The sequence below is a fragment of the Sturnus vulgaris genome, chromosome 24, assembly GCF_052056855.1.
Source record: "Sturnus vulgaris isolate bStuVul1 chromosome 24, bStuVul1.hap1, whole genome shotgun sequence".
Taxonomy (NCBI): domain Eukaryota; kingdom Metazoa; phylum Chordata; class Aves; order Passeriformes; family Sturnidae; genus Sturnus; species Sturnus vulgaris.
The window spans coordinates 3,739,944-3,809,079 of NC_142266.1; the positions used below are offsets into that span (position 1 = coordinate 3,739,944).

General features: G+C 51.3%; 3 protein-coding genes across 3 annotated transcripts; 2 read left to right on the forward strand and 1 right to left on the reverse strand.

The window, feature by feature from the left end:
* The first annotated feature begins 1,035 nt into the window (after positions 1-1,035).
* On the forward strand, positions 1,036-27,747 carry EPHA10 (EPH receptor A10). The gene is made up of 17 exons (XM_088178264.1): positions 1,036-1,150; positions 2,207-2,271; positions 3,533-4,202; positions 11,003-11,158; positions 12,388-12,729; positions 17,213-17,343; positions 18,745-18,907; positions 20,037-20,145; positions 20,236-20,291; positions 21,051-21,176; positions 22,245-22,430; positions 23,124-23,185; positions 23,273-23,476; positions 23,984-24,133; positions 24,297-24,505; positions 24,590-24,754; positions 25,098-27,747. The coding sequence occupies exons 1-17, from the start codon at positions 1,036-1,038 to the stop codon at positions 25,210-25,212; spliced, it is 3,024 nt and encodes a 1,007-aa protein (XP_088034390.1). The 3' UTR covers positions 25,213-27,747.
* Positions 27,748-37,898: 10,151 nt separating this feature from the next.
* On the reverse strand, positions 37,899-41,923 carry CDCA8 (cell division cycle associated 8). Its single transcript, XM_014881248.2, has 10 exons — positions 41,789-41,923; positions 41,545-41,673; positions 41,248-41,288; positions 40,698-40,773; positions 40,231-40,367; positions 39,903-39,976; positions 39,495-39,593; positions 39,221-39,347; positions 38,608-38,694; positions 37,899-38,272 (listed from the first exon to the last, which is right to left on the reverse strand). The coding sequence occupies exons 1-10, from the start codon at positions 41,868-41,870 to the stop codon at positions 38,216-38,218; spliced, it is 909 nt and encodes a 302-aa protein (XP_014736734.2). The 5' UTR covers positions 41,871-41,923; the 3' UTR covers positions 37,899-38,215.
* Positions 41,924-41,971: 48 nt separating this feature from the next.
* On the forward strand, positions 41,972-43,821 carry AIRIM (AFG2 interacting ribosome maturation factor). The gene is made up of 4 exons (XM_014881246.2): positions 41,972-42,234; positions 42,301-42,483; positions 42,556-42,674; positions 43,009-43,821. The coding sequence occupies exons 1-4, from the start codon at positions 41,972-41,974 to the stop codon at positions 43,074-43,076; spliced, it is 633 nt and encodes a 210-aa protein (XP_014736732.2). The 3' UTR covers positions 43,077-43,821.
* The last annotated feature ends 25,315 nt before the right edge of the window (positions 43,822-69,136 follow it).

Sequence of the window (69,136 nt, forward strand, 5' to 3'; positions counted from 1 at the left end):
TTGAGTTTGTCTTTTTAGAGTATGTGTGTTTTTTGCTTGTGGTTTTAATTTATTTTTCTTATTAGTTTTAATTTGGTCTTTAATTTTTATAGATGGTCGGGGCTGGTAACTGCTATGTAAGTAGCAGGCGTCTTTACTGGGTATTATTTAACTAAGCGGGTAGTTCACTTATTATAAAAGTACTTTATTAGCCTATGTTACTCTTGAAGAAAACTATATCTTAAAAGCTATTTCAACACTACACATACAGTATTCACCCTGATGTTTGCAAAAAGCCAGTATCATAATATGCGTTTATAGCAATTAGTAATAATCAAACCTTGTTGAGTTCCTCCCCTGACACAAGAGGTGGCAAATACCTCGGCTTTGGTGAGTCAGGAATTGAAGAATTAAAGAATTAAAGAATTGAAGAATTGAAGAATTTCCTCCCCCAGCCACAGCACTGTCCCGGGTGTGTGTCTGGCAGGACTCACCCTACCTGGGGCTGCCTTTTCCTGCGGTTTCTGTCTGGGCATTTTTGCTTTCACAGCAGTTACTGGGCTTGGAGGACCTCGACATGAAGCTGGGAATAAGATTTCAACCTAGAAAAACAGGACAGAGGGGTCGACAAAACCGGCATTCCTGGGCATCGCTGCAGGCCAGGGCAGGGATGAGACCTGCCCGCTGCTGTGGGCCCTGCGCTGCAGGAACGAGGCTCTAACCCAACACTCCCGCTCGCTATCAGCAGCAAACATCATCTGGGCACGGGAGTGGCAAACCACGGCCGATTATGGCACCAGCGAGTGCCGCCCGTGCCCTGGGCAGCGCTTCGAGCACCCAAAGCCCAGCACGGCCGCGCATCCCCTCAGGAGCCGGCCCGGGGCTCCCGCTCCGCCTCCCTCAGGCGGCTCCCGAGTCCCCGCCCACTCGCTGGCACCGCCCCTTTCTGGTCACGCCCCTGCCTCCCATTGGCTGCTCTGGCCAAGGCCCCGCCCCCGAGGGGAGGGGCGCGGAGCGGGAGCGCGGCGGCGGCGCGGGGCGCGGAGTCGCGGCGCCATGGAGACGGCGCTGCCGCTGCTGCCGCTGCTGCTGCTGCCGCTGCCACCGCTGCTCCCGCTGCTCCCGCTGCTCCCGCTGCTCCCGCTGCTGCCCCGCGCCGCCGCCGAGCAGGGTGAGCCGGGCGGGGCGGCGGCACCTCCCGGTGCTCCGGAGCCTCCCGGTGCTCCCGCGCCCTCTCCCTCGCCGTGTCCCCGGTGCTCCTGCACCGCCGTGTCCCCCGTGCCCGGCTACCTCGGCGCGCGGTGTCCCCGCATCGGCCCCGACTTTGGTTGCCCGCGGTGGGTCGGGCTGCGCGTTGCGGTAGCGGGAGCGGCCGGCTGGGCTCGGCTCACGGTGCGGTTGCTCCGGGGCTGGCCGGACGGGTTGTAGGGCGGATGTGCCGCCGCTCTTCGGGGCGCGGAGATCTGCCGGAGGAGCGGGAGAGGACGGACGGATCCTCGCGGAGTGACCGGGTTAGCCCGAGCTGTCCCGGTCCCCGCGATCACCGGAGGCACGAGGCAGCGCGCTGCCAGTACCGTGACAGGGAGACGGTTCGAGCCCTGGGTCCGTGACCGCGGAGGTTGCGCTGCCACGGGCGGACTCCGCCGGTCTCGGAGGCGGGAAGAGCCTCTCGGAGCATCCCGGTGGTCAGGGATGTGCCCGCCGGGGATGCGCCGCCGCGCCCCTTGTTCCCGGTGTCTGAGCCCGCGGCTCGACCTGCCAGTCCAGGGCTGTGGCTGTTTGCTGGCTGTGGAAGGATCGTGAAGCTGTGCGCTGAGGGAAATATCTCTTCCTGTCAAACATAGAATTGGCTGTTCTGTGGGAAAAGGATGTTGTTTTCCAGGGAAATCCCTCTTTCAAAGCAGCTTCTGGCACCTTTCAGTTCCAGCATCCGCACGCTGTAGGCATGGTACAGTGGCAGTGTTGTCTGTGGTGTCGTCCCTGGGATGGCACAGTCCTTAGGGCGTTGATCAGGTACCTGCGGGGTTGTTCTGGCTGTGCAGTGAGAGCTTCCTGGTGCTGGGTGCTCACACGGTGATGCCATGGCTGGTGGAGCCGGGGTGGGAGCTGCTCCCACGCCCTGAGACCTGGCACAGCATGGCATTAAGTTTCCCAGTGCATGGACTGGGTAGGTTTCACCAGCATTCCCTGTGTCCGTGGTTTTCCTAGCATGCTGTCTTCCCTGCAGTTGTCCTACTGGACTCAAAGGAATCGCAGGCGGAGCTGGGCTGGACCTCACACCCATCGGACGGGGTAAGCACGGGGGTGGGACTGTGTCTGCACTACTGGAGAGGGTGAAAGGGTCTGTCAGCCTCTTGGTGCTCAGCAGCATTTGAAATCCTGCGGTATGAGCGCTTTGCTTACCACAGAGCTGGGGTGGGCGCTGGCAGCCACGGGACCTCCTCATTCAAGGTCGATGGGGAGCTTGGCACGATCAGTGCCAGGAGCCCCTGGGAGCAGAGCGGGGAGTGAGGCATTGGCTCTGTGAGCGCTGCGGCTGGCGTGGAGTCCCTCCTCGAAATGGATTTTACACTATTGAAACAAGCCAATAAACCCTGGCTAGTTAAGGCTTTGTGTTGTGGTTCGCACAGCAGCATGAGCACCAAGGGTCAGTCTAGCCCTTAGGATCCGAGGGCTGTGGCTGAGGAAGTTACTGGGAGCTGTGTCATGTAATGTTTGTTTCATCAGCCCCGGCTTTGCTGCTGGTGTCGGTCTAAAGCCACTTTCCGTAAGCTTGGAGTTGTGCTCCTTGCAGCTTTGGGTTCATTTTCCCGAATGGAAACAAAGTGTTTAGAGGGAAGAGGATAGTCCTGGAGTCATCTGTGTGGCACAGCTGTTTGTTTGCAGAAGAAACTCTGTTCTGGGTGTGTTTTGAATGCTTTGCATAAATTTACCCCCAGAAAGAATTGCTTTGAGAAATTGCCAGGTTGTCATTCAGTCTGTGAGGGTTGAATCATCATTTCATTGATGAGAATCTCTGCTGATAGCTTTGGGGAAACACTGTTTCACTTGCAGTTGGAGGATTTCTCCTGTTGCAGCTGAAACTTCTCTTGGCAGAGAAGCTGCTGCTGTTCGTGAAGGTGTTTGACGTCCTTGTGTGATGATGTGACTGGTGTCACACCTCCTTAGGCATCTTGGATTTCTCTGAGTGGCCTAACCCCATTGAGCATTACACTGTGTGGTAACACCGTGTGGATGGATGCACCTTCCCAGGGACAGAAAATCCGAGGAGTGTGTGGGAGATGAAGGCTCTGGCTCCTCAGCAGATGATGTGTCCAGAATCAGGCTTTGTTTTCCAATATCTGCTGCCAGTGCTGCCTTTCTGGCTGTGGCTTCACAATTGCACCTCTGCAGAGAGCTCAGGTGTTAGGTGGTCCAGGAGCAGGGTTGCTGCAGCTGGTGGGTTTGGTGGGCCTGTGGTGGGGAGGCTTGTGGTAGTGACATTCATACAGGTTGGTGTGTCACTGCTGGGGCAGCTCCTGAGCTGTTACAGCCCTTTGTGTTCTGTCCCCAGTGGGAAGAGATCAGTGGCGTGGATGAATCCTACAAGCCCATACGCACATACCAGGTCTGCAATGTCATGGAGCCCAACCAGAACAACTGGCTGCAGACAGGCTGGATCGCCAGGCGTGACGGCCAGAGGATCTTCATTGAGCTGAAGTTCACCCTGAGGGACTGCAACAGCATCCCTGGCGTGACAAGCACTTGCAAGGAGACTTTCAACTTGTACTATGTGGAGTCTGACTCGGACCTGGGCCGGAGTGTCCGTGAGAGCAAGCACACCAAGATCGACACCATTGCTGCTGACGAGAGCTTCACACAGGGAGACCTGGGCGAGCGCAAGATGAAGCTGAACACTGAGCTGAGGGAGATTGGGCACCTGAGCAAGAGGGGCTTCCACCTGGGCTTCCAGGACGTGGGCGCCTGTGTGGCGCTGGTCTCCGTGCGGGTCTATTACAAGAAGTGTCTCAGCACCGTGCAGAACTTGGCCGTGTTCCCAGACACAGTGGCAGAGACGGCCTTTGTGACATTGGTGGAAGTTAAGGGCACTTGTGTCGCCCATGCTGAGGTGGATGTGGATAATCCCCCTCGGATGCACTGCAGTGCAGAGGGCGAGTGGCTGGTGCCCGTAGGGAAATGCATGTGCAGCCCTGGCTTTGAGGAGAAGGACGGGGGATGCCGAGGTAAAAGTGCCCATTGGTGTCCTGGCAGTTCTTGTCTGTGTCAGTCCATGCTGCTGCCAGACCTCTCCGGTGCCTGAGCACAGTTTGGACAAGTGGAATTGTCTTTTGTCAGCAATATGTTTCTTTGGGTGATGGCAGCTCCCCGGTTTGTTTGGAGGGTGGCAGTTAGAGGGTGTGGGGCTGCTCTGCAGCATGGTGCTGGTTGGGCAGATGTGTCAGCTCTGGATGCTGTCAGGCATTTCCCACAGCTTTATCTGTAATGTTAAAATTACTCTAGAACATTAATATCCCTATTGATATGCTTTGGACACGGTTTAATAATTTGGTGAGTTTACAGCTCACAAGGTTATGTTTAAGGACAGCTGCAAAAATGGACGTACTCTCTGCTTTAACAAGGCATCCCTCTAACAAACCTGGGGCTGTGACCACTTCCAAAGGCAGGTGGGAGCCAGGTGTGGCATTCTGGCTGTCATGCTCTTCCTCAGAGTGTGTGAGCCTCTGAATGGAGAGGGTTGTTGGGCTAATGCCACCCCTGGGCACCTTCTTGCCAGCTGGGACCTGGCAAAGGGGATGTGTTCTTCAGTAAAACACATCCTAAAAGACTGTTTGCTCCCCATGCCCGGTGTCCAGATGATACCTTGGATGTCTCCCTTTTCACCTCAAAAACGGAGAGGAAAACAACTAAATAAGTCCCAGGCAGGCAGATTCCCCTGCACTGGAGGCAGGTGATGCAGTAGGAGTGTGAGCTTTTCCTGTGGAATCGGATCTGCCCTTCAGGGGCACCTCCAGGCTTTTCACTGTGCTGATGGTGCTGCCTTCCTCCAGGTGGTGGGATGCCCTTCCCAGTGCTCTGGGCAGTGCCTTCTCCTGAAGAAGACCTTATTAAAGCTATCAAATTGAAATCTCAGTGCTGTTGATTGCTTCAGTGGCTGCATGGCAAGCTGCCATGCTTTCCACATCTGTTTGGAGTGGGGATTTTAACATAACAGTCCCTAAAGGCTTTTGCTAATGTTTCAGGTTTCTCTGTTGAGTTTAAATAATTCATATTCTCTGAGGAAAAATATTTGGAGTAATTTAATGGACATAATTAAGTTTCTCTACCCTCTCACAGAAAGCAGGTCATTAGTCATTCTCTGTGGAGCAGCGTCTGATGTCTGGTCAAATATCAGAAAATACTTTTTAAGGGTTGAAAGTTTCAGGTTTGTTTGCAGCCCTGCATTAGCATAGTACTAAATGAATAGCTTTAAAAGAATTCTGATGAAAGCAGCCAGGGCTGTGGAAATTCTTCAATGAGAAGCCCTTGAGCTGGAGGCAGGTGGACGCTTTGGGAGTTTTGGGGTGTTAAAGCAGTCAGGTGATGGCACAACACACCTGGCTCCACCACCATGGTCCTGTGGTGGTGGCTTTGGAGGCTCAGAGGGTGTGACTCCTGCTGTCCCATGAAACTTCTTGGCCACAGTCTCTGTTGCAGCTCTTGTGGACCTGAGAGGTGTGGGTGGTGCACTGGGGGTGGTGGGGGCTTTGCTGGTGCCTGTGGGGTGGCCTGGGGGCCCGGGTGGTGCTTGGGGGTGGTGGTGGCAGCAGGACTGTGCTGCTGGTGACAGTGGAGGAGGCAGGGATGAGCTGGTGAAGGTGTTTAAACTTGGCGGCAGAGCTGGTGTTCCTGTATCCCTGATTTAACTGCTGAAAGCATCCCGTACCGAGAGAAGGTTTGTGTCCTCACACACAAAAAAAGCAGGACTTATGACTCTGCTAATTCTGGCTGCAGGAAAGATGAGTCTTTCCATGCCCATCCTCCTGTCCTGCACCACTGCTTCAGAGGCACTCCAGCACTCCTGACAAGTTTGCACGTTTCTGATGAGTTGTTTTGGTGTTCGGTGGAGTGCAGCCATCTCTGGGTGGGGGGGGACTGCACAACTTTAGAGCCTGTTTAACATCCACTCACAAAGGAGAGTTTGTCACTGAAAATGCACTCAGGCTGCTTGTCTTGATGTATCTCTGTAGCCAGATGCTGCTCTGTGCTTGCTCTGACCATAAAACCCATTCCCAGAAAATGCACAGCAGGCAAGTGGGCAGTCCTGTGCTCTGTGCATGATCCCGTTCCCATCCCTGTTTTGTTTTCACGTGGCTTCTCAGCTTTGATGTCTTTTTGCCATGAATGTTGACAGGTGTGAGCTGTAGCCCCTTTGTGCAGTTTGTTTTGTGGTGTGTAGCAATAGCTTTTGTGTAAATGAAGCCATGATGTGGGGGGGTCTGCCTGACATTTTCATTCAAAGTTGTCTCCTTCTGCTTCATCTCCTCTATCCAATCCCTAGTAATGTCTGCAAGGAGAATTTCAACAAAGCTCAAGGTTAATATTTACCAGCCAGATTTGCTGCAAATGAGACAACTTAAACCAGGCATTGAATTAATATGATGGAGACCAGTTACCAAAAATAGCTGCAAGCCACTCTTCTTTGACAGAAACGTAAATTTGTGCTCTGGCAAAGTTTCCTCCTCAATTCATTTTCCTCCACTTCTGACAGCACTGGCAGGAGCCAGCTCTGCACTGCTGCTGTGTCCCATGCTCTGCTGCCCCTCAGCAGCACCTGGAGCCCTGCTCTGTCTGCTCAATGATGCTCTAATTAGTGGCAGCGTCCCTTGTCTACATGGAAATGACATCACTGAAAACAGTTTCAGAGTTGAAATCGTTTCTAGTGCTTTGTCAGGATTTTTAAATTACCTTTTAAAGAGATGAGTGTCGCTGCTTTTCTGGGGAGGGAAAACCTTGCACAGGAGGTGGTTTCAGTGACAGCCTTGTCCATGGGTGCTGTTTGGAATGGGGAATAACAGAAATTCCCCCTCCTTGTCTGCATCTCTGGATGGATTTTTGAGCAGCATGTTGAATTCAACCTGCTGTGGACAAGACACAAGGAAGATTTATTGTATCTGTCTTAGGGAGAAAGCAAAGATTTAGGGTGGGAGTGGGATGTAGAGTAAGATGCTCTTCTGTCCATTGGATATGTCCCACCACAGCATTGTGTCACTGCAGTGTCCTTAGGTGGAAAAGAAATAGTTCAATTGAAAGTTAGAGAAATTTAAAATGGTAGATTACAATAGTTTGTCATTTACTGCAAAAATACCTCCTGAAGCTCGAGGTCTGCTTTTCTGTTTAAATACAAAAAAGATGGATCCAAATGTACAGCATTTGGAGTTCTTGATTTGTTTCATCTTTTATACATTAGCTTACAAACCTGTAAGTGCTCCTGGAGTGTATTTTATCTGCTGACTGATGCTGGAGGATTATGCATATGTTTATTTTTCCTCCTGGGGTTCTGTAAGTTGCACAAAGCACCAGGTTTTGCTTTCATCATGGATGCAGCCACAGGCATCCCACAGTCAGGCCCTGTGTGGAATTGGAGGAAATTCCACAGGAATTCTGGATCTGGGCACATTGGCTGGGGGGTTGTGAGGTGGCATTAGCCTGGTGCTGGATGCTGCTGCCCATCAGCCATGCACATGGAACACCCATGTAAAACAAAAAAAAAAACAAAATACAAGCTTTCTTTCCAGTCTGTCTGGAATAATGACCAGGCTTGGAGGTATTCATCATTTGGGATTGCACATTACACTGCTGGTTCACAGTGTGTCCAAAATAATTAGGGCTATGGAAGTTGTGACAGATTCAGACACAAATCGCTCCATGACATTTAATTTCAGAGCAAACCAGTCTGACAATTACATGCATCACAAGTTGTTTGCAGAATTCCTGTGAGGTTAAGGTCATGGATATCTGGCTGCTGGATGAACGTGTTGGATGGGCTGTTGAAATACAGAGAGGACGTGTCTTGCCCACAGCTGAGGGGGTTTGTGTGAGCTAAAATGCTCTTCAGGGCACTGCAGAGGCTGGTCAGGCAGTCCTTCACTGAGAACTGTTTGGTGGATCCATTAGGGAGCTGAGAGAGACAACAGTGAATTTAAGTTGGCTCAGCGGATGTGCCTGCCTCAGTGTGTCCTTGAGGAACATTCTGGCATAAATAGCAATGAGGTTCTGTCAGTCCTGGCTGGATTCATGGGATGCACTCTGTTAGATATTTCAATACTGTCTTTCTTCTGGACTAAATCACTAAATTTAATTTTGGCTGTTAAGAGTTCATTGTTGGAGATGCACAAAAATCTTGCCCTGGGACACAGGTTTTTGTTTGGTACTCCACAAATTATTTAACAAGGACAAAAATAACAGAATAGCATTGTCTAGAGGTGTCAGAATTGCTGGCAGTGTGTTGGACCATAGGCTGCTTGTTGAAAACCAGTTATTAAAAACCTCCAAACTGTGTGGAAGGCACGGTGCTTTTGGATTCTCTCGAGTGGTGCAGCCCAGAGTTCCCATCCTGGCAGACATGGAAGCGAGGTGAGAGGAGCCTGACCCAGTGCTGACTTTGTCCCTCTCACACTGAGATTGGACATGGTTACTGTCCCTTCTCTCTGCCTGCAGTATTGCTCACAGCTGGTGTGGTAAGACAAGGTCAGATCTCCAACTCAGCTTGGAGAGGGCAGGAGCCTCTCTGCTACCCAAGGACGTTTGTCAAAAAGGTTCTTTGGCCACCTCAGCACACCACAAACTCTATTCTGTCAGTGATTTACACAAGGTGCCCTGTCTGGTTTGGGTAGCACGTCCATGGGCACTGCCTGGCAGGGTCTGTCCCTCCTTGGGGCTGCTGCCCCCTCCTCCCCACTGTGCTGGCCCAGGGCACTTTGCCTCTGAAGCACTGATGAAATATTTGGAGCACAATAAACAGCGACTTGCTTGGCTTGATAATGGGATTAAGATGGAGTACGGCTGTGCCAGCCTGCTCCAGTGAGGGGTCAGCAGGAGCAAGAGCTCCTGTGAAAGATGCTTTGTGAGCAACTAAGATGCCAGTGGTGAGACTGCAGGTCTGAGTGTTGCCCAGGAAGGGCTGGATGCAAGCCTAAGACTGGAGGGGCCCAGTGCTCCCAGTCTGCCCTTTGCTGGTTGGGATTGTCAGGGGTGCCTTAACCTGGGGTGCTCTCCTGGTTTTTGCTGTGGCACCCCGAGTTCTGGCTGCCTGTTTCCCCAGCTGTGGCTTTCCTAAAGAGTATTTTTATGAATGTCTGCTTCAGTAGAGAAAATTAACACACATTAAAGCAGATGAACTTTGTCAAATACAATTCCATGACCAAAACTGGAAAGGAATTGATTTTGGAAGACAACCGAGTTGCAGTGTTAATTATAAATGCCTGTATAGGCATTTTGAGTGAGGCTGCAGCTGTTATTAATTCACATTGGCACACATGGTGCTGCTGCTGGTAGGACTTCACTGGGAAGGGAAACTGAAATCTGTCCTGTGCCACTGGATAGGAAACCATGCATTTTCTAGGTCTTCATCCTCAAGTGCCCCTGCTTTCCCTATGGCACAAGCTGGGAATGGGATGATGTTGCTGTCTCTCAGCAGAGACCCCCGCTCCTGTGTGAGGAGCTGTGCCAGGTGAGGAGGTAAGAGAAGCCTTTCCCATGGTTATTTCACGCTGGGTAACCCACCAGCCTGCCACACAAATCAGTGTAGCTCATTCTGCTGCTGGTTTGGCAGTGTGCAGTGGCACACTGAGGGGGGAATGTGCTCTCTCTGTCAGTGACAGGGGTCAGGTTGGCTTGAGGAGCTTCTGTGGTCAGCAGTGGTGGAGTGGAGAGAGGCAGCTGATCAATCTGACCCATCTGGCTGCTTCTCTTTGGCTCTGGGACAATGAATTATTGAATTTTATCCTTTAATAATTGAGTTGTGGTAGCACCAAAGGACCAGGAACAGGATAGAAAGCAGTGTACAAAAAAGAGAGTTTCATTCTATAAATTGATGACCTGATCTCCCGAGAGCTGTCACATACCCACTGCAGAAATAAGCACTGTGAGATGACAGGGACACCTAAACCAGCTGGAGACCAAGAAAAACACTCGTGGGACGAGGTGGAAAAGGGTGGGAGTTTGTCTGAAAAAAGAAACAGAGACACACACATTCGATGCATCACATGTGCTGGGCACTTTTGTTCTTCTCAAGAGCAAATTTTGGACAGCCAAGGAAAAACATTACTAAGTAAAGCCTATGGCTCCTCGTGGGACACACTCACATGGGGTTGTGGTGCCTGCTCCTGGGACATTCAAACTGGGGCATTTGGTGCCATTATTAATGACAGACACTTCTGTAAAGTTACTTCTGGCTGTTAGAAAACAGAGTGGGCTAAAAGACACTTCTAATTGGAAATGTTCAGTTTCCTGTGATGAGATGTCAGATTTGTGTGACAGGCACATCTGAGGGATGGGAGCTCTGGGCTTAGTGCTTGGATCCCATCATGTTTGTAAATAGGATTGATTTTCCTGTCCTGTCTGATGCAGTGATATTTCTGCCCTGTATGGTGGTCAGTGCTGCCTAACTAAAGGAAAAAGCAAATTCTGTCTCCATTCTATGAATATACTACTAGTTTTGATTTGCTTTCTCAACTCTAAAAAGGGAATTGGAAGTTTTGGGTGTAATTTTAACATTTGCTATTTTTTCCTGGTTTATCTAGCACCCTAGATAGGGAATGATTTACTATGAGAGTGAATGCAGAGCTACAGCACTCAAATGTCTCTTCTGGGTAAAACCAAGGGACATGTCTCTTGGTTCCAGGATCATGCAGGTGCTCAGGGGAAGCAGCTTAGAGGGTGGTGGCAGCCAAGGAGGTCCAAAGGAAATGGGGAAATGCAGTCATCAGACATGTCCCCATTCATCCTGTGCTGCTCTCCCTTTAACACCCTCTCTCTCTTTCAGCTTGCCTTCCGGGGTTTTACAAGCTCTCCCTCCGTCTCCCTCTGTGTTCTCCATGCCCTGAGCACAGCTTCACACACGAGGAAGCCTCCACGTTCTGTTTGTGCCAGACGAATTACTCCAGGTCTCCTTCAGACCCCCCGTCCGCCTCCTGCACACGTACGTCGTGGTCTGTCCTGCAGCACAGAGCCAGGCAGTGCCCAGGGCTGTCCCGGGCTCCCCCTGCCCTCTGTGTGCCCCCCTCGGGGTCCTGTCCGTGCTGGGGGGACGCTGCAGTGGGGAGGGGGTGGAGGTAGGGGATGCAAGCCCAGTCTGTGGGCTGGTGAGACAGATGTGCTTGCAGACTCCCTGGTAAAACTGGGGCACGGTCATTTAGTCACTATAGTTCACAAGTTTTAATTAAATGCCCTCTGTTTAATTGGTCTGGACTCCAGCTGCTGTGGTGACGGATGCTCTCCAGCTGCCAGCACAGTGATGAGGAGCCCTCGGGTTCACAGCCGGGCAGTGCCTGAGCAGGAGCAGGCTCAGGAAAGTGCTGGCTCCATCCAGGTGCTTCTCATGCACACTGGGAGCTGTGGCTGGCGGTGCACACACGTCCCTCCAGCTGGGATCCTCTGTCCCACCCTGCTAAACGCACCAATGGCTCCGTGTCCCCTCCTGCCACCCCTGGCTGTGCCCGTCCAGGACCCTGCTCTTGTGCTCTACCCCCGCTGCTGCTCCCACAGCACCTTTAGGTGTAGGAAACGCTGCCTTGGGACGGTCGGGACAAACTCAGGCGCTCTCTTTATTCTGGTCTTAAAGTTTGCAGTTTATTTCGTAGGGTGTGGGTTTATATAAGGCCCTGCTGGGAACTGCAGCCACAGCTCAGAGCAGGACGGAAAGAGGGATAGAGCGAGAGTAAGAGAAGAAAGCTTAAAAGAGCTTAAGAAAGTAAGAACGAAGAGAGTAAGAGCATAAGAGAGCAATTTTCCCGTTTACAATACATTAAATCTTCTTCTATGTTGAATATTCTAATTTTCACTAACCAATCTAATACAAGATACAAATTCTCTAACATTTGCATGCAACCTATAGGAATCACTATATTACCATGTTTTAGTGATTTTTTTATCTCTAAATTTTGTCTGGGACCCTTCCTGCCATGCCTAGGGAGGATGTCTGTTTGCTTTTTGGTCTTGGCAGCATCAAACATTATCTAAACCAAGGGGCCTTCAGGCATTCAGTTGTTTTCAGCCACGCAGTCGAAAATCGCTACCATTTCTATTCCGCTTATATTTTCCACATTCTCAAAGTCTTTTGCACGGCACTCGTATTTATAAGGTTTCCCTAATTCATCCTTCCCAACATCTAGGTTTGTCCCAACACGTGTGACACTGTTTTCCTTGCAGGCCCACCCTCTGCCCCGAGGAACCTGGTGTACAGCCTGCACCAGTCGTCCCTGGTGCTGGAGTGGAGTGCCCCCGCCGACGCCGGTGGCCGCAGTGACCTGACCTACAGCCTGTGGTGTGGCCGGTGTCCCGCCGTGCCCCAGGGCCACTGCGAGCAGTGTGGCAGCAGGGTGGGCTTCGTGCCGCAGCAGACGGGGCTGGTGGAGCGCACGGTGACGCTGCTGAACCTGCTGCCCCACGCCAACTACACCATCCGTGTGCTGGCCCTCAACGGCGTCTCGGCCGTGAGCCCGCTGGCCGGCCAGCAGTACGCCGAGGTCAACGTGTCCACTGGCCACGCAGGTACGGCCACCTGCCGTGGGCAGGGCTCGGTGCTTTCCCCCCTCCCCTCCAGGGGGCTGGCTGGCTCTGGGGGTGTTGTAGGGGTCTGCTCTGCAGCCGGGGTTGGGGTGGTTTTGCTGCTGGGAGGACACGGAGGATGTGGATGGTGTGGTCGCCATCCTCGAGGTGTCTGTGCTCTGTTCCTTCTGGGTTTGTCCTGGTGGCACAGTGTCGCTGTTAGTTAGGGAATTAACCATTGGAATGGTGGTAATAAAGCACGCAGCAACATGGTCAGCCTTCAGGATAGGAAGGAGATGAAGTTTGTTCCAACACACCTTGCTTAAGTACAGTCACAGAATACAGCTGATTGGCTAGAGCAGGAAACACTCATGCAGATGTTTTCATTATAAACAGCACATTTCTCAAAATACACACTCTGTAAACAGTAGCAGGTGCCTTTGTTTGTTCCTGGGAAAACCTCTGCTCCCAGGCCAGCTCCTGGGAAAGCTCCGTGTTCACACAAAACTTTCCCATGGGCTTCCACAGCACAGACGTGGTGCTAAGGTGTGGCAGAGGGGCAGGTGAAGACTGGCCCATGGCAACTCCCAGTTGGTGCCACTGGGAGGCAAGGAGTGAGTGTGGTGACAGCCTGGACTGTGAAGGGACAAGTCTGCCCTGTGATCTGGCTGCAGTTTGAATTTACAAATCATAAAAAAAACCAACAAACCTTTGATGAAGTTACATTTTCAGCCCATTCATCAAAAAGCCCTCCTTAAAACAGATAATTCAAATGCTGGCTACCCTTCAGAAACAAAAAAAATTGATTTTCTCTCTCTATCTTGCACTGGTCTGTGAAACAATTCTTATTGTAATTGTCCCCGTCCATTTCCAGTCTGGCATTTCTGTTCCCTCAGGCTAGGGGAAGTGAGTGCCCATGCCTGGGGACAGTCCCTGACCAGAGGGGTTGGCTGTTGTCTGTGCCAAAGGACAGTCAGGTCCCTCCTCTGCTGCTGGCTATGCTGAAGGACAGTCGGCTCTGCCTTGTTGTGTCCTTGTCTGTTCCTCTGCGGTTACATTATTAATTTGCATGAAAACCCTTTCCCAAGCCACAGTTAATGGAGACAGATAATCCTCAGGTACCTCTTGGCAGGAATTGCCCAACAATTTCATCTGAAGAGATTAAACTTTGATCTTGTTATAAATAATTTTCCCACCGCTTGATCAAACGTCTTTGTGCACGTTGTTGCTTTCTCTTCCCTCGTACCATAATCCCCGTGGCTCCATTGGGGGATGCTGTGCTGCAGACTGCTCCTCAGCTGAGGTGTCATTCCTCATTAGGATCTTTGCTGTTCAGGGATGGATTTAGCTCTGGGAAGATCTTCTGTCTCCTGAGCTCAGGCCAGGGGGACAGAGAACAGTCCGGGGTGTGGTGAGCTCAGAGAGCTCTGATAACAAACCATTCCTCCAGTCTGGTGCTCTGCAGCTCCCACCTTGCCTGGGCCCCCAGGTCTGAGCTGGACACCAGAGACCAGGTGTGGGCAGTGAGTGCCCCGTTCTCTTAGGGAGCAAAGCAGAAAGTTGGTGATGCCAGCCCATGCCTTGGCTGCTAAGAACAGCTTTTCCCCTGGGGAAGGGGAAAATCTCAGCCCCTTGCTCGATACCATGTACTCCTGAGGGAACTGAAATGCACATAAAGCATGTGGATAATTAATCCTGTGATCTGTTCAGAATCAATGTCTCTTGTTGAGCTGTCAAGTCTCCAGATGCAGATGATGGCTCGGAATGACCCAAGCAGTGAAGCTGGGGAGTTTTTTGGAACACTGGCAGTTTTTATTGCTGAAGCTGTGCCCTCCTGGGCAGTGCCAGGCCAGGGCTGCCCTGCCAGCAGGCACCAGTGCCCTGCTTCCTCTTGCCTGATGTTGGCAAGGGGTGACAGTGATGGTTAACCCATGCCTATCAGCACAGAAGGGGAGAAGGTGGGGAGCAGGTTGTCTCCCGAGGGAGTGGCTGCACAGCTGAGTTTGTCTGTGAGACCCCTCTGTGAGGAGGAGACCCTGCGTGGGCAGGACACAGAGCCACAGCTGGCAGGGACAGCTGCTCCTCAGAGCACATCATCCCTTGGGCTCCTGACTCTACAGCCCCTTGTCACTAGAGCCTCCCACAGAAGTGCTGGCTGGGGCCAGAGGTCAGGAGGAAGGAGACTCCAGAAATCCCTGGGCAGTTGTGATTTCTGTGGTGGCTGTCATGCTGTGGTCTCACAAGTCGTTTGCAGCAGGGGAGCTCTGTCTGCTGATAAGCAGGTTCAGAGGAAAAATTAAACAAGAAACAAGACCCTATTTAGCTGTCAGATCCTGCTCCTCTCATCCAGCTCCAAGTGCAGCTCTGTGCTGCCCTTCCCCTCCAGCAGTCACCAGAGGGAATTTTCCATCGTTCCTTGTAATTGCAGCAAAAAGAAGAGATGCAATTTAGTCTGCAGGTGGCAAAATTAATACTGTGTTTTTTCTAATCTGTCCCCAGCATGGGACTAAATAAAAGTGTTTGAGGAGTGACTGGAACTGTTCACCTGCAGGAGTGGAGCTGCATTAGCCATGTAAATGTGCACTCCAGGCCCATGTCATTTGTATTCCCGACAGGAATACAAGGCTCCTGCCTTAAAGAGCTTTTAAATCTGTTGCTGATTAATAATGCAACCAGTGCCAGAATGCATCCTCCTTCCTGAGGCTGGAGAAGGGATTTGGGCTGGATTTGGTCCTCCAAAGTGGATTTGCCTGCGTGTGCCATGGGCTGATTCAGTCACCATGGGGCAGCGGGGCAGCAGGATGAGCCAGCTCTGGGGCAAATGTCTGAGCTCCTGGGTCAGCCTGCTGACTGCTGAGGTGGCTTCTGTGCTTTGGAATGGAGATCCCTGAGGCAGGAGCTGCCTGGGATGGTGCCCAGGGCATGTAACTGGTGATGGAGGGAGAGGTGGCTCTGTCTGGCACGAGCAGGGCAGGCTGCAGGAGCATTTGGTGTCTGTGGCTGAGAGCAGCTGTTGGATGCAGCGAGTTGTTCTGGGGAGGGACGTGGTGCCACAGGCAGTTTTATGCCTGTTCTGCTGCTACTCTGGTTAATCAAGAGGATAAAACCCACGTACAGGGGAATGGAGTTTATAAAATCAGGCAGAGTGGTGAATAATTTAATGTTTGCTTTTTCGAATAGAGGCAATGATAGGAGAGCTTAAAATATTGATGGGAAGCTCATTTTTTTTCACAGTGTGAAATGCTTTATAGCCTGTGTGATTTTCTTTAATGTTTTTTAAACATGTTTGAGGCTGGCACCTGCTTTACTGTCATGTACCATGGGCTCCACTTTAAAGCATATCTGTGAGTGAGTAGGATTTTTCCTGATGACTTTGTTAACAGTCAGGACCACACATTCAGGTCTCTCCAGTCCATTTCCTGGATTCAGCGACACAGGAGGGCAGCTGTGTGATATTTTATTTATGGGGATCATACAACACAGTAAGGAGCACTTAGCCTATCTTACAGGAGCAGGACCCGAGGCAAGTTTTGGGGGATAATGTTTATGTCTCACACCATGGGATGGGTCACAGCACAGGGAGCTGTGTGTGGGCAGTGGGAGCTGCACAGGAGCCCCTTTGGCTCCTCTCACTCTCATAAGAAGCCAAAGGGACTTGGAATCAAGGAGCAAATCACCATGAATAAAACATCAAGAGGGCTTTTTATTTCAGCAAAGATTAATGATCTAAGTAATAAATACAAAATTTCACAGATACTTAAGTTTAATTTATAGGAACTTGTTCCTCTCCACAGGAGTCTTGGTGGGACAGAGATGGGTCCAGTGAATGTCCTGATTTGATGGGAAGTAGGACAAGCTGGAAACAGTCAATGTCCCTGTGCAGCTTTTGCTGTGCCTGAGGGCTGTGAGCTGCTGCCTGCATAGGCTGGAGACTTGTTTGGAGCCAAACCTGGTTAAAATGGGAATACTGGCAAGTGCACCTTGCAGTGGCTGAACTAAATGGATGCAAACATGCATGAGGGAGTTTGTGCTGACCAGAAATACACATCCAGGTCCTGAGGCACAGCCTGCTCTCCGAGCAGGGCTCATACTCCCAGCAGTCCAGTTGCATGGGGTAGATCTGTGTGAGGTGGTTCAGGAGGCCTTGCTATGTCCCACCAGCCCTCCTGATCAAAGATTGTGTTTTGCCTTTCCCAGACATCCTCAGCAGGGGTTCAGAGCTGAGGACAGGAGCCCATCCTCAGACCCCTCACAGCACTAAGGGTGGAAGGTGCCATTGGGATTTTTGCCAGTTTTCCATTGGAGTGTTCCAGCTGTTGTGTTTTACCACTCTCTTCTCCCATTGTGTGGTCACCAGCTTGGAGCTGTTCCTGATCCAGAGAGAGGGCCCTGGTGTCTGCAGAAGCCACACACTCTGCAGCTGTTTAAGGTACAGGTTTTATGAAGCAGCAGCTCAGTCACTGCCCATTTCCTCTCTCATTTTCAGTGCCAACTCCTGTCACCGACATCCGCACGGACAAAGTGGAGCAGAAGAGCGTCTCCCTGTCGTGGCAGGAGCCTTCAGGAGGCTTCCTGGCTGCCAATGGCACCGAGTACGAGGTCAGGTACTTTGAGAAGGTAGGCTCTGGGCATGGGCTCTGCTTGTGCCCCTTCCCTTGCTGCCCTCGGTGCACGGTGCCAGGTGCTGTGTGTGCCCGACCCCTGTCACCCACCCCCCGTGTGACTGCAGCTGGGCAGGGACTGAGACACCACAGAGGGTTCCTTTGGTCTCTGCATTCCCAGCCTGCTCTCCAAGGGACTGTTGGACCTTGTGGTCTGCACTGGGAGCCACAAACCTGTGGCTGTGGTGAGCTATGAGTGGCCCTTCTACACAGGAGGGGACCTAGAAAATATTTTTGTGGCAGTTTCTTGATTTTAAAAATTGCTGCTGTTTAACAGGTGCAGTAAGTTGGGAATTTTAGGAGAAATACCAGTGGGCAGAGGAGGGACAAAACTCTAAATCAAAATAAATGCAGTTTATGACAGAGTTCTGCAAATTACCTTATCTGCGTGTGCTCAGGCTCGCTGTGGAGCTGACGGCATGTCAGGCACACTGTGCAGGTGACATGTAAGCATTCTGTATTTAGAAACAAGCTACCGTGAAGCTGATTCATATTAATGTGATTTTCAGCATCTGATAGATTTGAGAGGAGGGATCTGTGGGGGAGGGCAAATGCTGGAGCCCAAGACATTAATTCCTGTGCAAATGGGCTGCAGCAACATGATACTTGGGGTATGAAATGAGGAACCTTCCTCCTTGGCTAGAGAATTTAAATTCAGTTTAGCAGTTCTTCACTGAAATGAGGCTCTTGATGCTGACATGAATATCAACTTAGTTCCTAATCTTTGCTTTTAAAGCTTTTGTTTTTACTGTGAAGATTCAAAGGGGAAAACGTATGGAACAGAAACAAACACATTTGGTGGTGATGTGAGCAGTGCAGTGAGTGGCTGCTGCTCATGCTGTGCTGGACTGTGGGGCTGGGACACTGTGACAGAATGTGGGGCTGGGACACTGTTTGTGACAGAATGTGGGGCTGGGACACTGTGACAGACAGATTGTGGGGCTGGGACAGTGTGCCAGGCTGTGGGGCTGGGATGTCCCCACCTGCCCTTCTCCAATCCACACAGATTTGCTCAGTGCTCCAGTGGGTGCAGCAGGGGAGCAGCAAAGGGCTGCTGGTGCCACAGCTCAGCCTGGCACGGGGGGAAGTTGCCATGTGGGGTGGCATTGCTCCTCACCCTCCCATCTCCTGCCTTCATGTCTTCATAGCATCATCCAGCTTCATCTGCTATTTCCTGTCGCCTTCCCATGTAATTTGTGTTCATGAGCCATCCAGTGAGTGCGTTGTTTCTTTTGGAGCTGGCTCTTTGGACAGGCTGTCCTGACAGCACCCAGAGCTGAGGACAGGACTGTGCCATGCTGGTTCTGTGGTGCAGCTGTCAGTCCAGCTCCACCTCAGGTATCTCGTTATTTCACAGGATCAGAGAGATCAAAGTTACTCAACTGTGAAAACCACATCGACAGCCGTGACGGTCAATAACCTGAAGCCTGGCACCCTCTATATTTTCCAAATCAGAACATCTTCCTCTCCAGACTATGGGAATTACAACCCTGGCATTGAAGTGGAGACACTGGCAGAGTGTAAGTGCAGCAGGCAGGTCTCATGTCCCTGTCAGGGCTCTGAGCTGAGCCCTGGGGATGCTGTGCTCAGCTGTGCCCCAGCTGCTCCTGGTTTCATGGAGCAGCACCTCTTCCTCTGGCTCTGCTTCTCCAGGTCTAAGGGAGAGCCCCACTCTGTCCCACTACTGTCCAGGAGTTTGCTTTTCCTTGCATTTTCCCATTAGATGTGGATGAGGTTGGCCCTGCTGCCCTGCCTGTCCTGGGGGAGCCTGTCCTGTCTCTCCTCAGTGAGGAGTCAATCAGGGCAGTTGCTCTCTGGCTCCTTCCTCACGAGGAGGCTGAGACAGTCTCTGCTCTTTGGCTGAGATCGCCCAAAAACATGCTTAGCTCATGACTGTTCCCTGCCTCCCACTGCTGTCCTGGCTCAGGAGGCACTTGGCTTGTCTACTCCTTGGCTGGCCCAGGGCAGCCAGCATCAGTGTTATCTGCTGAGCCTTCTCCTTTTAAACTCCCATTCATAACTGTGGTCCAAAAGCCTCTTCTTTCACTAAAAGAGGGCTGGAGGGATGTTGGGCTTCCCCCAGGCTGGCTGGAAGTGCAAGGCTGAGCTGACTGGCTCAGAACAGCTCCCACAGATTGTGTTAAACAGGGCTTTAAATTGCCTTCATTTGCCACACAGAAGACGTTTCAGAATTAATTGAAGCCAATAAAAATTTTATAGAGAATGTAGCTATATAATATCCCTGTTTGCAAAAGCTGGAGGAAAAGGGATTAATGTGATGAAAGAAAACTATTTGTAAGGCCATAAATTTTGATGTGTTCCTCTGATAAACAGGATTCTTCCTCAGCTCTGATTAACAGAACCAGGAGCTGGTGCAGCAGTGCTGGGTTGCTCCGTGTGTGCTGCCTGCAGCACTGCCCAGCATGTTGGACTTATCCCACCTGCCTGGGCTCTTAAAGCATGAATGAATTAATGAACAGCATGAATTTGTGAGGATGAGCCACAACCTCCATGTTGTGAGGAAGGTGAAAAGCAGCCTTAGCTCTTCTGGAGGACACAGGCTGGCTGTGGGAGCAGTGACCAAGGCAGCTCCTCTCCTCAAATCTACCCCAGAGCACGTTGATAACCAGCTCTGCTTCCCTCCTGCAGTGACAGTGGCCTCCAGTGAGCAGAGCCCCATCCTCATCATCACAGTGGTGGCCATCCTGGGGCTGACAGTGCTGGTGTCTGTGGTGGTTGGAGTGATGGTCTGGAGGAGGTGAGCAGGGCCAGGCATGGTGCAGGGGGTTTGACCTGGGGCAAGGAGCTCCTGCCCAGCTGCTGGTGTGCATCTTCATTCTCTTTGCAGGCAGTGTGGGTACAGCAAAGCCAGCCAGGATGGGGATGAGGAGCTTTACTTCCACTGTAAGTGGCACCCAGCTGTCATGGCCAGTGACTGTGGGGATCCCTGGATTTATCATTGTTGTAAATAACCCACCAAAGCAGCCCTGAGCCCTTATGTTTGAAGAGTTGTCATCCTGTGTTATCCCCGGGCAGGGGCTGGCACAGCAAGGCTCTCTGAGGACTGTGGGTTTGACAGCTCCATGTCTGTCCTTCCTGCACGTGGGTCACTGCATGCCAGAGGAAATGGGGATACTTGCAGCTTACATGGGGTGTATAAATCATTCTGTCAGCTCCTCATGAACACCAGCAAACAGCTTTGTTTTCTGGAGCTACTCTGGACTATTGAGCAGCAATAATTTTACAGACAACAGTTGTCAGAGGGAATTCAGGTGTCAGGACTGATGAGTTTATTTCATTCCTGGCACATGCCCATGGAATGCACAGAGGCTTTTCTGTTCCCCAAAGCACCTCGGCAGCAGAAGAGCCTGCCTTGACCATTTCACTTGGCTTTGAAAGGTGGGAGCTTCACTGGAGCAAAGGGGCTGCTCTCCTTTACCCAGGGGTTGTGGAAGTGGAACAGAGCAGTTGGATTCACTTAATCCTAAAAAAAAAAATTCTTAGAAATCTTATAACTGAGACTTTTGCTTTGCTTATAGAAAGGTGGCACATTGGTTCTGCCCACAGGCCAGCAGATGGATAAGCTGGGATAGTGTTTCCCAGGATGGGTGGGTGGAAGTTCTGTCGAGCCCCTCTCACCTGCCCTTTCTGCCTTTCCTGCAGTTAAAATACCCACCAGGAGGACATACATTGACCCCAGCACCTGTGAAGACCCCATGCAGGCTGTGCACCTCTTTGCCAAGGAACTGGATAATGCCAGCATCAAAATTGAGAGGATCATCAGGACAGGCAAGTTTATGGGGTGGTGTGCTCCTTTTTCCCTGGGCCGTGGCAGTGCCATGACATTGGGGATCTTGGGGATACCTGCCTGCACCTTGGGGGTACAGCAGAGGATGGGAGCAGGGCTCGTGAGGATTTTATCCAGCAGCTTTGTTCCCCATTCCTGGTGTTTTCCTGAGGCACTGAGCACAGCCAAGAAAACGCCACGTGGACCAGAAAGCATCAGCAATTATCTGCATCTGGGCAGTTTGACAGCAGCATGAAAACTATTTATAAATACGTGAACCTAATGATTTATCGATTTTCATCAACCTCACTGCCTAAAACTTAAAGGCAAATTAAAATCCCCTGACTGGATCCTAGACCATTACTGGCTACTGTGTGCCAGAACGTGGGAAACGTGATCACTCTTTGTCATTTCTTTTCCTAAAGATAAATTCAGCTGTAGCAGCAGCAGAGGTGGAGGAAGGGAGGAGGGAAGGGCTTTGCCTGAAGCTGAAGGACAGTGTTGAAGGGGAGAAAACATTGAGGAGGGGACAAGGTTACCTCTGAACTGCAGTGTGGAGCAGCTCAGAGGAGCCCCATGTACCTTTCATGAGCAAACTGGTGTTTGAGAAATCAAGAAAGAAATTAGTAAGGAAGACATTTAAATCTAAGGAATTTGGGAGAGTGTCTATCTCACTGCTCACCTAACAAGAACCTGATTTTCAAATCAATAAAGCTGTTCATATCTACATGCTTTTTGCTGTAAAGTCAATATTGTTTTTTTTTTTTTATGTTGAGAATTCTGTTGTGGAGCGCATGGCTGTGCAGTGGGATATTCTTCCTCAAGGATTGCAGGAACCCTCCAGCTCTGTGGGAAGCAGATCAGGAGGCAGAACCAGCCATGCCCAGAGCATGGTGACAGGGGGTTAACCCTCCTGTCACGGGATAAAATACAACAGGCAGTGAAGCAGAGCACGGAGAGAAGAGCTGAGAGGCTCTGGAGATGCCTGAGGGTCAGTGGCCGTGCAGAGGAGCGGCTGCGAGTGGCATCAGCCCTGCCACGGATCTTTAACCCATTTCTGTGCTGCGCAGGAGAGTTTGGGGAGATGTGCCGGGGCTGCCTGAAGCTGCCCAGCAAGCGGGAGCTGCCCGTGGCCATCCAGACGCTGCGGGCAGGCTGCTCGGAGAAGCAGCAGCGCTCCTTCCTGGCCGAAGCCTGCACCATGGGCCAGTTTGACCACTCCAATGTCATCCGCCTGGAGGGGGTCATCACCAGAGGTACGTGGGTGACACGGGGTTCCCGTGCAAGAATGGGCTCAAACTGCTGCTTCAGGGAGGTAAAGGTGGTGCTAGAGGGGCTGTTGGCTCCCTGGAGAGCAGCTGGTCCCACCTGCATCAGCTGGGTTTGGGTTCTAGTCATTGGCAAAAAGCTTCCAGCTAGATTAATAAATGCAGGTAGTGGGGCTGGTTTAGCAGCCGAGCACATGTGCTCTTAATAAAAGCGAATTGAAGTGAGATTCTGTCAGTAAAACAGATGAGACTGACTGCTCCAGCTCTCTCCCATGAGCGTGTGTGTGGAACCAGGCTATGGATACTACAGTTAAATGGATATTCTTGTAAATCCAGAGAAACCAGAGCATGTGAGATGATTCTAACTAGGCTTTTTATTAGGAAAGGAAATTTTGTGGCTGAGCTGGTAGCTTTTGCTCTCACTGGGCTGTGCTGTCCTTTGTGATGTGCTTCAGAGCACATCACAAATTCCTGATGAAAGGAACTTCCGATTCTGCAATCCATTCCTGGCTGGGAATGCCTTGGACCTAGTGCTCATTACAATCTGGCTGAGATAACGTCCTTATTTCCCTCAAAAGCCAGGCAGTGCAGGGCTTGGCACCTGGATTTTTAACCCCTGCAGAGTCTGAACTGTGTGAGTGATGGTGGCACTCACACCGTGCTGCTTGTCTGTCTGTGCAGGGAGCACCATGATGATAGTGATGGAGTACATGGGGAACGGCCTGCTGGACTCCTTTCTCAGGGTGAGTACTGGCGTGTCTGCCCAGCCTGGACTCTCCTGGCCACGTTCCCATGGCTGACCTTTGGCTTTTCCTCCTCTGCTTTCACAGAAACACGAGGGGCAGTTCACAGGCACCCAGCTCATCTGCATGCTGCAGGGCATCGCCTCTGGCATGGTGTACTTGGCAGAGATGGGCTATGTACACAAAAGCCTTGCTGCCCACAAGGTCCTCGTGAGCAGCAGCCTGGCATGCAAGATCACAGGGTTCAGACGGCCACAGGAGGAGAAGATGGAAACCATCTTCTCCACCATGGTGAGCTGCATTTCCACATTCTGTTGTCAACACTTTTCCTAGGCTCCCATTTCCCTCTTCAAGTATGAACAGGGACTCTGCACCTTGAATTTCTTTCTCATGTAGAAATGCAATGTGTTTGGCCAGGGAACTGCACAGCAGTGGCCTGGCACCATGCCTGCTCTGGCCACAACCCCACTGCACAAATCAGGGCAGAGGGACTTGTGTTTTTGCAGCTGTGAGGTGGTTTTTGTTAAATATTAATGTGCAAAATGCCATCAGCTCTTCCTGGGGACATTCTCCTCTCCCATTAATATTTCAGGACTCACACTCCTGTGTAGCATACAGTTGCAGTGACATTTTAAACAAGTCGAAGGAAAAGTTTCCTCTTAGTCCTAAATGTGCTCATGGCACACGTGCTTGCTCGGTGTCCAGCCTGTGATGCCAGGCAGGGCACAAAGAACAGGAATTGCCAGCATTGGCCACATCCTGGGCAAAGAAATCATTCCTGCCCTTCTGCCTGTGCAGCGTGGGAAGAGCCTGGTGCTGTGGTCAGCCCCTGAGGCTGTCCAGTATCACCACTTCAGTCCTGCCAGCGACGTGTGGAGCTTCGGGATCGTCATGTGGGAAGTGATGTCCTACGGAGAGAGACCCTACTGGGACATGTCCCACCAGGATGTGAGTGCCCTGCAGCTGCATGGAGGGTGAAGCTGCAGCCCTTGCTGATGGAGGGCGGTGGCTGCTGCTGCTCCTGGGCTGGGTGTGAGGAGGGAGGTTTGTCCCAGGGCTTTGCCTTTGCTTTGAATCACAGCGGCTGACCCCAGCCCCTCGTGTGCTGCAGGTGATGAAGGCTGTGGAGGATGGGTTCCGCCTGCCTGCCCCAGCCAACTGCCAGCCCCCCCTCCACCAGCTGATGCTCAACTGCTGGCAGAAGGACCGCAGCCAGCGGCCCAAGTTCTCACAGATCCACAATGCCTTGAGCAAGCTGGTGCAGAGCCTGGAGCCCCCCAAGTGCCCCAGCTCCACGTGTCCCAACTCTACCTGCCCCAGGTGACCACCCTGTTGCCACACCTGCCCGTTTCCCCTCTACTGTGCCGTGCCCCACTCCCTTTTCACCACCCTCTCTGTTGGCAGGTCCCATGGCACGTCCATCCCCCTCTCCAAGAGAGCCTTCTCAGCCTTCCCATCTTTCAGCTCTGTGGGTGAGTGGCTGGAAGCTATAGAAATGGGCAGATACAAGGACAACTTCACTGCTGCGGGCTACTGCTACCTGGAGTCAGTGGCCAGGATGACAGCCCAGTAAGTGACCCGTTCTCCTGGCTATAACCTTGTGTCGTGGGTGCAGTGAGAGCAGCGTTTCCTGCCCCTGCCAGAGAGCAGAGCCAAATGCAATGTGATTTACTGATAATCTGTTGTGCTGCAGCGGGGTCAGAGCTGTCCCATGGGGTCAGAGCTGTCCCATGCCTGGAGTGCTGCAGGTTCCTCTTAGCCTGGAATGCCTGGTCAGCATCAGGATTGCTTTGGCTGGGACAAAAGGTTGGGGATTTCTTACTTGTGCATGTCTAGCCTGGAAGCAGTCAGTGTCGGGGCACAGGGTGGTCAGGGCTGGTTTGTCCTGGCTGATGTGGGGCTCATTTTGCAGAGACATCCTCAGCCTGGGGATCACACTGGCAGAACACCAGAAGATCATCCTGAGTGGGATCCAGAGCCTGCGGGCCCAGGTAATCCAGATGCACGGGCGAGGCGTGCAGGTGTGAGGAGCTGTCCTGCAGAGCTGCAGAGCACCAGCCCGGAGCTCCCACGGAGGAGTGGCCTGCTGGCCCCAACCAGCCCCACCTCTGAAACCTGGAGGTCTCAGGTGGGCTGTGGAAATCTCTGGACGCTGCCAAACAAGAGAGCAGGGCTCCTGTTCCCTGCGCTGGGGCAGCCCAGGATTCCTGGGATGGTGCGGCGTGCCTGGGTGGACGTGGCTCTCCCCAGCACTGTTTTGTAAGATGAGTCAAACTGTATTGATGCCATTTCATGTGGTAGTTGAGTTCACAGGGTGGGATGGACCTTTTTGCACTGTCTTAATCCAGAGCCAACACTTCTGTATCTATTATCCTGCTGGTGAATCCATGGGTACTTTTATACAACCTGACAGATCACAGCAACCCCACAAGGAGTTTTTATTGCTTTTATATTTAGAGAGCAGCTCTCACTCAATGCCCAACTCCTGGAAGGTGACTTTCCCCATCTGTGCTGAAGGAAACTCTTTCCCAGTTGCATCCCCTGGGGCAAGCCTCCCTCCTCACACCCTCACTACTTCACCGAGTGTTGACACCTCAGTTGGGGAACAAAACTAAATATTCTCCAGTAAAGCACAGAGGAAATGGTGCTGGCTGCATCCATGCAATCCAGGGCACACCCACACTTTCTGTTTTGTGAGCATGGTGCTGCCTGCCTGGCATGCTGGCAGCTCCCATAGCTGCAGCCTGATCCCTGAGAAGACATAAATAGCATCTTAATAATACAACTTCCCTTGAAGTTTGTTAATTAAATGGGTATTTGCAGCTCTGTGTGGAGTTTTCTAAGGCTTTATTATGATCTGTAAGTATCACAAGTGAATTATTAATGCTGAAAGGCAAGGATTTACATAGGGGATGAAGGCTATGTGGGAGATGCTCAGAGTCTGGCTGGAAATCTGCTAAAATCAGACCCTGCTGTTAGGCTGCTCCGAGAGGATGAGGATCTGAATGAGGATTGAGTGAAGGCCCCTTGGGGCTGGCACGGTGACCACTCTGCCCAGGCTCTGGGGAGTTTGTTGCTCTCTGGAGAAGACAAGATCTCTCCTTCCTTCCCCCTCTGCAATTCAAACCGTGTTCCCTCCCCAGTGTCTCTTGGTTAGTGTTTTTAACAGAAATACTTTCTCTAAGTTTGCCCCATGTCCAGTCGGGTTGGTCACTTCCCATCCTGCTGTTTGCCACCCTGAAGAGGAGCAGCAGTGAACTGAGCCCTGCATTTAGTGAAATGCCTGATCCCAAGGGTCAAGTGCAATTTGTGTGCTCTCTGTGTTTACATTTTATCTCTAGAGAAAGTATATTACAGGTCTCTAGGCAGGGGGGCTGAACCAGCTCGATTGTGGATCTTCTCTCCCCTCTCCCTGCTCGTTCTCTCTGTTGGGATCCAGGCTGGGAAGTTGCTCCTGGAGGAGCTGGCTGCAGGCTGGGACACCTCAGGGAGGTCTGGAGACATCCAGGGCTTGGTGATGAGGTGACAGCGTGCCTCAGGGCCTCAGGAGAACAGACCTGGCCATGAGCAGGCAGCACCATGTTCCCTCGAGTCTCCCAGAACAGACCCTGCCTCCAGGATGAGGAATGTGAGAAGGGGCTGGCTCTGGGTGCCACTCGTGGCCACTGGAATCTGCTTCTCTGTCCCTCTGGATGGACAAACCTCAGCACAGTCACCCATGGTCATGGCTGCTTCCCTGGGCTGCAGTGGCCACTGGCTGCTGTGGGAAGTAGCCATGGCTATGTGGAGGGGTCCCACAGGGGCTGAGCTCTGGGATGGGCTCTAACTCAGCAGAAACAGGAGGCAGCAGCTTTCCTGGTCTCTCCTTCAAGAAAGGAAAGGAAAGCCTCCATCGAAGCAGCCCTCTAGCCCAGCTTTTTGCAAGAAATTGCACTCTTCACTGAGCTCCTCACCAACACAAGGTAACAAAATTCGTAATTAAGCTACAGATCGTTGTTATGATATTAAAATTAATTCCTCTCAGCTTCTCTCCTTGAGGGAGTAATATAATTAAATTAATCTGTTTTGGAGCTGCAAGGGAAATGCCTCAAAATGACTGTGGTCTGTCCCCATCCAGCCCCTGGCATGCCATGAGGCTCCTGCCTCCTCTGAGTGCTGGGACAGCCCCAGTCCTGCTGGAGCAGCATCCACAACACTCCCCTCACAAGACACCAAATGGGAATCAAGTTGGTTCATCTCCAGATGCTTTTATATTCATTAGCCACATATTAAGTACTGTAAATACACACTTGAGAAGTCAATATATATTTTTATAAGCTTGAGACAAATGTAATATAATATTATAAGGGACTCTGTGTGCATCTCATGTTTGAACTATAGTCAGACATCTCCAGGGAATCTCAGTTGGTTTGGAATATGTAAGAATAATGATAATAATAACAGTTATTATAAATGCTAATAAAAATCTATTGACTTTTTTTTTTTAATTTTGTATTTATTGAACCACGGTTGAATCTGGCAATAAAGAGATATCTAAATATCTGAGTGAAACCAACCAATAATCCTGCCCTGGTTTGTCTGTGTGGGTAATTTCAACGTTCTAGGGGAAAATGCCACTTTGTCAAGGGTGGCATGTGGTGAGTAAGGGACAGTTTTAGTCTCATCAAGGTGTGAAGTGATGCCTTGTTTTGTTAAATAATATCTATGATAAGGTGGGAGCCTGTGCTCTGCTGTAGAGTGCCTGGAGGAGGTGGTTTCTTTCTACTGACACTTTGCAGGGAGGACAAAAGCACCTGCTTTGCTTTGCTGGTGTGTGTTGTGTGGTCAGAAAGGTGCATGGCCTCACCTGTGGGCCCAGGTGCTGTTCAGGCAGGTGGGAACCCCTCCCATCACCCCTGGGACCAGAGATCCTTGGACATCTCTCAGCGTGGAGCTGCACACACTGTCAGGCTGACAGGTGCTGCTGTGTGAGTGTGGGGATGCTGCTGAGCAGAGGGAAAGTGCTGCACAGTTCCTGCACTCCAGGCATGTAATTAATTGTTTTTATTGAGTAAATGAAAGCTGTGTATGGCCAGCACATTAAATGCAAACTCAGCACACGCAAATGGTATTTAAAAACCATTTGAGGTGACTCTCACTGGTTCACATCTCTGCTCTTTTTCCTGGGCTCCTCAACGCCCAGGAACAGGCGTGGGAGCCCTGGCTGGTGTGGTGACAGCAGGGACAGCTGCTGGGAAGGGTGCTTAGAATGGTGAAGTCTATTTGCCTTCTGTTGATCAATTAATTCAGGCAGCCTTTGTTCCAGCCTGGCCGGGGCTGTACTGGCACTATAAAGAAATAATCAGAGCTCTGGAGGAGAGTGATGAACAGTGGATTCCCACTCACAGCCAACCAGAGGCAGATTTTGCCCAGCTATTGGCATTTGTGCCTCCTTGTGAGATGTGGAGATGGGTTTGTCTCTCTTCTGTGACCTTCCCGGCACTGTCTGTGCTGGAAGCTGTGGGACACCTCCTCTCCTGGCTTTTTGGGGGGCTGGCACCCCCTGTGCCAGCCCTGCAGCCCCCGCTGCACCAGAGGAAGGGGCTCTGGTGAAAGGGGGGCCACTATGGCTCAGACAGAGAACCCCAAAGTGCAGCAGTGCTGTCAAGGATGGGCTCAGCACTTGGCAGGAGCTGATCAAACGGGGGATTTTTAAAATAAAATGCTCATTGCATGGTGCTGGTGAAAAAGCAGCTGCCAAAGCATCCATCTGGCACCACCAGCAGGTCTGTGTTTTGGGGAGAGCAGGGGAGGAGCCAGGGCTCCTCATCTTGCCCCTCACTCCCACACAGCAGCCTCAGACATGAAATCCATCACCTTCCTCCTTCCTTTAGTGCAGAGAGGCTGTGTCTGTGTCTGTGGTGAGCCTGGACCAGCCACTCTGCCATGGGAGCAGAGTGTGGGGTCACAGGAGCCCGGCCTTGCTGCCACCTGTCCTGCCCTGCCCACACAGGAAGGATATGGGCGATAGGAGGGCACTGCCCTGGGAATATTAAAAAGAACCTGGGTCTGCAGGAAGAGCAAGGTTTGAAAATGCATAATTGCTAATTATCAGGAAGAGCAAGTGCCATTTGTCATGGTAATCAGCAATCTGTCAGTTCGAGTGTCACCAGGATGGGTGCCTCTTTCCTCCTTCTATTCATCTCCCAGGGTCTCAGTGTGCCTGAAGAGCACTGCCCAGGCCAGACCCCCTCAGCTCCTCCTGCCCCACCAAGGATGGGCTCCCAGTGCCACACTGGGCTGTCCCCAGTGCCAGACTGGGCTGTCCCCAGGGCCCTGCACCACCAATCTCGGCTGGGACAAGGTGGGTGCACCCATGCTGCTGGGCAAGGGGTGCCCATGGTGAGAGATGCTGGGGATTGTGGCCCAGCTGAGGCAGCCTTGGCACAGAGCTGGGTGACCTTGGCGCAGAGCTGGGTGACATTGGCGCAGAGCTGGGTGACATTGGTGCAATGCTGGTGACACTGGCACAGGGCTGGGGGACACTGGCACAGGGTGGGTGACATTGGTGCAATGCTGGTGACATTGGCACAGGGCTGGGTGACATTGGCACAGGGTGGGTGACATTGGTGCAATGCTGGTGACATTGGCACAGAGCTGGGTGACATTGGCACAGGGTAGGTGACATTGGTGCAATGCTGGTGACACTGGCACAGGGTGGGTGACACTGGCACAGGGCTGGGTGCCAGCCAGCAGCACCCACCAACCCTGCCATGCCTGACCTCAGCTGCCTCTGCACTTGTGGCTCCCCACTTAGAGCAGGGCCATCTGCACAGCAACAAGAGCTGCCTGGAAGGCACAGGAGCCATTTAATTACACAATTATAAATAACTTCAGCCTTTTTATCTTCCTGAGGCTGACAAGCACCTTCAGCATCAGACAAAGAACAGCTGTTATCGCTCGGTGCAGTGGCTGCTCCTGGGCAGCTGCCACCCCTGAAGGAGCACAGACAAAAGCAGAGGAGCTGCACTCTGCCAGCAGGTCCAGATCTGTCCCAGAGCCACTGTCACAGCATGGGCATGGCCACTGCTCAGGGAGCTAGAGCTTCCTTTTTTCTGCCACCTCTAGAGCCCCAACAGCAGGAGCAAAGGGGCAGGAGAAGAGACATGAGGTTATTCAGAGGTTTCTGGAGTTTCTGTAACATTGAAGAGCACTTACAAAGTGTTCTCCCCAGGCACCTGCTCCCATACCCCTTTTTTTAAGGATGATGTCTGACTTAGAGGATTAAAAGGTCATTTTAATGAGCTCTGGTTTATCGACAGACCAGACTTTCAGGAGTCAGTCATGCCAGGAGGAACGTTGCACCACTGTTCATAGAACTCCCTGAAAAGCAGTCACTTTTGGTGGTGCTGCACAGCTGTCAGGGTTGTCCCCACCACAGTGGCAATGTGGATCCAGGGTCATCCCCCTGCCTGCTCTGCTGCTGGGCACCTCCTCAGGTGCTGTGACAAATCCCTGGCACCTGCAGCATGTGGGGAGCTATCCTTGCTCTGCCCTGCAGAGCACTGGTGCATGTGCAGCCATAAACATTCCCATTAAATCCCGCAGTATTTAAATTCCACAATGGGGCTGAAATACAGCAGCAGCATCACATCCCTGTGGGAGCCCTCAATCATTTGTTTCAGAGGCACCCTGGGGAAACATTTGGAAAAGAACTTAGGACTGGGCAATTCAGGTTTTCCTTGCAAGTCCCTTCTGTGTAATGTTATAATGCAGCCTGTTCCTGCTGACACGTTCCCTGGGGAATGCTGTGTCTCGGTTTGCTGGAAGTTTGATGCAGTCCAGGTGTGATGGGGCAGCAGTGGGGCAGCAGCCAATGTGCCAGACCTGTCTGCCCCATCAAACCCTGCAGGGCCAGGGACTCCTGGAGTCCTGAGCACAGACGTGGTGGGGCTGACTCTGCAGGCAGCCCTAGGGATGGCACTCAGCCTGGGGGGTTTATGCTGTTAAATATTTTAAGTGAATTCTATTAAGCACGAGGAGTCAAAAAGATTAAGAAGGCAGTGAAGAAGCTTTTTGTGAGATTTAGGTGTTCCTGGGTGATGGCAGTTTTGTGTTGGATAAATGGCTGTTTGTGGCTGTAAATACGATCTCACAGGGTAATGGAATGTACATTCCTGTACCCCTCCAGGGAAAAACAGGCTCAGGGACCCCAAAAATGATGAGAGTTTCCCTGAGCTGGTTAAAAGCATCGTTAGCAGTGTTGTCTCTCCTGAGGAGAGCCGGGTGGACCTGTGAGGCACACACAGATCCACAGCAATGCACAAATCCCTGCTTTGCCTCGCAGGAAGAGGGATGTGTTAGGTATCACATCACACTGCCTTGAAATACGAAGTAGCACAATGAATCAAACTCCCCAAAATAAAACTTACTTCCATAAATAAGCTTGTCACTGTCAATTTAAACTCTTACCAAAGAAGTGTGATTTGAGACAAGTTCCTCTTGCCAGTGATTTACAGTAGTGGGTGTGTTTAATCACTATTTCTGATAGCAAGAGCCTGAATAGAAACACCTTCCACTCTCCCTTTAAAGGTCCAACAAGAAACCCAGATCCTAAATGTGGCTCTGATACAGCAGAGCTGGAAGGAGAGAGCACAAAGCACAGTGGGCACTGAAGGAAAAGGAGCATTTCCTCCTTTTCCACTTCCCCAACACCACGCTGGTCACACAGGGAGACTCTGGGCAGGACAACTGCCCACCTGGCCAGAGCACTGGCCCCTGCACCTCACCACCCTGAAGGGTTTTAAGGGGTTATTTAGAGACAAAATCTTACAAAACTCTGCAGGGAGGGAAGGGATCCTGGTTAACAAACTGTGAGAAAGGTATCAGAGTGCCAGCCTCGGGAAGGGCGTTTGTCTGCAGAAAACCCTGGTGTGCCATGCCTGGGCACTAATCCCCTATTCCATCACCAGGGGACGGGGTGGTGACATGCTCCTGGGCTGTTTGGCTGCAAAGACAAAACCCTGCCATGCCCCCAGTGCACACAGGCAGGTGCCACCAGCCCTGCTCAGGGACCCCCACACAGGCACCAGCCTTTGGCTGCTGGGACCCTTCAAGGCTGAGCCCAGCAGGGGCTCTGTCACTGACTTGAGGAATGTTTCAAACAGATCATTTATTTTCATTAGACTTGTACCAATATCTCTGTCCCAGTGTTCCTGATGCAGGTCGACAGCTGTCCTCAGGAATGCTTTAATTGTGTTTTCCTCGCTTTGCACAGCTCTTAGCTAATGCGTCCTGGCTTCATTAGATTAGACACCTCTTGTCCTGAGGATGTTGTCATGTTTTCAAATGGCTTCAATCAGCACCTCCCAGGCTCCAGCTATTTCAGGATACAATAAAGCTCAACCTCATCCAGGCTGGTGAGTAATGGAGGTGCATCTCCCACCCCCATCCAGCCTGGCTTTAAATTTGCCTGGCTGACATCCCGTGGCTGCTGGCAGAACACAATTAAACCTCTTGTCTTGCAGGCATCGTCCACAGTTACACACAGCTCGGGAGGAAGAGCTCAGCAACAGCAACTGGGTTTCTAATGATCTTGTCATCGAGAGCAGCAGAGAGAGATAAATGAAAGAGTGAAGAAAGAGCCAAGATCAAAACTCAGCTCTCCAGATGTCCGGGGCATGGCAGGTTGCAGGCTGGCCGTGCTCATCTCCTCAGATACAGGGACATGTGTCCTCTTAATGCCAGAGAATGAAATGCAGAGGGACACAGCCTGAGCCCACCCAGCACCAGCGCTGGGGGCTGCTCTCCTGAGCATCTCCAGGCATGGCTGCTTGTAAACCTCATTCTGCAGAAGTGTTCTTCCTCTTGGGCTCCCAGGATCCTTCACCAGCTTGTGTCCCCACCACCCAGCTGCAAAGTGGCCATAGGCTCAGGAAGGAAATGAGGTGGGAAGGAAGCACCCAGACCCTGGGCTGGGAGCAGAATCCTCTGCACTCTCTGGGGAAGGGCTGATGGCTCCAGAACAGCCCCTGCACTGTGTCCTCCCTGGAGCCCAGCACACCATTCCCCAGAACACCATTCCCCAGCACCCCAATCCCCAGCACACCATTCCCCAGCACACCAGTCCCAGGCAAGGGCTCTCCTTCCCCCCTCTCCTCTGGCAGGAGAATTGCCTCAGCCCTGTCTTCTTATCATGAGCCACCACAACATTGGCATCGATCCCTTTCACCCCACAGGCAGTATTTTGACTTCTGGAATTCATCTTACCTAGCAAGGGACTCTAAATATATCTCAGACAATTTCCTCTCCTCATTTTTAATAATCTCTTTCAGCCTTAAATTCATTTTTGAAAATACATATTGGGATGATAGGCTTTTTATCACAGCTGATGGGCAATATTCATCACACCTGAGCCCTACTCCTCACAACACACACACATTGCTTATGGCAGTCTTGCAGCAATTTGAACAGCACTTAATTCATTACAGCCCCATCACTGCTTGTGCATGCTCCCCTCAACAATGTCACTGGAGATTTGTCACTTGGGTCCCTGTAGGCAGCTCTGGTCTCACCTTGCAGAGCCACTGTTGCTCCTTGAGCCATGGGACAGGATGGAATGGCCCCGTTCAAGCATGGCAGCTGTAAAGGATGATTCACTGTCCCCCACCCTGGAAACCTCCCGAAGGTGGCAGGTGGAAGAGCAGAAGTAAAAACCCCTTTTCTGTCCCAGGATCTCTTTGCTCACTGGGCACAGCAAGGCTGAGGCAATGCTCTGGGGCTGTGCTGGCACATCCTCCCAACCCTGAGCCCTGGTGAGAGTAGAGGGAGCCACGGGGACAGGACCAGTGGTGCCCCTCTGGGCTCCCAACTCAGTCCAGGTCCCCAGGTCAGCAGGTCCTTTAGAAAAACTTCTTCAGCAGATCCCATTTTGCTACACACTGGAACCTGTTTGGGAGCTCACACCCAAGCTGGGGATTCAGATACAAGGGAATTGGGCACTCATGCACAAATTAATCCAGTGCTCAGGGCTGAGCTGCAGCCCCTGACCAATGCTCAGCTCTCCCAACCTCCCCCCATGCTGCCCAAAGGCTGAATGTGCTGGGCTGGGGAACCAGCCTGGAGGTTCCCATTGTGCCAAGGCAAAACAAGGCACAGAAAGACACAGAAAGGCACAGAAAGGCCTGGTCAGGATTCCCTGAGAGCTGTGCCCTGGTCTCTGAGTATTCTGCTCCCCACCGTGCCTCCATGTGCCCTTGTCTCTGCACTCTGGGCTGTAACTGAAGCCATCGTGCTCCAGATCCCTGCTCTGCTCTGGCACATTTTGATCTGCAGGACCTGCTTGGCCAGACAGAACTCAGTGCTGGCAGCTCCTGGCAGGGTTTCTTTGTCCAGCAGATTCCCATGGAGCTGCATTCTGTCACCCTTTTGAGCACCAATGAAGGAACAGAAAGACAAAGCAGGGGTGTCTGAGTGGGCCTGAGCTGTTTGCTCAGTGCTGCCCTGGCCAGGGCCCCCTCTGCCCACGCTGCAGACAGAGGCATTTCCAACTGCACTTCCCATTTGGCATCGATTACTGCCCCGTTTCTTGTACCTTCATTTGCAGTCAGCAGAGGCGGCCGACTGACATTGAGAGAGAACAGCTCCTCAGATGCCATCAATCAAGTGCCATCAGGATGCAGCTTCCTGGGCTCGTGGGCCACAAGGTCACCCTCGGTGGGAGATGGCTTTCCAGCTGCAGCACAGCCCTGCTCCTTCCCCTCTCCCAGCACAGCCCAAGCTCTGCTGCAGGGTGGGCAGGGAGACACCTGGATCTGCAAGCTGCCACTGGGCACTGACCCTCCATCCTGCCCCAGGGCTCTCACACTATTTCAGGGATAAGTGGGAAGAAAATTCACAGATTTTTATTTTGGGAAAGAGTGAAATACACAGGAACATCTGACAGCATTAGATGCAGAGCTTTCCCCCAGGCCACTGTGTTCAGTTTGGGGCTGTAACCGGGTCCCAGTCCTGCTCAGGACTCACCAACACTTCCATTTCCTACCCCCAGAGCAAAGGAATTAAATTAAAATTGTGTATGAACCCCGCTGGCTGCCCTGCTCAGCACAGCCCTGAACCCTGCACCATCAGCAGGATTTGTACTTTATAGGGACGATTGACCCATAACTATTGACCTTTCCCTGCAGAGCTGCTCTGGGCTGGTGGCCATTTGACCCTGACAGAGCAGCCATGGCCACTGGCTTGGCAGCAGAGCACAGGATCTGTGACAGAGCTACAGCTGCAGAATCTTCCTGTGACAGACAAGAGAGGGTGCCTGGGATTTTGGTGTCTGTGTGCAATGTAAAAATTAGCAATTCTGTCTAATCCTGCTATTCAGTGTAATAATGCTTCTGGGTGAGGAGAGTGTAGAGCTCGGTGGCTTGTGGGCAGCAATTTTCTGAGATAGACAATTTATTCCCTCCTCTCATCAGAGACAAGGCTGAAATCACTCTGAAGCTGCACCCCCTAGGCTCTGCTTCCTCCTGTTGGATTTCAAAAGGACATTTCTTCTTTCTCCAGCTCTGGTGACAGCCAAGCAGTGCCCCCTACCCAGTTTCACAACAGGTTCCATATGATCTCTCTGCAATGAAATTCACAGATAATATGGATTGGAGGTGTGAAGCAATGTGCTTCAGTGGGCTCCTCTGGGAGTGACTTGTGCTTTCAGAGCCCAGAGCACGCTTGCTAAAAAAGAACTGGCTGACAAAACAGGCAAAGGATGGGTCTTTGGATAGAAATCTGACAAGTTTATTGGGCCTCTAAGGGAGTCCAGGGACAAAAAAAGAAGACTGGTTGAGGGTACAGGATTAAATACAGGGAGGAAGGGGTGGATCTGAGGGTCAAGTGATGCAGAGGAGGGGCAGCCAACCAGGGGAACAAATGGGGTAACAGGGGTGGAACACTGCAGCAAACCAGGACCAGTAGGGATCAGGAGAGTAGAGAACATTCTAGGCAGTGTACAAATAAGGTGAATGGGGGGGGAACAGGGGGTGGAACAACTGTATAAACCAATAGAACTGAAGGGATTAACATGTGCCTGCAAAGGCCTATGGGAGGGAGGCACTTCTCACCATAACCAGAGGGATGTTTCTCCTTGCCTGCTTCTGCCTCTCCAGGGCTGAGACACTTTGGATCCAGTGGGAGTCTCTTGGCTCTCCCTAGCAGTGCAGCCCAGCTGAGAGACATCTATGAATCAATAGGCTAGAGTGGTTTTGGTTTTCTGGGGGTCTCAAACCTTAGGTTGTGAGGCTGTGGCAGCTAAGACCTGGCTTGCCACCTGGACTCAAGGAAATCCTTAATGTACCCCTGGGAGGGGTGGATGCACCTTCCAGAGATGTATTTTGTTTCACCTTTGAAGGTACAGCTTACCCAGTCAGAAAAGGGGGAAGTCCCATGAATTCAGTGATGCTAAAGAGTATTTTCCCTCCTTATGCCTTCAAACTGACTCAAAAAACAGAGATTTTTTGGTGCAATTATACAGGTCAGGGGAGAGAGCTGCATGTGCTGTCCTGCACCTTCAAATCAAGAACTCCTGCATGAAAAAAATTGTCTGGAGACAGCTCTAATTTGTTCCAAACCAGGTCCAAACCACTATCCCCTTCCATCAGCAAGCAGGGAATTGTTACCTATTTATGTCTTACACTGCCATTGAAGCAACAGCCACCTGGAAGGTGTTGAAGATGACAAAGCTGGCAGTGCATCTCTGCCAGGATGCTGAGAGCTGCTGGGCAGGAGCCTCACTGGCTCCCTGCTTGGCTCATTATTTCTCCAGATTAATAGTTTCACATTTCCATTATGAATTTGGGCAGAAATTTGGAGTTCTTACCCCATAGCTGAACACACCGAGCCCCCCAGGTCACAGGAAGCTCTGAGCTCTGGCACAGCCAGGGGAAGCAGAAATGCTTTTTCCCTGCCAGCCTTGCAGTTACCCAGCACCACACAAGCCCTGCTGAAACAGCCACACGATTTTTTCCTGTGCTGCTGGCAGCTCTTCCTCTGCAGCCTCCCCTCTCCTAAGGGAAACTGTTTTTGGGAGAGCTTTGGTCCAGGAGCTCTGATCTTAAAGATTGTAACTAGAGCTTTTAAATCAGACAGTGTTGATTTAAAAGAAGAATTCTCTAGGCAGGCTAAAAATTCTAGTTGATTTTGTTTTCCTGGTAAAGATGTATTTAAAGCAGAATCTCAAATTACACATCCATAAACACATACATTTTTTATTTACAGCTTAACTAATTGATGCTTTTAATTAATATGTGCACAGAATAACAAAGCAGGAGTATGTGTAGCTGAGTGAGATATATTATTGCCACCTGCAGCTAGGACTTAGAACCTGCCAAAACCTCTCCAAGAGAGTTTTCCAAATCCATGGTATATACATGAGGTCTTCCATACAGTAAAATGTTTGCTCTCCAAAGGAAATTAATGTATGAATGCTGTTCTACAAGCTTTCTCCCATGCTACACCCTGCACCAAAGAGCTCTGGTTGCAGTTTGTCTCCCTTTTAACCATGCTGCAGGCTGGTTTTGCCAAAAGTAGAACCTTTCAAATATAGAAAAGGTTTCAAAATCTTGACATCCTTGTTTACAGCCCTATAAAGAGGCTTCAATCAAGGACAAAGAGGCATCTTTGGAAAGGACAGTGCACCAGCTAACAAAGAAACAGGCTTATTTCTAGAAAAAGAAAATTCTAGACAAAGTTAGAGGAGCAGAGTTCTTTACTCTGAACATAGCTCTTAACATGCCAATCATCATTTCTGCCCACTTGCTAATCTGCAAGCCCAAGAGAACAGTGTCATGGTTTCAACCTTGCAAGAAACAAAAAATAAGGAATGTTTTTCTCCCAAAATTAAAAAAAAAATCAATTTATTTTGATCTCATTACATATTATAGGTAGAATAACTAATTCTTAGCTTCCATTCTGTAGATCAATGAAAGGAAGATACAAATTAGAGCAAGAACTAAATGAAGGTAGCAGTCCTAAATGAAAAATGTATTTACAGAGGGATGTCATTGCTCACTGACTTCCATCTAGGGGTATTTTTGTCTCGTTGCAAGCCTGTGCAAGACAAACCTGAAAGGAAAGAGAAATCAATCAGTACTCAGAGACACTGGCACAGCCCACAACCACCTGCAGCTCCAGCCTAAAGGACAACTTTATGTTTTTCAGAGCAGTGACAACAGCTCTTTTCTCCACTGTGTATTCAGCCAGATGTGATGTAAAGGTCCTGCCTCTCCTTCCCTGCTCCGTGCTGCTTCTTCACCTCCAACATCAGCCAAAATTCAAGACAAGGGGCCAGGGGGAAATAAGGAGTTTCTATTGCAGCTCAACAGTCCCCTGAATGATGACAGAGGGACAGTACTGCCTTACATCTTCAGGTTATGGCTGACAAAAATATCCAGACTTACTGACAGCTTCTTCATGAGCCCCCGGGCCTTGGGGTTCAGCTGAAGAAAATTCTTCTTGGTCAAATCCTTTGCTGTCAAACGTATGCTCTGTGGAAAAAAAAATCAGATCTCAGGTTTTCTGTCTGGTCAGCTGCAGCAGCTGGAGGCAGTAGAAAAGTTAAATTAAAAAATAAAAGAGATAAAGATCTAAGTATAGACAAGCAGAGAACTACATTCACCTGGAACAGGAGTTCATCTCACACCTTTCCTGCAGTGCATTAATGCATTACTGGCTATGGTGGTTTTAAATAGCTTGATTTTTAGTGAGGGAGGAAAAAGCAGCGAGTGAATGATTTTATTAGTGAGAGGGGGGAAAAGCCAGTGAATGAATGATTTTATTAGTGAGAGGGGGGAAAAGCCAGTGAGTGAATGATTTTTTTTGTGGGTACAATGGCATTTGGCCAGCATCAAACCCACCACACTGTCACTACTGCTGCTTCAGGTGTTTTAAAGTGAATGCGCAGTGAAACACCCTCCTATTCTGTTTCAGCCAGCTTGAGCAGCTCTCACTTCTGTCTAAGAGCCTCTTAAGATTCTTTTAAAACTCAGTCCCCCCATGAATTGCAGGAGTTACCTCTCCCCCTCCGAGGGGCAGGGTGAGCACGGCGTCCCCGGTGTCGGCCAGGGGGCTGCCGTTGGCAGAGATGGTGTAAACGCGCTCATTGAGGGCGGGCGTGCGCAGACCCGGCGTCTTGAACACCCTGAAACAACAGGTCAGGAGTGAGGGGGGTGTGCTCACAGCACTCCAAGTCTTTCGTTTCAGGTTCAAAAGGGTGTGTTGTAAACAGATCTCTGGTGTGATTGTATCAGAGGTAGAAGGGAAATGTATTTATTTTGTGTTAACAAACCTGGAATCAAATCTGGGTGTAACCATGGAGGTGCCTCCCCGAGCACAGATGTCAACCATTCTGCCCGTAGCTGGAGTGATAAAGCTGTTTTTGCTAGATCTGTTAAAGGAAAATTAACATCTGCCCATAAGATGACCTTTAACAAATATACAGACACTTGTCAAAGGCTTGGAGAAGGTGACCACCACTAAATCCAGGGGTTATTGCTAAACAGTGAACCCCAAAACTGGGGACAGCTTGTTCTCACAGGAGAGGCAGTTGTTCATCTTTCATTCACATCATTTTTCCCCTGTAGTGTGGCACAACTCTCCCCCCTGCCACTACTGAAGAAAAGACCATCCCACCAAAGAGAGATATTCATATTTACACTCTCATTCTCCGTTTCCAGAGACAGAGACACCCCCTTACCTCTTGCTCATGCGCTTCACTCTCGCTGAGGGGGGTCTCCTGGCCACGGGTGGCTTTTTGGTGGATGCCTTCACCTGAAGCACACATCACTCACTAGATCAGTCACTTCCCTCTGAGTCCACACAAACAAATGCCTCCACACAAAATGTTTTGCTCCCTTTCTATAGCACAAGAGGCCAGAACAAACACCATTCAAGCCACTGGGTCCTTCCCCCATCCCCAATTCCCCCAGAAGTCCCTCTCAGAGCATCCTGGAGAGCCCTAACCAACATCTCAGTCAGGAATTTATATCCTGAGAATAATGTCACCCCAGAGGACAGCTATTCACCTTGGCAGTTCTTGGATTCACGTTCTCAGCCTCTGTCTCTGAAGGACACTGGCCGTCAACTCTGGATTTCTTTGGCAGAGGAAGGGAGGGAGGCTCTGCTTCCTCAACAGCTTCAACACTCCGTTTGAATTTATCCACTAGAAAGAGAAAGTGTTATCTAAGTAAATAGTAACTTTAAATTATTATTTAGCAGGGGAGGCAAACAGCTACAAGCAGGTCTGGCAACAATTTGCTTCAGAAATCCAAATTCCAATGCAATCCTAATGATTGACAGAGCACTACTTTGGATTATTTGGAATGTTTTAATGAAATTAATTAGAGGTACTGCAGGTACTGGGGATAAAAGTAGGATTATTTTCCTAGCTTAAACATACTGAGGGATGTGAGCAAGAACTGAATTATTATTCACATTAAGTAACCACAACATGCTTCCACCTCACCAATCACACCACAACGCTTAAACTCACCTTTCTTGACAATGTCAAACGGGGCATTGATAACTCCTGCTGTCAGCTTGTCTATTTCTGCTATTTCCAAGTCTGCCTAAAATTAAAAACACGTGTGGCACCATTGGGATTGTTGGCAGAACAGAGTTCTTGTAAGTCAAAGTTGCAGAGCAAATCCCCAAAAATTTTACAGCCAAATCAGCTCCATGTTTGCTGTTGTGCTCACACTGGGCCCTTTCATGCATCTCTGCCCACCCTCAGGACTCAGGCAACTGCAGGTGTGCCTTGCCTATGCCCTGCTGCTCAACCAGTTTGGAAATGCTTTCCTTTACTGCAAAGTGCATGTGCTCTCAGGGATTTGAGAGTGCAATCTAGCAGATGAGGAAAGATCAACAAGGAGCAGCAAGACCACGTAAATCCCACATATATACAATGGGCATCTCTTATTGTTAAATTTTAAAGAAACATTTGTGAAAATATTGATGTAACTATTTCTCTTGTAATGCTCCAGCACATTATTCTAGCATGAGGAGCAGTGTATGATGGCTTTATGTTTGTGTTAGAAACCTACCATAGCCACCTCCTCCAGCGTTTTTCCACTTCCTTCTTTAGCTAGAAAGAAAACATTTCAGACAAATCAGGACATGTCTGGGACAGCTCACACAGCGCAGCAGGGCTGACACCATCGGGGTTCAGAACCCAGCACAAAGCACAGAGAACAGGAGCAGCACCCGCGGGCAGCCCGTGGGATGCTTCCCTGGGGATCCCAGGCATGGCAGATCCCAGCAGCTCCCTCACTCCCGTTGGGGTTTATTGTTCAAAGGGGAAGCGCTCCCCCAGCCCAGCAGCCCCCGGCCCCGCTCCGCACCGTAATACTCGAGCCAGTTCATCTGGCGGAGCTCCAGCGGCAGCCGCAGGATCGCCATATCGTACAGGTTCTCGATCTCCTTCACCAGGCACTCCCCGTCCGCCCGCAGCCGCTCCAGCCGCCGGTTCACTGCGGGGACACGCGGCGTTAGCCCTGCCCGCGGGCCCGACACCGCTCTCCTTCCCGCTCCCGCTCCGCTTCCCCCTCCTCCTCCTCCTCCTCCTCCTCCCTCTCCCTCTCCCACCTTCGCGGTCGAAGTCCTTGAGGAAGGCCGCCAGTTTCCTGCTGCGGGAGCTCGAGCCGCCCTTCTTCCTGGCGGGAGCCATGGCGGGCTCGGTGCCGCGTTCGAACCAACCGCCGCCGCCAGCCCCGGCCAATGGCGGCGCGGCGCGGGGTGATGACGTAGCGGGAGCGCCGCGGGGCCGTCATGGCCGTGATGGCGGGGATGGTGTCCGCGCTCCGGGCGTGGACGGAGGCGGCGGCGCGGGCGGAGGAGGCGGCGCGGGCGGCTTTGGCAGCCTCGACCCCGCTGCTGGGCTCGCTGGCGGCGCTGGCGGCGCAGATGCAGGCGGCGCGGCGGCTGCCGTGGGACGCGACGCCGCTCGGCGCCTTCCCGGAGCTGCGGGCGCGGCTGTGGCAGAAGCAGCGCGGCGCGGCCGAGGCGCTGCTGGAGCAGCTTGGCGGGCGGCGGTGAGGAGGCGGCCGGGGCCGGGCGGGCAGGGGGCGAGGGCCCGGCTGACCCCGCTGTGCCGGCAGGGAGGAGCTCCGGGCCGTGCGGGACGCCGTGGGGACCGCCGGCAGCGCTGTGCTGCGACTGTACGAGGAGCGGGGCCCGGCCGAGCTGGGGCTGCCGGGGGTTCTGCGGCGCGGTCCGCGCTGCCCCTCGCTGGCCGACGTGTTGGAGGGGCTGCAGGACGTGGAACGCTTCTACCGGCGCCTGTATCCTGCTGGGGGTCTCGGGGCAGCGCTGGGGGGGCTGTTTTCTCCTTGTTGTCCTTATCGGGCATGAAGGTACTTGGAGAGCAAACTGCTCCTGCAGCGCCTCAGCTTGGATAGCCTGGCAGATGTGGAAGCCGTCCCGCAGTCCTGGGAGAGGATTTTGGAGCGCTACAGAGAAGATGTTGTTCAAGGTAGTTGTGTGTACTGAGAGCCGAGGGGTCTTTCCCAGGGCTCTGTGTTGGTGTCCCCTGGGTCATGGCCTGGCCGTGCTGGCTGTGCTGGTCTCCGTCAATCTTTGTGACCTGCTCTGAGATCTTGAAAGTACTCACCATGACAGCTGGGCACAGCTGGAAGCAACATCTTCCCTCACATTTTAGCAAGGGCTCAGTGACCCGTTTCACTCTCAGTCAGTTTTACCCATGCTTTTTTTAATTGCCTTTAGAAAGTTTAGAAAAGTTTTTGGGAGTACAGAATGCAGGTACAGCACATTATGCTGACAAGGTTGTTGTTTTCTCTCTGTCTCAGATACACTCCTGAAGGTCTCGCTGTTCCTGGAAAACCATCGGGAGGTGAACTGCTCACCTGGCTCCTGACAGAGCAGTAGGGACTGGCACTGCCCAGCTTCTGGAGTGTTCTTTGATGCTGCAAAGGAGATGAGGAATTGCAGAGCTCTCCTGGTGCTTTTTGGAAGCTGAATGAGTTAAGTCTTGGTCTCAGCATGAAATGCTTGAACTGTACCATTTTCAAGTGGAAATGGTTTCTGAAGAAGAAGCTGAGCCAAAAAAGCCGTGAGGATGGAAGGGAGTCACCTCCAGCTGGAATTTGTCCTTTCCTTCTCCTGACGTGGATGTTTTGTATCATGGAAAAAATGTTGATACTCACATGAGGGTCTGCAGATGTGTAACAGAGTCCTTCATGCTTGTGCCATGAAAGATATATGGGCTCTGTCCTTAGAAATAAAGAAAATATGTCAGATTGGGGCTTAGAAACAGTGGTCACCTCATGTCCTTGAGCAGTGTGTTTGCATTCATCCCACCTGGGCATGGAGGAGGAACGAAGCAAATCTGGCTTGAAAATGTAATTATGGAGGTGCACGGATGCCTGAGTTCTGACATGGGCAGTTTTCAAGGGTGTTGCAGTACACTGCTCTCTTACACTGAAATCAGTCTTAAAATATCACTCTGGTAGCCACTGCTGACAGTTCTGGGACACCTTTTGTTGACCGTGGCACTGATCCTCTGAACGGTTCTGGGAAGCAGTGGCGTATTTGTCTCTAAATTCTGTATTTGGTAAGGAGCTGCAGCTTCTCGGAGAAAGCCAATAAAGAATTGCATCGGACACATTGTGGGTGTGTTTGTGCTCACGTTTCTGTGTTCCCAACCCGGGGCATCCCCGCGGCCACCTGAGGGCACTGCATGACCCATGAACAGCACTGCTGGGGGGTGCCAGGGGTGGGAAAGTGCTGGCTCGGGGCTGGGGTTCCCAGTGCTCCCATCAGGGATGGGGGCTTCACGAGTTCTAATTGCAGTTCTTCACACACTGTTCTAATTGCAAAGAAAACCATCTGCAAAGAAAACCCGATCCTGGGTGCCCTGCCCAGGGTGGAGGTGAGGTGGATTCTGCTCCTGGCTGGGCTCACGTGGCTGTACAGCCTTGTGCTCCTTACACAGGGTTTGGAGCAGAGCTGATGGCTCACGGTGAATCAGGGGTGTCGTCCTGGCTCAGGCCTTGGTGAATCATTGTCACAAACCAGTGGATCAGGGTGAGCTTGGATGCAGAATTGTCTTTGCATGTGTGCACACTATACAACCCTTCAACACCCCTCTTCTGTCAGCTTCTCTTCAGGACAGCTGCACAATGAACAAATGGATTGAAATTCTGGAAGATGTTCAGCACAGTTCAGTGGTGGCCCTTCTGCTTCTCCCAGATGTTTGGGCCCTGATGTCTGCCTTTGTGCTAACAGCAGCCCTGCTAAAAGTGCTGAGGGAGTGTTCTGCATTGAAAGTGGCCATGCCCTGACTCTGGCTGACTGAAATGGGGTGAAGGAGGTACTCATTGAAGTTTTGGTGTGATTAATTTCTCTGTGTGATGGGCCATGTCATCAGCTGCATTTGTCTGCATCGTTCTGCCGGGTGCGAGTGAGTCTCTGCATCAGAGCTCTCTAATTGGGATCAGCTGTGGGCTTGTTCCGTTCCAGATCTGGGTGTTCTGTCAGGATGGCTGCCAGGGACCCCACTGCTATTGAGGACACAGTTCCTGGTGTGTGCAGAGCTCCCTTCAGCTGGCATTGCCTGGGAGTCACTGGGGTTCCCCCATGAACAGAGCCAGGGCGGGCATTCAGCCTTTCAGTGTCACATGTGCTGGCAGGCAGGTGGAAAAGCCACCCCTGCTCCTCTCTGCTGAGTCAGACACCTGCTCAAAGCACAGGAGTGTCTCTGGGTGCCAGATTTCAGCACCTTCCTGAGGACTGAGACAGGAGGGAGATGAGTGAGAGCAGCAGCTGCTGCTCCAGCTGCCTGGGGAATGAAATGCAAGGCCAGGGTGATGCCTATTCCTTGGTCCTAAAATTAAGAGCCAGACACAGTTAAAGGGTAAAGGGTTTTTATCTTTGTATTTAAGAAGGATCCTTATGGTGCAGCACTTCATCAAGGTGGGGTATGCTGAAATGTGCACCTGATGGATTGTGTATACAATTTCATAGATTCTGAAAATTAATGTATCTAATAAAGATGCTTCAATGAGAGACTTGAATGAACAGTATGATATTTTCTCATCTCGAAGTATTCCCTCGTGGATGGGCTTAATCTTAGTTGATAGGATGTATTTTAGAGGGGCTTTGGTTTTTCAAGATAACGTAGGGCTTTCCGGCTTTCAGCTGCAAGGACTTTAGGATGTTTGGTTTTCTGGCTTAACAGAATGCCAGGACTATGTTAAGTTATCTGACTTAAGGAATTACAAGTATGTATGCTAAGAGCACTCAAAATACATAAAAGGTATATAAAAAGTATATAAAAGAAAAGACAAAATATCATCATGGCATCAAGGGATTCCAGGCTGTGCTGTACCTTAGTGGGGCTGTGGATAAGGCAGAGCTAAGGGCTCTGAGACCAACTGGTAAAATATATGTAACCATAAAAATAAAACCAAGTACCTTTATTTTTGGAGTAGAGCTCTTAAAGTATTCTTGCATGGAGATCTGTCTTTGAGGAATGCAATAAAATGCAGTTAGCAGCTGGAGATACCTTGTTAAAGGAAAATTGTCAGGAAACACAGAGCTCACACTTTGATTTTCAGCTTTACCTCCTGCTAACTCCATTGGAAAACAGTTATTCTTCACTTACAGGAAAAGCACAAACTAAATTCAGTTACTAAATTCAAGTGCCCACAAACATTTATAAGGAGCACCTGACTTGTAGATGGCTGTTTTGTTTCCTCCCATAGGGGTGCAGCCGGGCCTTTGCAGTTCTGTGTAGAAATGGGGACCTGCTGTTGGAAACACGAGACTTCCAAAACAAACCCAAAAGCTTTGCTTCAGGATAAGCTCATGGATTTGAAACAGATTTCAAAACGGAGTGTATTACAAAAGTCCACAGTTATGGAAAAGACAAAGGATTTGGCACCTGAACTGAAGTGTAAAGTGACTCCAAGGCAGAAATATGTGATAAAAAGCTTTGTGATTAATTTAATAAACCAAGCATGGGTTTCACAAGTCCCTATGGTTTTTGTGCTTATTCTTTGAGACTTTAGTCTTGGCCTGAAGCAGAACTCCTTTGTGACTTTGCTGAGGGGCTGCCTGAGTACATATCTGCTCCAAAATACAGCAGACATTCTCCACTACCTGTTAGCTGCCTTTTTTGCTCTGTTCCCCACAAGCTTGACTCGGTGTTTCTCAAGTTTTCACAAGTGTTTCTCTTGTGACTTTGTCACAGCTTTTGCCCTGCTGAGCTCCAAGGAGGGGCAAATCCTGCTGCTCCTTGGTGCAGTGAGTGGGGACACATCTGGCCTGCAGCAGTGACGAGCTGTCCCTCGTGGGACACGCTCAGCACACAGCCCTGTCTGCCCTTGCAAGGACAGGCACAAGCACTTGTCAGATGAGCTCTTTGCCAGTATGGTCTGGCCCCCAACTCCCACAGACCCTCCAGAGCTGCCTGTACTGCATGAGGACAGAGCCTGCTTTCATTGCCCGTCCTGCAGAGGTTTCATTTCAATCCTCCCTTCCTGCTTTTCCCCCCAACCCTTTCCCTCCTCCTCCTCCCTCCTCCTGTGGACACAGATCTGCAGTAGGTGTCTCCTGAACTTGCCTGAGCTCCCTGTCCCAAGCATCTCCCTGACTAATTCTTTCCAGATGGCCGAGAACTTTTATGTTTAGCAGTTTTGCTCAAGGTCTTCATTCATTCTCTGAAAGGGCAAAACTATTTCCTAGTATTATTTGAAAATTCAGACTGATCATGGCTTCCCAAGAGCTGCTTCTGCCTCCCAGTGAAATATTTTAGGTACCACTGCAGCCTTCCACCCCTGAATTAGAGCATAACAGGTATCCATAAATAGCACAGAAATTTATTTTCCATAGCTGACAGCTCCAGGGCTGTCTATGGACTCCTGAAAACACTCATTTTTTTTTGAAAAAACTCCAATGGCTACATTTATACTCAGTGAAGTGTCAGGTTGTTGGCTTAGACTTTCCCAGCTACAGCAGCTTGGAGAAATTAGGAGATCTGTCCAGTGTTCCTCTGACTGGGACCAACAATGGAAAATAAGTGGCTCTGCCCATCCTCTCATCTAGTTTCCAGCTTTGTTTTTGGGGAGGTGACTGTTCCTTCCAAAGGGATGTGACTCCCTTTGGGGGGTGACTGGGCTGGGCACAGGGTCAGTGGCTCCTGCTGCTGTGAGCTGTGTCCTGTCCTGGCTGCTGGGGGTGTGGAGCTGCTGCAGCCTCAGGCTGTGCTAGAGGCTGCATTGGTGCAGCTCTGGGGACATGTGCAGCTCTGGGGACACGGGCTGTCTGTCACCCCAGAGCCAAATGACACTGAATGTAGGATTGAAGCAATGCCTGAGCCACTCTGCCTCTCCAGCACAGGCTCTGGCACGTCTGGAAGTCACATCTTGTGGCTTCCCATGTGTGTCCAGTGGCTTTTCATCCTTGCCCTGCCCTCTGCGTGCAGTGAGGCTTGCAGCAGGTTTTGGCTGATGGAAAAAAGCTTTGGGCTGTTCGGTGGAACTTGGGAAATTCCTGTCTTTTTTCTTGAATTTTAGTTTGCTTCAGGATTTACCTCGCGTGGTACATGGTGATTGCAAAATGCCTGTGGTGGGTGAGAGCCTGGACCTTCCCTGGGTTCAGATCCTTGTCATAGAATGGTTCTGTGCTGGGGACCAGGAGTGGGGATGTGCTGGAAGGATGAACTTGCTTTGTTGCCCTGTACTCCCACTGCCTCCCCAGGTACCAATGCCTCCCCACACATCAGAACATACAGAAATATTAATAATCTATTTAATTTCCCAACAAAGCACCCTGAGATTCGGTTCCCCTCTGTCCCCCTGCATACCACAGCCACCTCTTCACCAGGGCTGACATGGGGTGGCTCCCTGTTCTCCCTGGTCCTTCTCTCCAAACCCAGACAGTCTCTAGGCTGCCTGGGGAAGGCAGAATGAAGGACATCAAGCCAGTAAGTCTCCTAACCATTCTGCTATGTGAGGAATGAATCCAAGAGCCTTTGCACACTATTAATCTTTTCCAGTTCCTAAGAAAGCAAACGATCTCCTCCTGCTCCCATAAATTCAACCTCTCTCTCCAGCTTCTCCCCTGGTGTTTGAACTGTTCGCCAAGAGCTTTATTAAAACCTACAAGATGCTGTTTTGTTCCTTACTGAATCCTAAACAACTGTACTAGATGGAGAAGAAATATTTGATGCTGTCAGCTTTAGAGCATTTTTGTGTGTAGTCCATGGCCACTTGTCAGCTGGGGACCAGCCTCAGCCCCACACTGAGCCCAACAGGACCTTTGCTCTGCTCCTGTGAGGTTGGGAGATAAATTCAAGCCTGCCAAACCTCACGGCCTCATGTCCAAAAGCACCTGGCAATGATCCATGTAGGGGTAGCAGAAGGGATTTTCCCCTGGATGCAGCACGGTCCTGTGGCACCTTGCCCTCCTGTGCCACACCATGGCCAATATATGCAGCTTGCCAGTGGCCCTGGGGACAAACTGTGCTGGGCAGCTGCCACACCCTGGCAGCTTTCCTGACACCTCCTCTCCTGCTCTGAGTGGAGGCTTCTGCTACAAACCCTCTGCACGTTCCCTTGGCATGACCCAGCCAGTGCCACTGCTGGGGGAGTGGGGCAGCAGGTGATGGTCCCCAGCTGCTGGTGTGAGCAGAGAAGCTGCAGCTGGTGCTGGGACAGCCATGGGTGTGCTGGGACAGCCAGGGTGAGGGTGGCAGGTCCTATAGGGGCAGCAAATGTGAGGTGCACCACCAGAGTCCTGCCAGCTGCAGTGCATCACCACTGGTCCTTGGCACATCATGCAATGTGTCACAGCCTTCTCCCTTTCGTTTCCTAACGTTCCTTCAGTCTGAAACTCATCAACCAGTGCTGAGAGAAAACATTCACAGAGAAAGCCAAAGCAGAAGTGAGCAAAGCTGTTCCTTTGGCTGGATTCCTCCAGCTCCTTGTGTCCTGCTACTTGGTTTGAGCAAGACCCACCTTCCCCTGCCCTGTGCACCTGAGCCATGGGGAGGGGACAGCAGTGAGGGAGGACTCTTGTTGTGGCTTTGCCAAGGAGAACACCCTTTCATGGTACAATCCTGGCACCTCTGCCCAAAGCCCAGGGAAGGGGGTGAGAGCAGAGTGGGAACGCAAGGCTCTGGAGCATGGCTTGCACAAGGAGTGCTTTTAAACTTCATAAATCTGCTTGTGAGTCAGATGGCAGGAGCAGGAGAGGGGAGAAGTGAGGGATGAGAAAGTCGATATAGCTGTGCCCAGAGGAGAAGCAGCTCTGGAAGCAGCTCTGGAAGCAAGAAGCCCCACAGTGCTCTGCTGGGAGCAGGGACTGGGGGGCACCTGAGGGAGTGACAGTGACTCTGCTCGTGAGGAGCCTGAACAGGAGCCCCTGTGCAAGCCAAGAGCTCAGGTGGGCTGAGCCCTGGCACAGCAGGGTTTTTGGGCAGGTGCTGCCCATCCTGTGCTGCATCACACCTGGCAGCTGGGGCGCCACACCCCCCTGCCTGTGGGATGGGAACACAGGGAACCAGGCTTGTGGAAAAGCCCCAGAGATGAATAATCCAGCCCAGCTTTCGCTGGACACAGCTCCCCCAGCTCTGAAAGGCTTTTTGGTCAGGTTTAATGAGATTAGTATGTAAGCTCTGGAGATGTCAGCCTGCTGGCAGCTCCCTGTTCAGTAGTTCCTCGTGTGCCAGGGAATGATGTTCATTTCATTGGCCTTGACTCTGCTGGATCAGGCTGTTGCTCTGCTTCTCAATTAGCTGCATCTGCGTGGCAGCAATGAGCTGGAGGTCACAGAGCCCAGAGAGGGGTGCCAAAAAGTTCACTTGTGTGGAAGGGAGCTCTCTGTGCCCCCCATGCAGTGGGTGCTGGGGCTCTGCACCCTCCCTGCCCCCTGCCCTCCCCAGGAGCCCCGCTGGGGTCCAGGCCCTGCTTATCACTGCAGTGGTGACACTACACAGCCTGCTGTGCTGCTGGAGAGGCTGTGCTTCTGAAAGCTCCAGTCTGGGGCTGTGCTGACATTATTGAAGCTACTGGTAATAAAACATGTCACTGCAGGGGCCAGGGCCACATCCGATCCTGCAAACGGAAAGCAAGAAATCCAAACAAAACCCAAAACCTCCAAAAAGCTCTAACCAAGCACATGCTGACGGTAGGGCTGGATTTCCAGGGATTCAGACCCCACTCCTGCCACCCTGCCAGGATGAGAGGAACCTCCTGGCCCTGCTGGGCTGGCCCTGCAGCAGGGACAAGTGGCACACGGGAGTCACAGCTTCCCAGTGCCACATCCTTATGCATGTGCTGAACCCTTCCTGTGCAGGGAACTACAATTAAATGCTGTTGATGCCTCTGCCCTCCCGTCAGGGATTAGGACATGCTGGAGCAATTTGCTTGGGGATGAAACTTGGAAGTAATGGCAAAGCTGAGGGAATATGATATTATTTATTATTGCCAGTTGCAAGGGAACAGCAGCAGCCTCCAAACTTGTATAACTCTGGAACACGACTATTATTAGAATGCAAAGTTAGCAAGCAATTAGCTAATTGCAATTCACATTGTCTGTTGGCAATTATAACGAGAACAGTTATAAACCCCAACAGATGGAACTCAAATGGGTCAGTCTCCTTTTTTTTTTTTTTTTTTTTTTTTTTTTTTTTGGGTTTATTTTTTTCCATCCCCAAAAGGCATTTGCTGTGAGCTAAACTCAGGTTCTCACTGGGGTTCATGAAAGCAGCCAGGCTGTGAGTCAGTGTGCACCGGGGTCCCTGCAGGCCGTGGTCCCACACCCCAGCCCTGCACATGGAGCTTGTCCCGTCCAGACCTTCCCAATGACACAGTTTTGAGGCCAGAGAGTTGAGCTAAAAGCGCTGTGGTTTCCATCACTTACTCTCTGTGGTGGTGTTTTTTTAGCAGCTGTGGAAAAGCAGGGAGCAGAGAAATCCAGCTGCAATCTGTCTTTGTTCCCTTCCAGTTCTTCACGACTGCACAACTTCAGGTGATACTTTCTCTTCTCTCTCCAGCAGTGACACAAAGCGATGGTGCCTCCCTGAGCATGATTTCGAAATCTTTTGAGGTTATTTGAGGGATTTTCATTCCCTTCTGAGGCTGAGTCAGAATGGGATCTCTGGAAATGTGAGCAGGTGATGAAGCAGTGCTCTGCTTCCTCTCTCCTGTCACAAGAGATACCAGCTCCCACAGGGCAGAAATTTTTGTTTTCAAAAAAATTTCTCATTGCTTTTATTAGAAATGCCTGGGTGATGCAGCACCAGGACATGACAGAAGGGTAGAACATAAGAACTCGAGGAATAACTCAGTGCATGGCTTACATCTGTCTGAATCAAACACAGATGCTCCTACCTGTGACACTTTGCTATCCTCTGGGTGGGTTTTGTGCTCGCAGTGTTAAAGGGATGCTGTGACAGGTGTGTCTGGTGGGGGGATGAGAAATCACCATCTATCTGCAAAGCATTTCCCTGCTGAGGCATGTCGGGGTCCAAGCTGTGCACACAGATCAGCGTGTTTGATGCCAGAGGCATTCAAGGGACACACATGAGAGCCCCAACACCCCAAATGCTGCAGCCTGGCACATGGCAGCCTGTTCCTCCAATTTACAGCACATGCAGGAATGTGGCAGTGAGGCTGCTCTGATACCTGGAAACTCTTTCTGCATTTCAGATCCCTTTATAGAGCTGGGACCAGTACGGGCAGATTTGGCCTTAAAAGGAAGCATCACAGAAGGTAATCTGAGGAAATATTTCACTAAAGAACCTCATGTCTACATTCAGATGCTTTGTGGCCATGGAAGGAGCTTTGCCCTTTATCCTTCCTGAGTGCTGGTGATGCCAGTGACCATGGCTAAAAAACATTCTTGTTTTGGGTCAAGCTGATACAGACACAGAGAGCTGGGTGATCTGAAACAGATTAGGCCCAGCAATATGAATTTCATAAATACCAATACAAACCCACTGCACACCTTTGGCTGATATTAAAGAGGGGATGGGTCGGAATTCATCTCAGAGCAAAAGCATTATAATGAAATGGAAACATCAGGTTTTACTTAGAACCCCCAGGTTTCCCATAGGAGGCATTTTATGTAGTGCCCATTTATTAAAGACAAATGCTATCATTTGGAACATATCTCATGGAGAGCAGGGGACTGGCTGATGCAGGGGAGCAGTAACTGGAGATGGAGCTTTGCATTTACAAGCCGTTGTTTTCAACAGGCTGTGCATGTACCACCAGGTGTGATGAAAGCTGCCAGGTGCCCCAGTGTCCCCCTGGCCCTGGCCTCCCACCGTGCACAGCCCCACGAGGCACTGAGGGCCATGACCCAGGTGAAACATGCTGGACTTCAATGAGTATTTAACAGCAGACAGAAAGATAATCCTGTTATCAGAAGTCAGGCAATTATGGGCTAAAATAAGCAGGTATGGACGGGGGGCCCAGCTCTGGCTCCAGGTGCTGAGCCCTGCTCTCTGCTCCAGGAATGCCTTGAAATCAGAGCCAGCTCCTGCAGAGCATCTGCTGGGGCTGGAGGAGACCTTGGCCAAGGAGCAGCAGGGACAAGGATGCTCCCCTCGATCCCCTCTGCCCCAGGACGTGGCAGCCTGCTCGTGTCACCTCCTCACAGCTCCTGGGGCTCTGTGTCTCTGATTTGGGGTCCTCTCAAAAAGCTTCAGAGGGGTGTGCCTTTTGGAGGGACACCCTCCCTTGTTTATTTTGAGACTCCTGGTGTCAGCATCCACTGGGCCTGGTGCTCCTTTCCTTTCAGGAGTGAATGGTTCTGAACTGCAGGGCAAATGCTAAACAGTAACAGCTGCTCTTAGTCACATCCACAGGTAACTTTGGTTTTGGGATTCTCCTGGAAAGAAACAGTGTTCAGTCAATTAATTGAAAAGGTATTTGTTGCCTTTCTGAACTCTCTCGGGATAGGTCCTGGCATTGGGACAAGATGGTGCTGTTTGTTCTTTCAAGATCAGAAGTCCAGGACAGGCCTGTCCTTCCTGGGCACTAGCAGGTGAAACCACATGCTCTGGGAAGTACAAATTCTACTCTTTGCATGTAGAACTTTCTGCCTCAATACAGGATGGCATCTGCAACCATTAATTTGAATCAATTCCATTTTTATGCTCCATCCAGATTTTAGTGCATCAGACAAAGTATTCATATGGGGCAGAATAGTAAGTCCTGCATGTGTTTCCTCTCCCGTGTGATCATCAGGGATCTGATATCTAATGCCACTGTTCCTTCTCCTTACAGAGCTCCCAGAGGTCAGCAGGTCCATTTGTGGAGTCCTACAAGGAGCCATGGATTCCTTTTGGGTAGAAAGCAGCTCTGGAGCAAGAGGAGTTTGGGATCTCTGCCCATTCCTCATGCTGGGTACTGGGTGGGGATCCCCCTGCAGTGTGCAAAGCTGTAATTTAGGGAAGAATATTGACATTGCTGCAGATCTGATCCACCCAGCGAGCACTGCAGATATTGGGGAACCTCCTGTCACAATACAGGTAGAGGCAAAGGTGCTGGGCTCAAGAGCCATCACTTGGCATCCCTTAATGAGAAAATTAAACCTTGTCCCACAGCACTGCCTGCTCCGGGTGGCTTGATCCTGGGAATGTAACTGAGGGAAGGTGTCCAACCGTGCTGAGCCTGCCTGGCCCCTGCACAGAGTGGAATAACCTCCTAAAGGCAAATGGTATCAGACAAGGGATCTCCTAACTGCCTTTTCCTGCCAGCTCCACATCTGGGAAGAGAGCAAGAGGGCAGAGAAGTGCATTGCCTGCTTGCCTACACCATGCAGACAGGCTGGTGACAGCTCAGCAATGTAAATGATGCATAATAAGCCCTAAATAAAGTGTGATGAACATGCTTGGGATCAGCAAATCCATTCTGACAAGAAGAAGCAAAGGAATGGAATCTCTTTTCCCAAACAGACTGCTAAGTCATGGAATAAATGTAATCGAGTGCCACTGAAAAATGGCTGCTGAAGACTTCTAGTTGGAGTCTCCCTGCTCTGGTCCATGGGGACACTGTGCACCAGGGAACAGGGGCAAGGACACCTGGGGAGGAGCAGGCTTGGGAGTGGGGGCCACATTCTCCTCCTCAGAATACTCAGGTTCTATTGAAACCACTTTATCCACTCACATTTACAGTCAAGTCTGTCCCATTTCCTTACACTCCCCCATCAGCCATTAATCATTGGCAAGGGGTGGCTGGAGACAAATATTCCCCTGACTTTCAGCAGCCCTGTCAGCCTTTCTTCTCTTCTTGGGTGGGAGACTGAAGATAAGCCCAGAGTCTCAGATAAACACAGTGGGCTGATGGGTTACAGGCTGTGTTGGCCGGCTGAAGAGGATTCTCTTCACAGTTCTCTTGGTGCTGTAGAGTTTCTTGTCCTCACAGGATGACAGGCAGGCCAGAGAGCCCCCCTCAGGCACTTCACAGCAGGATGAGTGGAGGCCACGATCAAAGGTAAAGAGCCCCAGAGCAGCCACGGTGCAGCAGCAGTGCTGGGAGCAGCTGTGGGACTGCACAGCTCCAGGGATGCTCTTGGGGAACAAAGACAGCTCCAAACTCCATCCAAGGAATGATCTGATGCAGCTTGCTTCAGCTTTGCAGTGTTCATTTTCCATGGGTTTCTATGCCCACTCTCTCTGCTGAGCCACCTCCAGGCAGGTATGTATTTTCCAGGAAAAATGCGTTTTTTGTCTCTGTACCCAGGCTGGGATGTGCTGAAGCTGTTCCTGTGGAGACCTGGGTGAGCTGCAGGGAATGATCCTCCCTGGACTTCATTGAGACTGTGAGTCTTTAAGAAGTTGTTTTATGTTCTTTGTTGCCCTTTCACTTGAACAGGAGCCAAAAAGGTGGGATACAGATTGCAGGTGTGTTTCTGGTACTTCTTTCTGTTTGGGAGCTGCTGTTCCTGGCCTTTGTGAGCTGCAGTGAGGTTCTCCCACCATCCCCAGGCCTTGGGACCACAGTCCCCCCCAGGCTCTGCAGTTTGGGTGCTGTGGGCCAGGCAGTTGTCCCAGGACATGAGGATGCATTGACAGCACGAGATGCAGCCTCGGAGCACAGGAGGCTGCCAGGACACCTCATCAGATGAAGATTGCCTCTTTGTTCCTCTGAAAACCACAAAAAAAAGTTTCTCTCGTCACAGTTCACTGATGCCCAGACAAAGATGATGTGAAATCTGTGGGAAGACTTATTTTATTACAATATAGGAATGCACAGAACCAGATGTTTAAGCTTAGCTGTGGTTCCTCCATGTCCTGCTGTCCCTGCTCAGGGAGCTGCTCGCAGGGTGATGTACAACACTCTGAACGTGTTCACTGCTCTGCAGGTCTCCAAGAGCTGCTGGGGGTCAGGCCAATGGCACAGCAGGTCCCTGGATCCTCTGTGCCGCGGGATCTGGGGCAGAGGTGGCGATGCCAGCACGGTGGAAGAGCAGGTGTCCCTTGGTGACCCCACCACGACTCGCAGGAGCAGCCCCAAGCCCTTGCCCAGCCCCTGCCCGTGACCCCTGCAGGTGCTGCTCTGAGAAACACAAAGCCAGGAGCAGGGTTTGGGCTCGGGAGACCACGGAAAGGCAGCACCTGCAGAGCTCCCAGGGTGTGTTACCTTTCCGTGTCTCCTGAGGCCAAACCCTGCTCCTGGTTTTCTGTTTTTCTCTGCCGCTTCTCCTCGGAGTTAAACCGATCCAAGTCCCAGCCAGAGCCTGTCCTGGTGGGAGCTGGGAGCCTGCAGCTGTTTTGCAACAGCCTGGGATGGCCTCCCCAGCCCGGCAGCCTCTGAGTCAAACCCAGGCTGCAGCAGGGAACCAAGGCTCACACGCACAGCCAGCCTGGCAGCCTTCTTTGTTTCTCCAGCAGCCAGAATTTCATCTTTTCCACCTCCACGCTGCCAGCAGAGCCCTTATCCACTGCCCTGACACCTCCAGGGTTTATTTCCAGCTGAAGCACGCTGCTTCCACATGTGCTCCTGCTGCTGGCTGCTGGTTATTGAGCTGGGGCTGTTGTTGGTCCTCCTGCCTCCATTCAGAAGTTGGCAGTCCTTAAAAGCTCATTCATCTTGGGAGCCTCGTGGCACTTAAAGCCTCATCCTTCGGGCTGGGTAAACTCCTGCTCTCCCACCAGCCCAAGGGGCAGCAGTTATGTCTGCTTCTGATTGACACGATGCAGAAAATCCAGCGTGCTCCCCACTCTGCTCATGGGAGAAGTGGAGGTGGAAAGGGGTGAAACAGCGAAAATTGCCTGGAGGCAGGAGATGTGCTGCATTTTTGTGACCCTGCACAGAGCTGCAGGCACTGTATCCCCTCGCTGGGAAGGGCAGAGTCCTCACAGAGAGGATGTGGGTATTTCCCCAGCAGGCCTTGGAAAATCAAATTGTAAAATTATCGATCTGATCACTCATTGCCTTCCCACCTGTCAAGGTATTCTTGGCTGCTGGAGGAAGAATTGGCAAATCCTTGTGGAGAATTTCAGGGACCGTTCCCCAGGAGGTTTAGGCTGTGAGTAAGGAATTCATTACCTGGAGAAGTCCAAGTCTCACACTGATTCCCTCAATTCCAGTGACAGGAGAGGCTGCTCCCCTGGACATGGTCACTGTTTAACAGAAAACTCCAGCAAATCAAATGATCTGAATTTCCCCTGGGTACAAAACTCCCAAAGCACGTGGATTATAATGACCAGGAAAGAGTGAGCTGAGGGTTTGTGGCCCCTGAGCAGACTGTTTGCAAATCCTCCTGCTCCAGAGATTCCCTCCAGGCTGTAAGTCAGAGCTAATGCTGAAAAAAAAATTTTATGCAAGATGAATTTTGAAATAGAGAAACATACAAAGGAATCTCAATTGACCATCTGGCTCTGACACTCCTGAAGCTCCTGGCCATTTATCTCTGTCCAAAAGTGGACAAATTGTGCTTTAAAGACACAATAGGAATCTTTCTTTGGGGAGACAATGGAGTGTATGTTTGGCCTTCAAATGTCAAATCAAACACCAAAGCTTTGGGAGGCACATAAACACCAGAGAACAATCAAGCTCACTCCATACCTGAGATGAAGCTTGATTTTGGATGCAAAAATGTGTTTATTTTCTTGGAAAGAAGCAGGCTCTGGCCTTTCAGCTGTTACAGATTTTCTCAAGGGAATAATTTTCCTAGCAAACCTTGTTCCTTCTGTAATCCTTTGTAGCAACTCACCGAGTCATGCTGCCCTTGCTTTAAAAATACATTTTCAAGGCCCATTAGCAAATTCACAGGTTTTTTTATACACTGAGAATTAAAGTGAAAACATAAGACCCAGCAAACTATTTTCGCTTTATATACAGCCTCCCCAGTAAACAAGTGTTGCAAGAGCCTGTGTGCTGCCGGCACAGCAGAGGGATGGGAAGCAGAATGTGGTCACATGTGGTTTTATTCAGCGAGTTATTTATATAATCTGAAGTATAGTAACAATGTCCTTGGATCCAGAGTCTCCCAGTCCCTGCTGATGGAGCCTCTTGGCTTTCCCACTGTGTCTACATGGACACCCCTGAGCTCCCAGTGCTTCATTCCACATGACACCACTCCATTCAAGATCCTGATTCCTGGCACTTTGTCCTGCAGGGCTCTTGGACACATTTCCAGAGCTGCATTCTCCCATAGCCCAGCATCCCACATCCTGGTATTCACTTGGTGCATCATCTTGCATCATGGAGCTCTGCTGGTACATCCTCCCGTGTCCTGGTGCTCCCCTGGCACATCCTCCCGTGTCCTGGTGCTCCACATGGGTGTTCAGCATCACCTGTGCCTGAGGCTGGGCAGGAGAGTGTTGTGAGAATGTCTGAAGGACAGTGTGTGCCAGGAGCCAGCATGGCCTCATCCTCTCTTGTTCTTACCTCCTCTGCCTTCTCAAAGGCCCGGTTTTGTGCCTAGAGATGTCCAAAAGTTCTGTGACTCTTCCTGCTCGCTTTCTCTGCATCCCCTGGCACGCAGCATCTGTTCCTCTGCTTTCCCAAAGCCAGCACACGCAGCAATGATCCGTGTTTCCCACACAGCCTCACCCCCCGGGCCAGACCCAGCTGCACAGGGATGGGCTCTGCTGCAGCTCTGTCTGCTCCCTCGGGGATGGGGACCTGCACAGCAGCACCCCGGGTGCTCTGGGAGGGTGCAGGACGGGCACCAAGCTCAGCTGCATGGACTGTGCAACATTGCACACTAGTGGCACAGGAGGAGAGCAGCTGGGGCTGGGAAGGGCCAGGTGAGGCCAGAGCAAACCTGACACCTTCAGCAAACACCTGATCCATTCCCTCTGAAGAAATTGTCTTTAATCTTGCTGGCGTTAGAGGTCATGGTCAGCCGTTCTCCAGGCAGGTGGATGGAATTTTTTATTGTGCCTATTTGGTTATATCTTGGATAGCAATAAGGATTATCCTCAGATTTCTGTGTCTCACTCAGAGCCCCTAGCACATGTTTATAATTTTCTTCTCCCTTTCAGGCTATGCCAGCAATCTCCTGAATTTCTTAAACTGAACCTGTGAAATTTAATGGTTGGACAGTATCTGACATATTCCTCTAAAATTCAAATGTGCTTCTCATACTGATTTATGATCTTTTTTTCCTCCAGCAAAGTATCCACTGTATTTTATCGCTAGTATTTCTCATGTAATTCTGTGTCAGAAAGGAAGGTCAGGCACGACACTGCTCTGAATTTCCAAGGAGCAGCAGTAGGTGGCTGGCTTGGATTTCTTTAGTCTGGTTTGTGCTTGTTTGTGCAGGCAAAGCCTTCTTTATGGCAGAGACAGTCAGAGCCCTGGGCTGGGCAGGTCCTGCCCCTTGGCCCTGGTGCTGCAGACACACCAGGGGCAGGGTGGGGTCCAGGGCAGTGGTGCTGGCACTGCCCAGGCCCTGCTCCTGTGCTGCAGCTCAGCCATCCTGCTCCACTCTCTGTTGCTTTTCTCTTATAAGCCAGGCATTTAAAACTTGAAATAACCAAGGATAATTGCCTAGATTGAGGGGGAGGATGCTGCTACTCTTCCTGAGCCACAAGAAAAACAATTTATCATAGAAATTCCATAGGTATTCCTACATTCTCACACACACACACACCCTGCTCCTGCAGCTGGCTGGGTGACTTGGGACAATCAGGTGTCTCCGTACCAGATTTTGGCAAACCTTTTGTGTCATGCTGTCCCCCTGGGGTGCACCTAAGGCTGGTGGGGCAGCTAGCTTGGCTCTGGGGCCACAGAAGGGTTACAGGCAGTGCTTGGTGGCAGGCGGGATGCTGAGCTCCATGGATCTGTAATTGCAAATGTGGAGTTGTGGTACTGAGGGAATTCAGCGAATCCACAGATTTCATATCTCCACTGATCTTCTCTGGCCCATAAATGGTCTAAATACTGGTTCCTCTTGTCTGTGGCCAAGAGTTAGCTCTTGGGTTTTTGAGCAAGAACTGGCATCATTTGGCAGTGGATTTGAGGCTGTATGGAGTCATCAGCCCTGCTTCTCAAAAGCTTTTTTTCAAAAGCAATTTCTTTCACTGAGCCTTTAACTGCTGCCCTCATCCCATCACAGCCCTTCCCTGCTCTTGCTGCATCCCCACTCATCACGTCCGTGCCTGCTGTGGGGCTGCTCCTCTGCCACACAGCAATGATGGTCCGTGGTTTAAGGCAAAAGGGCTCTGCTTCCCCACCCAGGCACTGTGCACAGATCCCAGCTCTCCTGCCCTGAGGAGCTGGGAGCAGGCAGGAATAGGTGGGAATGCCAAGACAAGGAGCTGCCCCAGGACATTGCACAAGCAGAGGGTTTGCAGGAGGGATCCAGTGGCACCACCACACACCAGCGTGTGCTGGGAGGAGGCTGGCAGAGAAATTTCTTTTCTTTTCAAGCGGTCATCCCACGCCTGTGTCTGCCGTGGCCAAGTGTTTCCAGCTCTCAGAAGAAATGGCACAAGTCGATCTGCTGCTGTCCCCTCTGCTGTGCCCTGGGGTGAGCTGTGGTGGCACCAGCTCTGCCACCATCCCTGCTCCTGCTCCTGCCATGCCCCCCCTGCCCTCTCCTCCACCCGGTGTCCATGGCACAGGAGTGGCTGCTGCCTCCTACAGCTGCCCAGCCCAGTGCTCACTGCTCGGTGGCCCCAAGCACCCTGACACAGCCTCAGTAGCCACCGAGCCCAGGACCCGTGGCCAGGGACAGCCAGGCTCTTTTCCAGCCCGGTTTGGCTCTCTGCTTCCTCCCATTCTGCCCAAGTTTATTTTCCTTGTTTTCTGTTTATGAGCTAGGGGAGTATTGAATTTCCCAAAGTCACTGCCATCCATTGCCACAGGTCTCGCACACAAAGACTCCCTCAATGCCAGGATCCAAGTTTTGCAATTGGATTGGTTCCCTTTCCCTTCAACCATTGTGGAAACAGCCTTTGTTTTGCTTCTGGATCTTGTTCCTCAGGCCCAAATCAAGGGCCACTGTCCAAGCCTGGGTTTTTTGAAATCCGATTTCACTGCTTTAATGAAAACAGCACATTTCAGAGGATGGGGCTGAGGTCCTTGAACAGTAGGATTTTTTCTGCAGGACTTGTATATCTGCAAATGCTGCACTGTCCAGCCCTACTAGTTCCCTGCAAACAGCAAGAACTGGAGGGACAGGGCAAAAAAATGCCCCTCAGGGACTTGTTAAAAGAGAAAGCTCTCTCAGAATCTCCATTCCAGCTGCAGACTGACAGCCAAGGTTGAACATCCTGTGCCCTTGAAGGGGCTGGGGAGCTTGGCAGGTGCAGGAGTCTCTCCAGCACGTGTGGGGAGCAGGCTGTGGCAGTGGCTGTGGCCAGTGGAAGCCACTGTCATGCTCTGGCTCCTCCAGGGCCTCTCTGGTCCCCAGGAATGTGGCTCATTTCACTGGAATCACGTGTTGCCTCCAGTGGGAGATGCCTCTGCACCATGTCCTGGCAAAGGGCAGCCGTGCTCCTCTGTTCCATGTATGGAAGTCGCACCAACCTCAGCCTTTCCTGATGAAAACTTCATTTATTCTGGGCCTGTAGGAGAGGAATCCCCTCTAACTGAGTGCTCAGGCATGTGCTGAAACTGCCCTTGTGTGTGTCAGAGCCAGGGAACGGTTCTGTAATCGCCCATTTTTATTTAATTGTAACGCCTCTGTCCCACGAACTGTTCCAGATGCTCTTATGGTTCCTAGCTCTGGGCTCTAAACATGCTGTTCTCCTCACCCTGGTCCCCACCCTTCAAGCACAAACAATGGTTTTGCTGGTTTTTGAGCCTTTTTTGTGCCAACGGGATGTGGGGAGAGAATCCCCTTCATGCCAAATTCAGTTGATAATAAAAAACAGGAATGGAACTGGATGCCAGCTTCAGAGGAGTTGGGCAGCTCGGGCTGTGTGGGTGTCACCATCACCCAGCACACACACCCTGGGGTGGGGTGAGGGGTGCAGGTGAGGGGAAGGGCAGGGCTGGAGTTTCACAGAGGGATGGGAAGGGGAGGCTGCACACCCCAGCAGCAATGATCCCAAACCCCAGTTACAGCCCCCGGTGGGTGCTGGCTGCTCCTGGCGAGCCCCAGGGATGCTGCAGGGGCAAAGGAACCTCCAGGCTCCAGGGCAGTGTGGGCAGGACCCTGTGCCAGGCACAACCATCGTGCCTTGGAAGGGGACTGAGGGCTGTGAGGATCCTGCTGGCAGTGCCAGGAGCTCCCTGTGCCACGGCAGTGCCACCACCTGCGTGTCACAGCCAGTGCCTGGCAGGTGCTGTGCCCGTGCTGGTGGCACCACTGCCCTCTCAGTGGCTGTGGGCAGGTGGCCCAGAGGGGCCCCAAACAGCTGCTCCATCCTTCCCCTGCACAGCTGATGTGGGGTTAACAGCCCTCTGTCACCTCTGCTGCTCTTTGGGGGATCAGTTATCCTGTCCCCGTGCTGATGGCAGAGGTGGGGAGGCACAGCTCCAGATGCAGCTGGGAAACTGGTGCCATCAGTGCTGGGGCCACATGGGGCCAGTGGCCAGAGGAAGGGGACCCTTGCTCCCAGAACAAATCATGGCTCTGGTCTCTGCAGGTTCCCCCATCTCCTCTTTTATCCCTTCTTTATATATATTTCAGAATGATATAAATTCTCCGCTGAGGACCCTGCTGGGTGAGCACAAAAGAGAACTTGCAGGCAGGCCCAAGAGAAAGGGAGGATAAAAAAAACCACAGGAGAAAATTAATAAAGCATTTGAGAAAGGGAGAGGATGCCTTGCTGGGAAAGTGTGTAGCACACAGGGCTCCCCAAAGCACATCAAAGCCTGACTCTGAAATTAGCCCAACTGATGGGAATGTAAAGCAGGGGATTCTCCCACTGAGCTGTGGATTGAGAGTCCCCCCACAGGCTGCGAGGCACTGACATTTGTATTTATCCAGGCTCGGAGCTCCATCATGGAGCTTTTCAAAGGGCACTGCTGGGACCCAGCAGGCCTCCTCCCCAGCATGGCAAACATGGCACTTTTAATTACTGCTCTGTGCCGGCACATGTGCCCGACCCCCACACTAATTCTTGTTGCAATTACAGCGATCTAATTGAGTTTATTCATCCTCTGAAGCTTTTGTGTCTTTCTTCCTCGCACTCCCTGCCGGTGAGAGCAGGGGCCTCCATTGATGGGGTAGGTAGGGACAGAGCAGTGTCTGGCGCTGGCCCTGGGGTCCCTTTGTGTCCCTTGAGCTGCTGGGAAATGCCAAATCCCCCCCGAGGCAACGCCCTGCTGACCCCGGCGCCGAGCGCGGCTCCGAGCGCTCACCGCTGCCAGCGGCTCGCTGCAGAAGCAATTTCACATTTTTTTATAGGAAAATCACTTCCAATTGACGAGGAAACGATGGCACCCAAGTGACAGATAGGCACTCGGTGCGCAGGGGGAGGGATGAGTGTTCAACAGAGAGCAAGGTCTTCGGACAGAGGCTCTTGGCCCCGGGACATCAGAGTTTTGTGTCACCGTGTCCCCATCTCCCCCCCTCACTCTCTGCGGGTGCTCCAGGCAGGTCTGAGACTTGCCAGGTTCCCATCATGAAAATGCACCGGCCCACCAGGGAGAAAACGCTTTTGGGAGGCGGTTCCTGGCTGAGAGGGGTCTGTGAGCACCAGCCCTGCCAGCAGTGTCTAAATAATGCCCTTACATTATTAACAGCCCCCAGCTGTGCCCTGCACCTGCTGCAGGTGGAACCAGGACTCAGGGAGTCCCAGGTGAGTCATTGGGAAGAGCCCCTGGATGCTGCCACTCCAGGTTTTTTTTATACAATGGCAAATGTTGATGTCTACTGAAAACAAACAAACCCATTCACAAGTTTCTATTGGAAATAATTTGCCCAGAAAACAAATCAAAATGCACTTCATGTTTTTTTTAAATCCCCTTAGCTTTTGCATCCCCTGAGAATGAATTTTGCCTCCTCTTTTCTAGCATTCACCTCTTCTTTCTTTTTTTCCCTTCTTGCTATTTCCCTGGATTACAGGGCCATAGTGGGACATGACATTCCAGCTCCAGGGGCTGCTGTCACTGCTCATCCCAGCGGACCTCTTGCTTTTCAAACTTATTTAATTAACAACATGAAAAATAAAACTTGCTGGGGCTTGAAATTAAAATTTCCTCATGCAATATCAGCCGAAGAAATGCTGGACCTTCTACAGGGAAATGAACAAGGCTCCCACCTGAGACAGTGCCAGGGCTGAGCTGGGGCCCCAGGGGCACCTCCATTCCTGGGGGCTCCTGGAGGAGAATTTCGTCTTGGAGAACCTGATGGGAACATCTGCCATGGCTTCTGTGGATGCTCTTGAAGAGGGAGTGAAGCAGACACATGGTGACTGGCACCCAGCCCAATGAGGGAGGAGGGGGAGGAATTAACTCTCATTTAAGTCCACTTTTGTTGTAAATAAACTATAATCACTTCAAACCTTTTGCTTAATCAGAAAAGGCTGTTGAACATTAAGTAAACCATCGGCAGACTTGTCTTGCTGCTGGATTAGAGATATTGAATGCCAGCAATGCTTGATTTTTTTTAATCTGTCCTGCAGCTGCATTATTAAAACAAACACATTTGCAGACCTGCAAAAATCCAGAAATGAAAACAAAAGATGAGATTGAAGCTTTCCCAGAGGCAATATCTGAAATCTGGATAATTTAAAAATCTACGTTTAGTCTTCATCTTTTGAACCAAATAATGGAGGGAAATGACACATAATAAAATTACCACTGGAATTAGCAGTACATTCTCTAACAAAGCCAGGTTAAATCTTAAGGATCCCTCTGTGCAAAGGCAACAGCTCTGGAGCCCTCTCAGTGCCCCGTTGGCACAGAGGATTCCTCTGCGACCCCAGGTTTCTGCTGAAGAGAACAAATAGCTCTGGATGTAAAAACAATGCCTTTTTTTTTTTTTTTTTTCAGGAACTGGTGGGTTTTCTGAAAGCTCCAACTTCTGGACTCCAGTAAACAAGCTGAGGGAGGCTCTTGCAGTTCATTAAATCTCACCTATATTTGAAAAAATGAAGGTTTCTGGTTACCTTAGTGGCAGAGAAAAGCTTGGAAGTGTGACGCCCAGGAGCCCAGCTGGAGCCAGAGAGCAGCCTGTACTCATCATTTGCTCAAAGTTTGAGCCCTCATGCTGCCCAAGAGAGCAGCAGATGGTGCCAGGAGCTCCAGGAGGCCACAGGGAGAGTGACTCAGTGTCTGCTGGGGCACAAAACCCCAGTGCTCCAGAACTACCCCCAGATGGGTGCTGGGGCCCCTGAGGGTGAGGCATGGCTGGGAGCAGAGTCCTGCCCTGGCCAGGGTGTGAGCAGACCCCTCCTTGCCTCACCACTGCCACCCTGCCCACAGCTCTGGCATCCTTTTGTTCCTCCCTCCAGCCCTGGGGACAATAAAACCCGGTTTTAAGGGAACCAGAGGAAGATGCCAGCTTGGCAGGGCTGGGCACGCTGGGACGTGCTGCTGTCTCAGGACAGCAGAGTTACACTGAGCGTCCGTCACTGACAGGGATGCCAGCCAGCAATTTATTTTCCACATTAATTTTGATTATGAGTTCTTATATGGTTGCAGAGTCCAATTTTCAGAAGGGAAGTTTCCACCCCCTACACACAGGACAAAAAAAATCAGATTGACCTAAAGTTGTTCTTTCCTAAATTTCTTGTGGAATCTTGGCTGGATACAAGTTGTCTCAAATGCAATTACACTGTCATAAATAATTTTCCACCTCTTTTTTCCGTCTCAACCATCCCGCTCCCCTGCGGTCAGTGGAAATTTCCCCCTTTTATTAGGTTAGACTCATTGGCACTGAGAAAAACTGCGCTCATGGCATCATTGTCTGCTGCGAGCCAAATCCTCGGAGATTTCCCTCCCACCAACACAAAAGCTGGGGCCAGGGCTGGATAGCGGAGCCTGTAGCTGCCCTTGCACAAGGCTGGGGTGTCCTTGTCGCGACGGAGGAAACACCCACGGGAGTGTCCCTGACCGGAGCACCCGCACCAGCCTCGGGGGGCTCGGGAGCAGCAGCTCCCCGTGGGCTCGGGGCTTCCAGACCAGCACAAAAAGCGTTTATAGAAACACTTCCCTGCAGCGGGATGCTGGCGAGGGGTTATCGCACACGCAGCTCTCAAGGTTTTTGGCCGATCGACGCCGTTTGCTCGTGCGGGCTCGGCTCGCTGCGCTTTCCTTGTGGCAGCGCCGGGCGTGTGCGGCTGAGTCACCGCAGACAAAGGGGCCGGCAATGTGACTAACAGCTGCCGCATGTGGGCATGTCATTCTGCTCCTCAGCGCTCCGTTTTACTGTGCTTTTCATACGAGCTGCATCCCCAAACCACTTCACAGAGGCGGCTAATGAGAATCATGGGTGCAGAGCCCTGCGGGGGGAAAAGCGCTTTGAGCCCCGCGGAGAGAGGGGGGTCGTGCTCCGCTCCCCGGCTGCTCTGCAGGGCCACGGACACATCCCACCCCGGGCTCTGTCACACCCAGCCCATGTCTGAGCACATCCCATTAATTCAGCCCCTTCAAGGGCTGGCGAACCGTTTTGAAGGGTCGTTAAAAGCGTTATGGGTGCTCAGAGCTCCAGGGATGAGCAGGGGCAGCGCAGAGCGGGGCGGCCGTGGGGGGACAGTGGGGGCTGTGGTGCTCCAGGTTTACCCCTGACCATCTGCCCAGCCCCTCCTGGTTCCGAGCACCGCCTCTCCTGGCAGATGAAGTGGGCAGGGCTGGGCACACCAGCCCTCTCTGCCTGCTCCCCAGGCCTGCTGGCAGTCTGCGGGGCACAAGGAGGGCGTCTCAGGCCACAGAGCCCATTTTGCAATGCTGCAGTAAAGCCTCAAACAGTGGGATGTATCTTCTGCTGCAAGAAGTTTGTTTCTTGACACTTCAGTGCCTTCCCAGCGACGAGGCCGTCTCGCTCCAGCCTGACAGGGTTCTGGTTTCTGTCTGAATGAGGAGTGCTCATCCCTCTCCTGCTCCTGTGGCTGCATGTTTTGAATTAAATCGTATCGGAGACATTCAGGAAAGTGTGAAGTGATTTTTATTTAGTGGATGAAAAAGTTTCAGGGGAAATAGAATTTGATGAAATTGCACTGTCCAATATTAGTAACTGGTTCACAGGAAAGTAGAGAGGAGTCTGCAGCCCCAAGTCATGTGGATGCTGCCAGGACTGCGAGCCACATTACTCACTAAGTGGAAAGTCCAGGTAAAGCCCAACCCTTGGCTCAACATGTGGTAGTGATTTGGGCAGATCCTCTGTCAGAGCAGCTGACATCATGATGAGAGGTATTTACAGCCGACAAGGAGAGCTCTGCACAGACCTTGGCCCCCCTCCCCTTTTTTTTTTTTTGTTTTATTCTGAGCTGTTATTATAAAGTATTATTTATGAAGTGGTGAGAGCATGAGCAGCACAACCCTGCCAAACTTAAAGCACTTTTCATTTAACAGAATGAAAATTATTTTAACATGAGTATCTAAAGGAAAGATGCACAGATTCTGGACAGCTTTATGGAGGCAGGCTATAAATTCTGAGCTCACAAAACTATTTTTCTCACCAATAGGCTTCTCTTTACCTCTGAAAGTTTATTTTCAATAAACGCGAGCTGACTCCTCGGCAGTCTGCAGAGGAGGATGTTCACAGCTATCACTCTGTGTATCCATGTGACGTGTGGATATTCCAGGGAGGCACCTGGGGACACATTTCCATGGATGCCAGCACTGCTCCTGCATGAGGCTGGAGCTCAGCTGTTACAGACCTGACCCAAAGCCACCCCAGACATCAGGGCTCATCCTGCTGGCATCCCTGAACTGTCCATCAGCTGGAACAGGACAAATCTCTCTCTGGGTCACCCACTCAGCTCCTGTAGCAGAGGTCAAGTTCCAAACCCATGGGAATGGGCAGACCAGGTGGTGAGCAGAACCCACAGGCTGCCTGAGCTCAGGAGCACTGGCTGCACCGGCCCCAGTGAGACAGAAACCTGCTCAAAGAGGGGAGGGAGAGGCACCCACTGCCCCACTGCTGTGCTGCAGTGTCCCATGGCTCGTGTGTGCTCTGTCATCTGCCAGCAGTGATGGGCTCTTGCCCCTGGAGTGGAAACACTCATACCAACTGTGCCTCCCAGACACCTGAGGTCACCTGCTGACACTGGGGGCTCTGCTTTGCTGCCTCACCTGGAAGATGCAGCCAGAGGAGGGGTTGTGTTTCTTTCTCACACAGCTCAGAACGCCAGTTGCCATCATATTATTTTTGTTTGCAATCTCATGTCAGCTCAGAATGCTACTGTGTCCTCCCCTCAGATGAGGGCTGTAGGGAAACCACAAGCTTTTTGAAATGCGAAATTGGTAAGCAACAAAATTATGAAACCACAGGAAATGAAATGAGCAATTCCTGCAGTTCATGCTTTTCCCCTAAGCTCCTCCATTGCTCTTAGAAAAATGTGCATTAAATGGGGTGTTAGCAAACAGTTCCTGTCCTCCAGTAAGATTCCAGCTTCCGGAGTGCTGAGAAGGATGGAGGGATGAGTTGTAGAGGGTAATGCTGACTCATTGTGACAAATACCACAAATGAAAAAAATACATCAGGACCACTGGGCAGAGGCTGACACAGGACCCCCACGATGACAATAGGCAGTGACATCTGGGACCTGCCAGCACACTCTGAGGGCAGCCTGGTGGCACGGAGAGCCATGGCTCACTTTCTGCTCTGCTCCATGTTTATGGGGTGATACTTTATCTTGTTGTTGGCACCCCAGCAGTGGAACAGCTGCACAGTCCGTGGTCTCTGCTCACACCAGGGAGCAGGACAGCTTCGTGCCATGCTCTCTGTGCCTGCTGCCAGGCAAGGGGCTGTTCTCCTGCTCAGCAGGGTGTTGATCCTCCCCAACCTCGTGGGGAGAAAGCTGCTCGTTTTGAGAACATTGGGCACTGTGAAGTGATGGAATAGGTACAGACTGGCCCATAGCACATCCCCCTGCCCAGCGAGCCTTATCCCATGCTGTGGAGCCCCAGGGTCCTTCACCCTCCGTATAATCCTCACTGCAAGTGCAATTACAGAGGAAATGCAAACAAGCTGGTGCAGCACTGACTGTGGTTGACTTCACAGTCATGTGGTTTGTGTTTCACTGATGACATATTTATGGGGTGCCATGCCAGGGCAGCGACCCCCGAAGGGAAGTGAGAGGCATCAGCGTTTCCCCTGTTTGCAGGACACACCAGTTGCATGCATGGCCAGAAGCTGGAGGTGGCTGTGCTATCAAGCCCAGTCTCCAGGATGCTCGGAGGCATGATTCACTCTGCTCCATCACATCAGTGACCAGAGCAGCTTCAGCCCCTCCAGCTCCTCAGCAGGTGCAGCCCTGGTGGCTCCAGAGCAGCAGGCCCACACCTCACAGTGGGCAAACTGGCAGGGGCTGCTGGCAGTGCCCATCACACTTTATCTTGCTTTTGGACAGTCAGAGGGTGATGGTGCTCTGCAGATCCCTCTGGATCC

What these genes read in the sequence shown, in the direction of transcription:
- AIRIM (XM_014881246.2), top strand. Translation starts at nt 41,972, where the DNA reads ATGGCCGTGATGGCGGGGATGGTGTCCGCGCTCCGGGCGTGGACGGAG. An exon ending in GAGCAGCTTGGCGGGCGGCG is followed by an intron (nt 42,235 to 42,300) that starts GTGAGGAGGCGG and finishes CTGTGCCGGCAG; the next exon opens with GGAGGAGCTCCGGGCCGTGC. An exon ending in CAGAGAAGATGTTGTTCAAG is followed by an intron (nt 42,675 to 43,008) that starts GTAGTTGTGTGT and finishes TCTCTGTCTCAG; the next exon opens with ATACACTCCTGAAGGTCTCG.
- CDCA8 (XM_014881248.2), bottom strand. Translation starts at nt 41,870, where the DNA reads ATGGCTCCCGCCAGGAAGAAGGGCGGCTCGAGCTCCCGCAGCAGGAAA. An exon ending in TGAATCCAAGAACTGCCAAG is followed by an intron (nt 39,977 to 40,230) that starts GTGAATAGCTGT and finishes TGTGTGCTTCAG; the next exon opens with GTGAAGGCATCCACCAAAAA. An exon ending in GTGAAGCGCATGAGCAAGAG is followed by an intron (nt 39,594 to 39,902) that starts GTAAGGGGGTGT and finishes TTCCTTTAACAG; the next exon opens with ATCTAGCAAAAACAGCTTTA.
- EPHA10 (XM_088178264.1), top strand. Translation starts at nt 1,036, where the DNA reads ATGGAGACGGCGCTGCCGCTGCTGCCGCTGCTGCTGCTGCCGCTGCCA. An exon ending in AGGTCAGGTACTTTGAGAAG is followed by an intron (nt 17,344 to 18,744) that starts GTAGGCTCTGGG and finishes GTTATTTCACAG; the next exon opens with GATCAGAGAGATCAAAGTTA. An exon ending in GGGACATGTCCCACCAGGAT is followed by an intron (nt 24,134 to 24,296) that starts GTGAGTGCCCTG and finishes CGTGTGCTGCAG; the next exon opens with GTGATGAAGGCTGTGGAGGA.